Source organism: Oreochromis niloticus, linkage group LG22, assembly GCF_001858045.2.
Source record: "Oreochromis niloticus isolate F11D_XX linkage group LG22, O_niloticus_UMD_NMBU, whole genome shotgun sequence".
In the NCBI taxonomy this organism is placed as follows: domain Eukaryota; kingdom Metazoa; phylum Chordata; class Actinopteri; order Cichliformes; family Cichlidae; genus Oreochromis; species Oreochromis niloticus.
Genome location: NC_031985.2, coordinates 37,020,971 through 37,092,540, shown reverse-complemented (window position 1 = coordinate 37,092,540; position 71,570 = coordinate 37,020,971). Strand labels below are relative to the sequence as shown.

General features: G+C 40.0%; 3 protein-coding genes across 16 annotated transcripts; 2 read left to right on the top strand and 1 right to left on the bottom strand.

Annotated features, from left to right (window-relative positions):
• Positions 1-747: 747 nt before the first annotated feature.
• Positions 748-33,044, top strand: atat1 (alpha tubulin acetyltransferase 1). 10 transcript variants are annotated; one of them, XM_005464782.4, is made up of 13 exons: positions 749-1,140; positions 2,054-2,114; positions 9,165-9,256; positions 9,531-9,588; positions 9,708-9,821; positions 10,009-10,110; positions 11,756-11,801; positions 16,904-16,978; positions 18,039-18,252; positions 29,859-29,947; positions 31,283-31,364; positions 31,755-31,795; positions 32,068-32,263. In XM_005464782.4, exons 1-13 carry the CDS (start codon positions 1,049-1,051, stop codon positions 32,118-32,120), a joined length of 1,119 nt encoding a protein of 372 aa, XP_005464839.1. In that variant the 5' UTR covers positions 749-1,048; the 3' UTR covers positions 32,121-32,263. The 10 variants fall into 10 exon arrangements, with proteins under 10 accessions (XP_005464837.1, XP_005464838.1, XP_005464839.1 ...); XM_005464780.4 differs by lacking the exon at positions 31,755-31,795 and having other exon boundaries at positions 748-1,140; positions 29,862-29,947; positions 32,068-33,044; XM_005464781.4 differs by having other exon boundaries at positions 748-1,140; positions 31,755-32,211.
• A 4,389-nt stretch (positions 33,045-37,433) lies between these two features.
• On the bottom strand, positions 37,434-48,833 carry si:ch211-152p11.4 (regulator of G-protein signaling 8). Of its 4 annotated transcripts, none has more exons than XM_005464787.4 (7): positions 48,663-48,830; positions 48,372-48,566; positions 46,728-47,260; positions 44,926-44,975; positions 44,527-44,660; positions 39,933-40,099; positions 37,434-38,379 (listed from the first exon to the last, which is right to left on the bottom strand). In XM_005464787.4, exons 3-7 carry the CDS (start codon positions 47,217-47,219, stop codon positions 38,209-38,211), a joined length of 1,014 nt encoding a protein of 337 aa, XP_005464844.1. In that variant the 5' UTR covers positions 47,220-47,260; positions 48,372-48,566; positions 48,663-48,830; the 3' UTR covers positions 37,434-38,208. The 4 variants fall into 4 exon arrangements, with proteins under 4 accessions (XP_005464844.1, XP_013122432.1, XP_005464843.1 ...); XM_013266979.3 differs by adding an exon at positions 38,805-38,839 and having other exon boundaries at positions 38,243-38,379; positions 48,372-48,833; XM_013266978.3 differs by having other exon boundaries at positions 46,728-47,297; positions 48,372-48,831.
• Positions 48,834-55,047: 6,214 nt separating this feature from the next.
• On the top strand, positions 55,048-64,912 carry LOC100699351 (large proline-rich protein BAG6). Of its 2 annotated transcripts, none has more exons than XM_025902121.1 (8): positions 55,048-55,693; positions 55,796-55,913; positions 56,639-56,790; positions 57,143-57,202; positions 57,306-57,428; positions 60,772-60,950; positions 63,368-63,497; positions 64,094-64,912. In XM_025902121.1, exons 1-8 carry the CDS (start codon positions 55,613-55,615, stop codon positions 64,316-64,318), a joined length of 1,068 nt encoding a protein of 355 aa, XP_025757906.1. In that variant the 5' UTR covers positions 55,048-55,612; the 3' UTR covers positions 64,319-64,912. The 2 variants fall into 2 exon arrangements, with proteins under 2 accessions (XP_025757906.1, XP_003459359.2); XM_003459311.5 differs by having other exon boundaries at positions 55,050-55,693; positions 56,564-56,790.
• The last annotated feature ends 6,658 nt before the right edge of the window (positions 64,913-71,570 follow it).

Below are 71,570 nucleotides of genomic sequence, written 5' to 3'. Positions count from 1 at the left end.
CTATTCATATGAAATGGGCACCTTTGGCAGGAGCTGACCAAACCCAAACATTAATAAGAATAAATCTACAGGCAACAAAGGAGCTAGTTTTACAAAGGAAGACAAAAAATATAATATTAATCAAATAGTTAACACATAATACAGGATGAAAGCAACACAGCTGCCACAGATAATGCAGCAAAAACGGGGGTATGCAAACACTAACACGACTATGTGTATATCTGAACCTGTGTGTACTTTTGATTGATTATAGAAAATCCATGATAAATACAAATGTGTGTTTTTAAAGTCATTAAAATATTAAATTGCAATATTTTGTTATATTACAGTTTTGTCTCCCTGCGTAGAATCAGTTGCCATTACATATTTGTGACTGATAATATGCTGCAAACACAAGCCCTTTCCCTTAGTTAGATTGATAAACCAATTCATGGGATTTGTAAATATGTTATATTTCATTATAAAGTGATTCTGTATATTATTTTTCATAAGTAGTACTGCTTTTTTGCAGGTAGTATCTGTAAAACGAATCAGGCTACCAAATGACCTCTTTCTGTCTCGTCAATTTACCGTAAACCTGAGAGAAACTACTCCCCCACAATTTTAATTTTAATAACGATAAAAAGCTTACATGTAATGTGATTATCACCGAATTTGTCTTCACCTTTTCTTTGGCCTTGGGAATCTTCAAAGACGTTAATTCGCCTTAAATGAGCTCAGTGTGTGATTGACAACAACGTCTTTTACTGATATTACGGTTCATGTTGCCAGGGAGTGACTGAGCCGTAGTCATACAGACACAATAGAGCTGCAGTCACCATGTATATAGCAAGTGTTTGTATTTGCAACTATTAGAGCAATATGTAGTATCTCTCAAACTCTGTGAGTGTAATTTCGAAGCGTTGTTCTGGGGCTATTATCAGTGAGCTCTGATGCCCTTGCACTAACAAGCTATCTTCGTTAGACAGTAGGAGAGTGCCCGTGCAGTGCACCGTTAGCTAGCTTTAGCCTGTTTGATAATATTATAGCTGCCTTGCCAGTTTTTACTATGGAGTTTCCTTTTGACATAAACCAATTATTCTCCGAGAGGATCTCTATCTTGGACCAGACCTTGGTTGCAGGCCGCAAATCTACAGGAAGGCAAGTTTCAAAGGTTTTCGAATGTTTTTTGATAGTATTTTACAGTTTACATTCAGTCAGACACTCGGCTCAATTCAGGTTTTCAATTCAGGCTTATATAGCACAATACCAAAAATATACATACAGGCTCAAATATGTACTTAAACTTACTTAAATATTTTAATAGTGGTGCTGAGTGTTCTACAATATCTTTTAAGTTTACACGGCCAAGGCTTATTGACTTTTCGTTGGTGATCATGATTGACTACAATTAGTAGTCCCATCCCATCCCATTAAGTAAGAAAGAATTGTAGATTTACACAAGTTGGGAAGATCTGTTGGAGCCATGTCTAAACAACTGCAGATTCTGAGATCACGAAGTCAAACAATTGCACATAAGTACAAGTATTTGGGAAACTATCACCGTCAGATGACAGGAAATTGCTTAGTTGTTCAGCAATGTGCCCCACACAAGGGGCACTAAGGCTTAAGCCTGCCAGGATGTGACTGGTCTTAATGACTGCTCTTTCTGACCAATCAGACCTCTTGAGACTACAAGTCACATTCTACATTATGACATGCCCATAATGGATGTATGTGAACTTATGACCACAACTGTAAGCAGAACCATGTATAATGTAAATAGAACATAAATCACAAATCTTTGAACTCTCTGGCTGACCTTTGTGTGATAAACTACCTGGCCCTATGTGAAAAAGCAAGGGGCCAGGGACTGCCCCCTTTTTAGAGTAAAAAATACATAAATGAACAGAAGTGGCCTGATTAGGCGGGGAAACAGACTTTTATCATGCCTGTGGGCCATCTGGTATCCTGCATTTGGATGTACTGTGAGAAAGAGGTAGAGTGTCTGGAATATAAAAAGTGAAAATGGGCCTCTTATCTAACAATATTCTGCTCTGCGATTTCTTTGCAGGCCAGATCTTCAAGCTCACATAGCCACAGTTATTGATGAACTTGGGAGGGCCTCAGCAAAGGTGAGTCTGTGTAGTTCGCTTACTTTTCTGTGTAAAGGCACATGTCAAAAGGGAATATTCTGTTATTTTTATTGTCTGCCATATGTATGTTACTATTTTCCTTTTAGTCAAAAGCTCAGGATTCAGCCTGCTCCGAACAGTTGCTTTCCTTTTTTTATTTTTAGAACAAGCTAATGTCAGCTTTTCATGAATTTCTTTACACTATCATCTTCTAAACAAGTCAACCCACAAGTCAAACTTTAAATTTTGTGTGTACACTGTATACTTTAGTAATATCGCAGTGTATCCACTGACATGTCCAGTCAAAATCACAATGTTGAATGGCAACATCTAAATATTGCTATTTATGTTACCTTCAGTATTTCTTGAGCTGTGTTTTCCAGTTCATTTGGGACATGAAATAATTAATCTTATGTGACTGTTAACTGAAACACTAAATTCACTTATGTCACTCAATAGCAGATAATGAGTGTATTAATATAGAAAAAGCATCCTGCTGTAATGTTTGTTTCAGCCAGTCTGTGTGTTGTTGACCCTATATATTCCAGTTCAGATTCAGGTAAGCACAAGCAGATGGATAAGAGAAGCTGCTATTTCCAATCAAGAACAAAACCCCAGTTCACGCCCTCATATATTTAATGTAATTATGCAGTTTTGGTCACAATATCATCATTTTACTTAAGTGTTTTAAAGCAAGTCCAGTATGAATTTTGCTGGATGACTACAAGTATTATTTTGTTGAAAGTACCCGTCATTCGCATACAAAGTAAGGCCTGATCATTCTTACATCCGTTATAGCTATGCATTGTGCATTGTACATATTTTGTTTACTAAGGATGAGTAGCGGCAGGAATTGGAATCAGAATGCCTTTCACTTGCATACTTAGTTGACACGCAAGTCACATTGTTTCTGCTGTCAATGGTCTTTTTTTATGCACTCTCTCTTGTCTTATGTGGGTCTTAAAAGGGAATAAATATGATAATCTCTAGCTAGATAGTTTCATTCTTGGACCCACTAAAGTAGTTTTGCTTTGTTGCTTTGAGTCACTATTCAGAATAATCTCCATTATGGCCACTTCATAGTTAATCCTTTGTTTAGCTCCTGTCCTTTGTTTTTTGTTAAGGCCAACAGTCCCTTTAAGGCAGCTTCCATCTGATTGGCTGCCCAAACAGAAGGTTTGAAGAGCAAATGGGGGTAAGAGGCAGTGTCCCTGTCAGATATGGGCATCTTTGGAAGCAGATCTGCTCATTTTGACACGATACAATAGGGAAAAAAGCATATAAAGAAGTCTGAAGGCTGAGTATTTGGCTTAGAGGGTATGCTGGTATGCTGACATGTAATTTAAATATAAGCAACCACTACTGGAATGGTATGACAGAAATTTTCTCTTTAAATTAGTTGAAACTATTCTCTGCTGCAAAATTTGGGTAGTTATAAAAATTTGAATGTTATTCCGAGACTTTATTTATTATTACATAATAGGCATGTTCCTGAAATTGATTTTGTGATTTTCACATATCTTTAAGGATGATTTTATGGGGTTTTTTTGTTGTTGTTTTTTGTTTTTTGTTCTTGCCTTCATAGTTAGAGCTAGTAAGTTAATCTGAACTGCTAAAGCTGGTATATTTGTCTGATAATATCATTGTGCTTGTGACCAATTAGTGGTCACTGAAACTTTTGCTTTTTGTGCAGTTTTCTGTTTCCTTCTGTTTGTTTTGATGCTGTCTTTGGACATTTAGTTTAAATAAGATAAGATAAGATAAGATAAGATAAGATGACCTTTATTAGTCCCACACGTGGGAAATTTGTTTTGTCACAGCAGGAAGTGGACAGTGCAAGAGTTCTGAAGCAAAAATTAGAATACAAGAAGAATAAATACAGCAGCGGGAATGAGGATCAGCACCTCCAAATCTGAGGCCATGGTTCTCAGCCGGAAAAGGGTGGAGTGCCCACTCCGGGTCGGGGATGAGTTCCTGCCCCAAGTGGAGGAGTTCAAGTATCTCGGGGTCTTGTTCGTGAGTGATGGGAGAAGGGAGCCGGAGATCGACAGACGGATTGGTGCTGCAGCTGCAGTGATGCGGACGCTGCACCGGTCCGTCGTGGTGAAGAGGGAGCTAAGTGTAAAAGCGAAGCTCTCAATTTACCGGTCGATCTACGTCCCTACCCTCACCTATGGCCACGAGCTGTGGGTAGTGACCGAAAGAACGAGATCGCGGATACAAGCGGCAGAAATGAGCTTCCTCCAAAGGGTGGCTGGCCTCTTTAGAGATAGGGTGAGAAGTTCAGCCATCCGGGAGGGGCTCAGAGTAGAGCCGCTGCTCCTCCACATCGAAAGGAGCCAGTTGAGGTGGTTCGGGCATCTGACAAGGATGCCTCCTGGGCGCCTCCTGGGTGAGGTGTTCCGGGCATGTCCCACCAGGAGGAGGCCCCGGGGCAGACCCAGGACACGCTGGAGAGATTACATCTCTCGGCTGGCCTGGGAGCGCCTTGGTGTTCCCCCGGATAAGCTGGAGGAGGTGGCTGGGGAGAGGGAGGTCTGGGCTTCCCTGCTTAGGCTACTGCCCCCGCGACCCAGCCTCGGATAAAGCGGATGAAGATGGATGGATGGATGGATGGATGGATGGATAAATACAGTACACAACTGTACAGAATAGAATAAAATAAAATACTATATACAGTAGAATAAAATAGAATACAAATGCTGTATACAACTGAGTAAAAATACAACAATGCCAGAAAGGAGTATTGCACATGTGTGGGTGTGTGTGTTTGATCAGTTAAAGTCTTTGTTGTGGAGTCTGACAGCAGTGGGGAGGAAAGACCTGCGAAATCTCTCCGTCCCACACCGTGGGTGCTGCAGCCTGCCACTGAAGGAGCTGCTCAGTGCTGTCACAGTCTCCTGCATGGGGTGGGAGATGTTGTCCAGCAGGGATGACAGCTTAGCCACCATTCTCCTGTCACTCACCACCTCCACTGGGTCCAAAGGGCATCCTAGAACAGAGCTGGCCCTTCGGATCAGCCTGTTCAGTCTCTTCCTGTCCCGGCAGAGATGCTGCCGCCCCAGCAGACCACACCGTAAAAGATGGCTGAGGCCACCACAGAGTCATAGAAGGTCTTCAGGAGTGGACCCTTCACTCCAAACGACCTGAGTCTCCGCAGCAGGTACAGCCTGCTCTGCCCTTTCCTGTAGAGGGCTTCTGAATTATAAGTCCAGTCCAGTTTATTCTTCAGATGAACACCAAGGTACCTGTAGCTGTCCACAGTCTCAATGTCCATACCTTGGATGTTCAGTGGTTGCAGTGGAGGATGTTTGTGCCTGCGGAAGTCTGCCACCAGCTCCTTGGTTTTACTGGTGTTGATCTGGAGGTAGTTCAGCTGGCACCGGTCCACAAAGTCTTGGGTCAGTCCTCTGTACTCCCTGTCGTCCCCATCAGTGATGAGGCCAATGAAATGAATCAACACTGACTCATACTAACTATCAGCATTCTCGAAGCAGAGGGCGCAGCAAACTTTCACACCATTAATCAACCAAAGACCAAGACAGAGATTTAATTCATTTGAAAGCCAAATGCTTAGCCTTGTCCACCCTAGCTGGAAAACTCAAAAACCAGTCTTATTTGTTATAAACTATCGTCCTGGGCCTTACACAGAGTTTCTGTCTGATTTCGCAGACTTTTTATCCAATTTAGTACTCCTCTCGGATAAAATGATTATTATTTTAACATCCAAAGAAAAGCCTTGATATTTAATCTGTTATTGGACTCAACTGGCTTCTTTCAAAATGTGAAAGAACCCACCCACCACTTTAATCACACTCTAGATCTTGTTTTAACATATGGCATAGAAACTGAACATTTAACAGTGTTTCCCAAAAAAGCCTCTCTTGTCTGATGTTTTCCTAAAAACATTTAAATTGACAATAATGATTACACAGCATTGGGGAGTAGATTTCATCACAATAGATGTCTTTCTGAAAGCGCTGTAACTAAGTTTAAGAATAGAATTCACTTACTGTTATCATCTTCAGTCCCTTATACTAAAACAGAGCAACACTACTCCAACAGAGATCAATTATTTTGTTAATAATTTTACCTCTCTATCTATGACTCTGGATACTGTAGCTCCTGTAAAAAAGAGAGCCTCAGAAATACTTGACTCCCTGGTATAACTCTCAAACATGCAGATTAAAGCATGATAACTCGTAAGCTGGAGAGGAAATGGCATATCACAAATTTAGAAGATCGTTTCATTTAGCCTGGAAAAATAGTTTGCTGCTTGTTACGACCCCCTCTGCTAGGCGACAGGAGGGGAGTAACATACACAAGGCCCCACACGCAAACTGAGTAAAATAACAGGTTTTATTACAAACTTACAAACTGTTCAACAGACCACTGGGCAAGCAATTATTACATAAAGAAAAAAACAGTCAAGAGTAAAAGCTAAGGGTTAACTAAGGCAAGCTGGCGGCACACAAAATAAAAGCTAAGGGTTAACTAAGGCAAGCCAGCATCACAAAACTCTAGTGAAACTAAGTTCAGCTGTATATCAGGTTTAACAAACAAAGAGCAACACAGCGAACAGGTTTAACAAACAAAGTTCAAATGCAAAGCAGACGAGGAGGACACTGCATGTTCAATTCTGAGCAGCAGTCCCCATAGTGTGAAGGATCTTCAGCCATTTATACTCCCAGGTGCAGACAATCAGCCAGTCAGTTGGTCTGGGAGTGTCATGGGATCTCCAAGCAGCCAATCGTCCACGCGGTCTGGCACACTTTGATCTGCATAAAAGAAGGCTGGCACAGGACTCCCAGCAGCCAGTCATCCACGAGTCCTAGCACACTTGGATTTGCATAAGCAAAAGGGCAGTCTGACTTCCTCCAAGGCCCAGGGCCGTAACACTGCTATACAGGGCAGGGCTAGCTCAGTAGGTGGAGTTGCTGCCCCATGATCGGAAGGTCGGGGGTTCAGATCCATGGAACAGCTACCCTGAGGTACCCCTGAGGTACCCCGTTCCCTACACACTGCTCCCCGGGCACTGCATTGGTGGCTGCCCACTGCTTCACTCGGTGAATGGGTTAAATGCAGAGTAATTTCCCCACGGGGACTAACGCATACACATGTAAAAAAGCCCTCCCTAATGCTAGAACATCTTACTATTCGTCACTGATTGAAGAAAATAAGAATAACCTTAGGTTTCTCTTCAGCACTGTAGCCGGGCTGACAAAAAGTCAGAGCACCATTGAGCCAACCATTCCTTTAACGTTAACTAGTAATGACTTGATGAATTTCTTCACAAATACAATTTTAACCATTAGAGAAAAAATTGCTCATAATCATCTCACAGCTGTAGCATTATGTACAGTTACTTTCAGTACCACTGATATTTATTTAGACTCTTTTTCTCCATTCGATCTTTCTGAGCTAACTTCAGTAATTGCCTCTGCTGAACCATCAATATGTCTTTTAGACCCCATTCCTACAAGACTGCTCAAAGAAGTCATACCATTAATTAATACTTCAATCTTAAATATGATCAACCTATCTCTAATAATCGGCTATGTACCACAGGCCTTCAAGCTGACAGTAGTTAAACCATTACCTAAAAAGCCATCTCTTGACCCAGTTGTCTTAGCTAATTATAGGCCAATCTCCAAGCTTCCTTTCATATCAAAGATTCTTGAAAGAGTAGTTGTCAAACAGCTAACAGATCATCTGCAGAGGAATGGCTTATTTGAAGAGTTCCAGTCAGGTTTCAGAGCTCATCACAGCACAGAAACAGCTTTAGTGAAGGTTACAAATGATCTTCTTATGTCCTCTGACAATGGACTCATCTCTGTGCTTGTCCTGCTAGACCTCAGTTCAGCGTTCCATACTGTTGACCATAATATTCTATTAGAATGATTAGAGCATGATGTGGGTATTACAGGTACTGCGCTGCAGTGGTTTGTATCATATCTATCTAATAGACTCCCAATTTGTTCATGTAAATGGAGAGTCCTCTTCATACACTGAGGTTAATTGTGGTGTTCCACAGGGTTCACTGCTAGGACCAATTCTGTTTACATTATAAATGCTTCCCCTAGGCAGTATCATCAGAAGGCATAGCATGCATTTTCACTGCTATTGCAGATGACACCCAACTTTATCTATCCATGAAGCCAGATAACACACACCAATTAGTTAAACTGCAGGAATATCTTAAAGATATAAAGACCTGGATGACCTCTAACTTTTTAATTCTATATTCAGATAAATCTGAAGTTATTGTGTTTGCCCTAAAATTCCTAGAAATGTGGTATCTAACCAGATTCTTACTCTCAATGGCATTACTTTGGCCTCCAGTAACACTGAGTCATTTTTGACCTGGGTATGTCCTTCAATCCACATATTAAACAAATATGAAGGATTGCTTTCTTCGATTTTTGCAATATCTCTGAAAATATCCTGTCTTGGGGTAATGTTGAAAAAGTTCTAATAAGTACATAACTTAATTGAATTCAAAATCCTCCGCCTCCTCACATACAAGGTCTTGAATAATCAGGCCGCATCTTATCTTAATGACTTTATAGTACCATATCACCCCATTAGAGTACTTCACTCTCTGACTACAGGCTTACCTGTGGTTCTAATAGTATTTAAAAGTAGACTGTTAGGCAGAACCTTCAGTTTTCAGGCCCCTCTTTTGTGGAACCAGCTTTCAATTTGGATTCAGGGGACAGACACTATCTCTACTTTTAAGATTAGGCTTAAAACTTTTTGCTAAAGTTCAGGTGGATGGATCAGGTGACCCTGAATCCTACCGGTCGCAGCAGATGGCTGCCCCTCCCTGGTTAAATGAATAGGTGTGTCCAATCGTTTGACTACCAGTCAAACGATTGGACACACAGCTTTCAACTTGAACTTTGACATTGATGTCTGCAAAGAATGGTGTGGTGAAAACTAATGTATCAAATCTCAAATGTCACTTCAGCTCAACTGACAAATACCAGCAACATCTGTGTAATAATACTGTTTCTATTTTTAAGAGTTCTCATTCTTTTTTTCCCTCAGGCCCAACAGCTCACAGCACCTATAACAAGTGCTTCCAAGCTGCAGACCCAGAAGCATCAGCTCTATCTTGTTAAGGATGGAGAGAGCAGCGGGTACATCTCATATCCCTTCCTCAGCTTTCATTCATTATTCAGCTTCACTGTTTCTCTCTGGATTGACTGAGTTGGTGTTTTCCAGTGGGACCTGGTCAGCTGAGTCATATTAAAATAACAAATCATGTACTGTAGTATTGAGACATAAAAGACACTGTTTTTAATGCATATGACAGGAGCTCACCTCAGAGCATCCAAACCAAAAAACAAAGTAGATATTTATATTACTCATTGCCAAGTCAAACTAACCCCTATTCCTATCTCCTAACTACAGAGGACGTGGTGTGGTTGTGGGATTTCTGAAGGTTGGCTACAAGAAGTTATTTTTGCTGGTGAGTCACTTATATTTTTTTAAAATGTCCTTTTAACTTCTTTACTCTCAGCCTTGCTTTGATCTGTATTTGACTTTCTGAATAGCTTTTCAGGTATGCTTGTTATATTTCCTCCACAGGACCGACAGGGTGTGCACGTAGAGGCAGAACCACTGTGTGTTTTGGATTTTTACGTAGCAGAGAACCTGCAGCGAAATGGCTATGGGCTTGAGCTATTTAACTTCATGCTACAGGTAGAGAATACCTTAGGAATCCCTGAAATCATCTGAAACATCAGACCTTTCACAAAAAGAGCTAAAAACTGGAATGATATGATAGCGGTACCTAAAATGGTGACAGTTGTATTGCAGGTCATTGCTGTACATTTATCAGTAATTGCATGTTTTTGTTTCTCTCTCTTTCTCCATTGCCCACCTGTAGCACAAGAATTTAGAGCCAGTGCTGATGGCTTATGACAGGCCTTCACCTAAATTCCTATCTTTCCTGGCAAAGCATTACTGCCTCACACAGAGTGTTCCTCAGGTACAGGCTGCACTTCACACAGTCATAACACTTTTCAAAATCAAATTTTAAACTTTATTACCTCTGGAGAACGAAAAACCCCTGTAGTTTTTCATTTGACTTTTAGTGGGGCTTCCCTTGTTATCATGGCTATAATTAGGCTAATCTTGCTCCCTCCTCTCTCTCTTGAATTTTGGCTATTTTTAATACTGCTAATTCTCTATTGTAAATTAATGGTTGTTTACAAGTTTATCTGTAGTGGAATTTCTGGGAAGACAGGGTACCCAGAAGCTGTTTATATAATATAATCAGTTAATAGCTTTACATCCTAGGACATGTTAAACAAAGGTAAATTTATAGATAAGAAACAGACTGAGAAGAGAAGGGACCAAAATAAGAAAACAATGTCAGCACAAGGCAATAACATCCAATGTACAATTCAAATTATTCAAAATTATATCACCTTACAGTAATTGCATTACTTGAATTTAAACGGCAGGGTGTTTGTTCTTTGTAACGTTTTTTTTTTTCAGCTGCTCTTCCTTGGATGGATTGTGATGAGCTGTTCTAATAAATATAAGCTGGCACAGTATTTTTTGCGATCAGTCCGCATCATATAATTGCACTGTGTTCATCATCTGAGCTTCAAAAATATATATCTAACTCATCTTATAATGGGGGAGTTATCATCCTGCTTTTCATGTTTTTAATTAAGTTTACTTTTGCAGTATCATGCCAAAGATCAAACAAGAGTTTCTATACTGGATTCCATTCAGAGAAATTGACATGATCAACTAATTACTACTCTCAATCTTCTTATACATTAAGAAAATCAGGAAATCCCTGATTAAAAAGTGATGACACCTGTGCATGCACTGATGTCACAAGGATTAATTAAAGTGAGGTGGACCTGAAAGATCTATACAGAATATAAGCAAGACAGCACTAGTTACACACTTGGTTTTCAAGTCCCAAAAGACTACAGATGAGATGAGTTGTAAGTTCAAATAAGGAAATTACAAAGTAACTAGTGTGAAAGCTTGAAAGGGTCAAAGGCCTGATTTAGACCTTTTAGAGCCTATGACGTAACTGTAAGTGGCGGACATTGCTGCCTGCATTTTTGGTGGTATATTACCATTTCCCGATGATTCATAAGCAGAGCCAGCCAACAGAAAAAAATAAATGCTGGGACTTTTTCCTTCCTAGGTCCTTGCTTGTTGATGTGATCAGTTTTTTGGGGGCAAACTTATTTGTCCCTCTAGTTTTTCCACTTTTTTGTGCATTCCCTCATTCAGGTAGTTTCAGTAATCTCCCACCTGGAAAGTCCTTATATTGATGCTCTTATTATTATTCCTTATACTGAGACTGCGATTGTTATTCTCTTACTGATAAATTATAAAATGGTGTTGAAAAAGTAGCTGGAAATGCACAGGAGGAATCGACAGTGCTGACCAACCCAGTCAAAATTGTTGAGGACTGTGTCAACCTGACGTGCAATTACTTTTCTCGGTAGCTGCATATCAGGTTACGTCATAGGTTACAGTGTAGGGATGTTATTGGTAGACACTCCACTAAGACTGAAAATGCAGGGGCTATCAGGACACAGATGGTTATCTACTTACCCAGTTAACTTCATAGTGATCTGTTTTCTTATTATTCTGTCCAGGTCAATAACTTTGTGGTCTTTGAAGGCTTCTTCCTCAACAGAGCAGGTAACTTTTTTGCCACTTTGATCCCATTGCTGTGGTTTTTTTGCTGTTGTGCAAGGGATCATGAAATTATATCTGCTTTGTGTTAACATCAGCTATGAGGTGTCTCCCAACAAGCAGCTCCAAAAATGAAATCCATACCGATGGAGCCTGTGTTTCTTAGCATTCTTGATATTTCTTGATATATTAATCAACACTGGTGGTTCAGTACAAGAACAGTATGAGTTCAGTTATATAATATTTAACACACTACACCTAGTAGTTTTAAAGTAAACAGGTGCTTACACACAAAGTAAACACACAAAGCTTTGTCACATATGTCTTTGTGGAAGAAAAAAAGTCACCTGCAATAGATTCAGTGGGTAGAGCAGGTCATCTACTAATTGGAAGGTTGGTGGTTCAATCCCTGACTCCCCCACTCTGTGTGCCAAATATCCTTAGACAAGATACTAACCCCAACTTGCTTTGCGATTCATCCATATGTGTATGAATATGTGCTTGCGTGAACAGATGAGTGAGACAAGCTGCATAGAGTGCTTTGGGTGCTCAGGTTGAATAGAAACGCATAAGCGTTTTCAGTGGGGGAATCATTTCGTCACTCATCCAAGTGTCTTCATCAATCTCACCTGACTGCAGGTTTCTTCAACCTCTTAAACAGCATTTGCATAATGACTGAAACTAGCACCACTGAATGGCTACCCTCAGGTACCCCTAAGCAAGGTACCGTCCCTTCACACTGCTCCCCGGGCGCTGGATTGGTCGCTGCCCACTGCTTCACTGAGTGAATGGGTTAAATTCCCAGAGAGCTGGGGAATGGCTGCAATCACGGCATGATGATGGTAAAAGATGTTCCCTCCTCGATTCAGAGATGGTCTTTCCCTTTTTACGTAAATGGCCTCCTTGCCTCCCCACTAAAACAGCTGGGAAGGCTCCTAAAGAATACTCCAACCGATCCAGCATCAGAACAGCAGAGACTCATTTTCTCTAAACACAGCGTCTCTGCGGTTTTTAAACCCACACAATGCACACAATCTGGAAAGAGAGGAACGCTGGTCTGAGCAGGGAGTCAAGGAGGACATTTACTTGAAAAGGGAAAGGCCATCTCTGAATCAAGGAGGGGGCCTAAGGGTGCATCTTTCACCATCTTGCAATGCTGTGACTACAGCCATTCCACAACTCTCTGTGAATGGTACTCATGGCCATTGATCAGTGGTCATTGGCCCTGACAATTTGCATATTAACAATCATGAGACTGACCTCATGGCCCATTGTTAAACAGTGCATTTGCATAATGACTGAAACTAGCACCACTGACTGCAGGTTTTCCCAATCAGCTGAGATTGAAGAAGTCACTTGGATAAGTGATGAAACATTTCTGCTATGGAAATGCTACATCCAGATGAACAAAATCAGCTTTTTGGGATTTCCTTACCTGGATGATTGAGGATACACCAAGATACTATATAAGAAGCAATACCTTTAGATATGCAAGTTTAAACGTGGCACTCAACCAAAAAAAGAGTACTGCAATGCTTTTATTCCAGTTCCAAAATATTCTGTTTCATCAAACTTTCCCAGGGTCGACCTCTTCTCCTCTGAGGGATCAGAGGGTGTACAGCTTTTTGTAAGGACCGTTCTTTCTTTTTTTTCCCTCATACATCTTGGTCCCTTTCCTCTGTCCCATAATTAGTATAACTTCACACGTCAGTGCTTAAGTTTTAGGTTAGCTTTCCCATCAGTTGTAAGTACAGTGAGGAAAATAATCATTGAATTCCCTAATGAACTTGTAAGTTTGCTCATTTACAAAGAAATGAACAGTCTTAAATTTTTATGGTAGATTCACTTTGACAGAGAGACTGAATATCAACCAAAAATCCAGAAAAATTACACAAGAAAAAATTAATTTTTATGCCATTGAGTGAAAAAAGTATTGGATTCGCAAGCAAAACTTGATTTATTACTTGGTGGAGAATCCCTTGTTTGCAAGCACACTGGTAAGACATTCCTTGTAGTTGGTCACCAGGTTTCCACATATTTTGGCCCACTCCTCTTTACAGAAAGTTTTTTGCTACCACTTGACAGCTCCCTCCACTGGTTTTCTATAAAACTGAACTCTGGAGTTTCACTAGGCCTCTCCATTATCTTAATGTGCTCTTCTTCTTTTACCACTCCTTTGTTCCCCTCACAATTTCGTTGTACTGTTGTTCTGGGTATAACTTGCAATGACAATAAAGAGTTATCTTATCTTGTGTTTTGTTTCATTAACATGCTGAAACAATGACTTGACAGTCACAATGACAGAAAAGACAATGACAGAATTAGTGTTTTGGCTGGGAGTTTTTTTTTTTGTCCTAGATTTTACAGTATGTGGTAAAATTGTTCCATACTCTTGCAGAAAAACAGTCCCAAAGCATAATATTTTCACTTCCATGCTTGACTTGGGGATGGTGTTCTTTAAGTCATACTCAGCATTTCTCTTCCTTCAAGCATGGCGGGTCGAGTTAATGTCAGAGAATTCAGCTTTGGTTCCTGATGACAGTACTTTATCTCAAGTCTTCTCTGAGTCATTTAGATGTTCACTGGCAAACTTAAGACAGACCTATACGGGCGCCTTCTTGTGGCAGGCGCCCTTGAAGGTGCTGCAAGACTTCAGTCCATTAGGGCGTAGTGTTTTACTAATTGTGTTTTTGGTGACTGTAGTCCAAACTGCCTTCAGATCATTAACAGGGTCCTCCTGTGGAGTTTTGGACTTCATTAGCACTTTTCTTAGAATCGTCCCTCCATGAGGCAAGATCCTGCATGGAGTTCCAAAATGGGAGCAGACTGAGATTAATGGTTGTTTTATATTTCTTGCATTTCTGAATGATCATACCAACAGCTGTCACCTTCTCACCAAACCTCTTGATTATGATCTATTGCCCATTCCAACCTTGTGCAGGTCTACAGTCTTGTTCCTGACATCCTTTGACAGCTCTTTAGTGTTGCTGGTGATGGAGAAGTTTGAATGGAAGAAACTGATTCTGTGGGCAGCTGTGTTTTTGTTTGTTTGTTTGGTTGGTTTTTTTTGCTTGATATCCTTTCTTTCTACATTAAAGTGAAATTTCTATAACATTTGGAGACTGTTCATTTTTTTGTAAGTGAGCAAACTTACAAATTCAACAGGGGAATCAATCATTATTTCCCCTACTGTATCTCCTTGCTATATTGGTACAGTATATGCCATACGTGATGTATCATGTCATATATTGAACCTACATTCCCAGGTTTCAGAGAACTGCAGTATCCAGAGAAATCCACACCCTGTATACCACTCCTAAACTCCACAGGCCACTTGATACCTGCTTGTTTCCTGAACCTCCAATGTTTGTCACTTTATTAAAAACAGCTAAAGTGCGTTGTATGACTGTACATTATTGTAATAACTGCGAGCAATAAGATCATGGTTAGGAAGATTGGTAGCCTCTTTATCTTGCATTTTGTTTACATCTGACATCATTAGGATGGATTTATAGTGTAGAACATGACGAGATGCCAAGCGAAAATCATTTTAAGAAACAGGTTTTTTTTACCTTTATAGAAGTATAACAGTAACATAGTTTTGTATTTACATTCCATTGTGTCCCCTGTTGATAGTTGATGCTCATCTGCCTCAAATTACAAAATGTAATTATTAGCCTTTGACATAGAAGTTGATAGCACAACACCACTAATACCTTAACTTCCTTAAGCTGCATTTGTATGACGAACGTATGACGCTTAATAAATGAATTAATAAACTGACACGAATGTGAACATACGTTTCAGGATTAGCTGAATCCAAGGAAAAATCAAATGAAACCATGTTTTTCCACCGCATGCCACTCCATTTAGATGAGCATTGGAAAATTGTACAAAAGCTAACATGTTGTGATTTACATAAAAATTGGGCACAAAGTGACTAGAAACAAGTGAATGTATAAAACGTCTTGTTATTATGACAAGTCTTGTACAGAGGCTACCAATCCTTTCAACCAGAGTTGTGCTCTTTTTGTGTCAAAGGTATCTGGTTCAAAGGTACCTGAAAGAATTGTCTTTATAGTTAAAACAGCATGAGTAGGCTAAAAACAGACTTGCAAATAAAAACCAAAATTTAAATATTGGGTTCTGGCTAACTCAGACTGCTCAGGTAACAAAGCAAAAACAAGACTTTGCCTGGCTGAATCAAATATATAAATTTTATATATTTATTGACGTCCAAAACAATCATGTCAGGAACAGTCTGCATTGATGTTTTGGAGAGAATTTTTCACTCGTCTGAGCTGCTGATTTTGTCAGCACCAATATATGAATTCTGTTTCACAGTGGATCCTCCCTTTCACACGACACTATATTGTGAGATAAAGTAGAAATAGTTCTTTCAGAGGAAACATTGTTTAAATGTATGGAGGAGCACAACTGTCTGACTAAATGAATAAATGAAATTGCCATTACATTATTATGTAATATTAATTTAAAAAATGTTACATAAATTAAAAGGTAGTTTCCCTACCTTTCACATTCCAACTCACTTTTGTGTTTTTTCTAGAGCCACCCACTGACCCACTGAGTCACAAGAATCAGTTAGTTTTCAGCATCAGATTTGTCTGATGTATCATGCATATCCACTGCAGTCTAAAGTTCACCTGTTTAGAAATGTAACTGCAATATGCTGACAATATATGTCAGCATATTACAGAAGAGGGACCTGTAAGGCAGTGGTTCCCAAAGTGGGGGTCGCGGTACGAATAAAAAAAGAATGCTTGGACATATAATGGACAGATTTTTGATGGGGCTCCCAAACAAACAAAGCAGAAGATGACACATCGCCAAATATGCTTCTAAACCAAAGACTAGAAAATATGATGAAGCATATCTTCACTTCTCATAATGACTAACTACTCCTGAAACTTGGCACTTATGAAATTAATTCATTGTGTTATTTATAATATAGACAGTTTTGGTCTTCCATACAGAGTTTATGAAGGGTTATGAAGGACAGTACGTGGGGTTGTGTGGTAAGGAGACGGGTGGGGTGATCGACTCATGTTCCTTTTCTGCATGTGCTCTGAGTTTGTTCTCGTCTACAGCGGCCCAGTTGAGAAAGGTTCCCCCAAAAAAGCCAGACGGAGAGATCAAGCCTTACTCTTTAATGGAGAGAGAAGGTAAACAGTCACACAGTGCCACTTTGCCATAACCAAGTGTTGACATTAAACATTAAAATTTTATTCCAGTATATGGTCACAAGAAAGGACTTTTTTTTTCTTGTCGGTAACACTGATATAAACTGTGGAAATAAACAAAAATGTGCTGGACAAAAGTTACCACAAATCCTTTTATGGTAAGTTTGAACATTGATAGCGTAGTGGTAAGACTACGTACCTTTGGAGTGGGGGTCACAAGTTCAATTCCCACCCAGTATCCATTAAGGGTCCTGGCTGAACCCCCCATGCTAAAACCAAGCCCTGGAATGGTGCGGCTATGTCTGCAGCCTGTCCGCAGCTGGGACACAAGAATTTCACTACATGTTGTACTCTGTATAATTGTGTATGTGACAAATAAAGGTTGTTTGTTGTTGTTTTGTTTGAAGAACGGACTGGAGTTGGTTTACCTTTAACTTCTGAGAACTTTTGAGCTGATCTTCCTGTATAGACCAGAACACATAATACAAATAAAAATCTTATACACTAACTCAGCAAAAGCAGAGTTAATTGTACAGTTATAGCCAAAGTTATAGCATGTTGGCGTTGACACTCAAAAAAGTAATGTATTACACATTGTACATTACTTGTCTAAAAATAATACATTTTTTTAGTTAACATCCTTGTAACTTTGTGTTACTCCTTAACATGGCTTGAAATGCTTTGTGATATAATTATCAGTTGAAAATATAAATGTTAGTCTCCAGTCTTAAAAATCAACACCAATCCCTAACCTGAGAATATGCATGCAAGATTAAAAATCACAGACAGTATATGGGCAAATAATGATGGCTATGGGTAGAAGATGAACCAGCTAAAAGTGCAAATTCAAGAACCTTGAATCTCTGTAAGCTGATATTTGTAGCCAAGGTCCAAGGCTTCTTTTATGGCTTTCCAAAGATTGAAAAATGTTATAAAATTGTTTTGTTTGGGTTTTTTTGCTCTTTTAAAGGTGAGCCTGTAAAATATGATGCTCTCAATTTGTGCTATTAGTACTATTAGTATTTTTTTTTTTTCTGTCTAGCTGTTCGCCAGGAGCAGAAGAGTCTTCCTTGGCCGTTTGCTCCTCCCCACTCCCCCCAGCGCTCGGTAGCCTCTCAGTGCTCCCACTCCCTCAGCGTGGGATGCTCCCCCAGCAGGGCACCCCCTCGAGTCGCTCAAACTTCTTCCCCTGGTTGCAACAGGAACCAGAGCCCACAGTCACCACTCGGCAATCGCTGCAGAGCAAGACGCACTAGGTAAGAAGTAACAAACTTCTTTGTGTAAAATTCACCTGGAAATCCATCCTAGAAATCTATATTTTACACATCTTAACATCATGTCAAGGTCAGTTACTGCAAATGAAATTTGTCCACAGTTTCAGCCTCAGTAACAAAGAAAAGCTGGATCTGTGAGAAGAAACACTGTTAGCAGACTATCTGCAAATGTTGTTCCATCTGTGTAGAGAGTCCCAGGTTTAGTCGAAGCAGGATTACACCTTTATCATTCCCACAGTCAATTGTTTACATGGACCACCTGTAAATTCAGTGAATTTTATTGTGTGGATGCTGATTAAGCATCCACACTATTGAGTTCCTGTTTCTCTTTATTCTTTATTATTGTGTGGATGCCCTCAAAGGGCTTCCACACTATTGAGTTCCTGTTTCTCTTTATTGTGTGGATGCCCTCAAAGGCATCCACACTATTGAGTTCCTGTTTCTCTTTATTCTTTATACTTTATAGTGTGGATGCCCTCAAAGGGCTTCCACACTATTGAGTTCCTGTTTCTCTTTATTCTTTATACTTTATTCTTCAAGTTGCCACTTTCTTTGCCGCTTAACTACTTCCTCAGTTTTTGTGCTATTTTCTCAGTTCAAATTTCACAATATTCTGCTGTTTCTACTCATTCGTGCTATGTCTTTTTGTACTTTTAACTATTATACTTTTTAAAATATTAAGCTTTTTATGCAATTTTTTGTCCTATTGAAATGAATGGGAAACTTCCACAATTCTGCTAAAACTTGCTTGTTATTGAAACTTAACTACTTCCTCATACTTTCACCTAGAAACTCCATTCAAACTTTAAAATGTTTTCAAGTTATTGGGCTATTCCTGTATGATTCAGCTTTTTCAGATCTTCTTCTGTTTAAATCTTATCCCTCTTTAAGTTTTCAGTTGCAAAATTGTGATTTTTCAGAAAATACATGCGTTGCTATGGTTGCTATGCAATTAACTCAGAGTGAGGGCTGGTCTGTTCTGAACTTTCTCTTCATGTCTGAACAACTTCTTGCTACTCGCTCAATTTCCACTCAACCCCCACAAATTATACAGCAAAACGTAGGTATTTTTGCTGGCTTTCAGAAAACGTCACTATCACTATTGTGGAAGTTACAGATTTATATCAAATCGCCTCAGACCAACACAAGGTCTGAAAACGCTCCATTGAAAGTCAATGGAGAGTGTGTTCAAAATCACCGCTGGATTTCTCTAATGAGAGGCTTTTTCAAATCGTCATAACTCACCGCGATCTAATTCTGACTGCTCAAGTCTCTGTGTTTTAGACGCCCGCCCCCTTTCCAGGTGGCGCAATCAGTAATGACACTGCTCTGCAGCTCACAGGTCGTGGGTTCAATCCCAGCCTCTTCTGCTGTTTTTATTAGAGTTGTCAGCTTTTTCACCTTTTTTCAGTTATGTGAGAACCAGTTTGGCTCAATGAGTAGCTGAAAAGTTCCAGCCTCTTCTGCTCTTTCGGAAGAATTTCAGCTTTTTTCACCTCTTTTCAGCACAATTTTCAGTTTTTCAGCTCTTTTTTAGTAAAAATTTCATCTCCTTCACCCCTTGTCAGCTACAAGTTCAATTTTTTTCAGTTGTTTTAAGCACAAATTTCAGTTTCTTCACCTCTTTTCAGAACAAAGTTCTTCTTCTTCACCTCTTTTCTGCTAATTTCAGCTTGTGCTCCACAGTGCACATTTTTCCTCTCATCATATCTTTGTTTGTGACCAGACCTCATTAGGCTCAGAGGGTTGAGCAGCTGCCGTGAGACCCGGTGGCAGAGGTTCGAGTCCTACCTGTGACAGTTGCTACACATCTTCCCCGCTTGCATGCACTCTGCTTTCTTGACACTCTTCAGTGTACCCTTACACATAAAGCCATCTTCATCAAGCATGTCTGCGTCTACACCTCTTTTTTAGCAGATAATTCGGCTTTTTCAGATGTTTTCAGCAACTGCTGCTCAAGTCTCTGTGTTTTAGACGCCCGTCCCCTTTCCAGGTGGCACAATCAGTAATGACACGGCTCTGCAGCTCAAAGGTCGTGGGTTCAATCCCACCTTGTTCAACTTTTTTTTTTCACTACAAATGTATACACCATCACAGACCTGTAATTTATATTGCTAATTTATTACAATTCTGCAAAGTTTTATGATTTTAGCAGCTTTTCTAATATGGACCTCAGATTCTTGTTAACGCTTCATGGTAGAAATACATACAAGTACACAGCCTGATGAAGCAGACAGACGCAGTACCTCTGATTGGTGAATTTGAGCAGAACCAAGTTGTTCTGCCTCTTTTCAGCAGAAATTCTGCTCATTCACCTCTTTGCAGCGCAACGTTCTGCTTCTTTGCCTCTTTTCTGCAGAAATTCTGCTGATTCACCTCCTTTCTGCAAAATTTTCAGCCTTTTCACCTCTTATCAGCACAATTCTCAGCAGCTTCTGGTCAATTCAGCAGGATTGTCCGTCTCTCCACCTCTTCTTTGTGCGAATGAGTTTGGGTCAGTGAGATGAGTAGCTTCCTTGAGCCCAGGAGGGCCAGGTTTGAATCCTGCTCAGGGCGATTTTTTTTTTTTTTCACCACCATGCAACTTTTTGCAACTTTTCATCTTTTTCAGCTTTTCAGCAGACAGCTTCAGCGTTAAGGCATCCACACAGCATTTTCGCAGGAAATGCAAATTTTTCTACTTCTTTATACTTTATTGTGTGGATGCTGGAGGCATCCACACTATTGAGTTCCTGTTTCTCTTTATTGTGTGGATGCCCTCAAAGGGCTTCCACACTATTGAGTTCCTGTTTCTCTTTATTGTGTGGATGCCCTAAAAGGGCTTCCACACTATTGAGTTCCTGTTTTAAACTTTATTCTTCAAGTTGCTGCCCCGTTTTTCGGCACTTAACTACTCCCTCAGTTTTCAGCCGATTTTCTCCGTTCAAACTCTAAACTGTTCTGCTATTTCTGCTAATTCCGGCTATATCTTTTGGTGTTTATTACTATTATACTTTTTAAAATATTACACTTTTTGTGTCCCATTGAAATGAATGGAAAACTTCCACAATTCTGCTAAAACTTGCTTGGTTTTGAAACTTAACTGCTTCCTCATACTTTCACCTAGAAACTCCATTCAAACTTTAAAATGTTCTCAGATTATTGGGCTATTCCTGTCTGATTCAGCTTTTTCAGATCTTCTACCGTTTTAATCTTATCTCTCTTTAAGTTTTCAGTTGCAAAATTGTGATTTTTCAGAAAATACATGCGTTGCTATGGTTGCTATGCAATTAACTCAGAGTGAGGGCTGGTCCGTTCTGAATTTTCTCTTCATGTCTAAACAACTTCTTGCTACTCGCTCAATTTCCACTCAACCCCCACAAATTATACATCAAAACGTAGGTATTTTTGCTGGCTTTCAGAAAATGTCACTATCTTTATTGTGAGATTTACCGTTTTTTCGCAATTTGCCTCGGAGTGACACAAGGTCTGACAACTCCCCATTCAAAGTCTATGGGGAGGTTTTGAAATTCAGAGCTGAAATTCTGTAACGGGAGGCATTTTCAAATCGCCGTATCTCTTTAACAAAGCAAAGTTAGGACATGAGGCTTGTGCCAATATATCTTCAGACACTGCTGACACTCACAGTGGAAGCAGTTTTTACAATTATCTTACCGTTGAGCAATGAATTACGTTTGTTTGAGGGGTGGAAATCGGTCCTCCTCTCAGTTTTCAAACTCCGAAAATGAAGCCGTTTCTTCTCTCGTCATATCTCCGCGACGGAGTTACAAAGAGCAATGAAAATCGCAGTCAAAGTACACCAAAGTCCGCTGATTCACCCAGTAGAAGAATTATGCTGCTAGCCCTCCTAGTTTTTGAGTTACACGACGTTTTGTAACTCCAAAAAACGGCGCTTTTCGCCTCTCACCGCGATCTATTTCTGATTGCTGATGTCTTTGTTTTTCAGCCACCCGCCCCCTTTCCAGGTGGCGCAATCAGTAATGACACGGCTCTGCAGCTCACAGGTCGTGGGTTCAATCCCACCTTGGTCAACATTTTTTTTTCACTACAAATTTATACACTATCACAGACCTGTAATTTATATTGCTAATTTTTTTCACTACAAATGAGTAGTGCAAAAACATACTATGTCTGCAACATCACAGTATATCTGTTATGTTATAGTATTACTACTAAATCACAGTATTTCTGCCAATTCAAGGAGGCTGACTGTTACTAAGTGCATCAGTGTACATAGGTCATCTGTTGTGTTGGAGTGCCCTCTTGTGGCGCCTTTTGGGTAGTGCCTTAGTAAACGTGAACACTGCAAAGAAGTGGTATCAGACTGGTTTGTAGTGGAGGAATTTGTTGCCAGTTTCTTTCATCTTTAATCCGTATTCATGTTGTAATGTAGTAGTACCACAATATGGCAGAAACACTATGTTTTGGCACAAATACTTTGATTTGGTATACTTTAGCTTCTTCACCCCTTTTCAGCACAAATTCCAGCTTTTTTGGCTGTTTTCAGAAAAAAAAACTCTTTTCAGCAGAAACTCTGCTGATTCATCTCTTTTCAGCGCAAGTTTCTGCTTCTTTGCCTCTTTTCTGCAGAAATTCTGCTGATTCACCTCTTTTCTGCAAAATTTTCAGCCTTTTCACCTCTTATCAGCACAATTCTCAGCAGCTTCTGCTAATTTCAGCAGAATTGTCAGTCTGTCCACCTCTTCTTTGTGAGAATGAGTTTGGCTCAGTGAGAAGAGTTGCCTCTTTGAGCCCAGGAGGGCCAGGTTCGAATCCTGCTTAGGACGACATTTTTTTTTCACCACCATACAACTTTTTGCAACTTTTCATCTTTTTCAGCTTTTCAGCAGACAGCTTCAGCGTTAAGGCATCCACACAGCATTTTCGCAGGAAATGCAAATTTTTCTAGTCTCTACTTTATTCTAGTTGCTCCGTACACTTTTTGGCACTTAACTACTTCCACAATTTTCAGCCGATTTTCACCGTTCAAATTTTAAACTATTCTGCTATTTCTGCTAATGTACGCTATATCTTTTGGTATTTTTCACTATTATACTTTTTAAAATATTACACTTTTTTCCTTTAATTTGTCCCATTGAAATGAATGGGAAACTTCCGCAATTCTGCTAAAACTTGCTTGTTTTTGAAACTTAACTACTTCCTCATATTTTCACGTAGAACAACCATTCAAACTTTAAAATGTTCACAAATTATTGGGCTATTCAGGTATAAATCAGCTTTTTCAAATCTTTTACCGTTTTACTTTTATCCCTCTTAAAGTTTTGAGTTGCAAAATTGTGATTTTTCACAAAATACATGCGTTGTTATGGTTGCTATGCACTTGGTTTCCAGTGTGCCACTGTAGGTTTCGCAGTCTTCTCTTCATGTCCGAACAACTTCTTGCTACTTGCTCAATTTTCACTCAACTTCCACAATTTATACATCAAAACGTAGGTATTTTTGCTGGCTTTCAGAAAATGTCACCATCATTGTTGTGAGATTTATAGAATTTTGGCAAATCTCCTCAGACCAACACAAAGTCGGAAAACTCTCCATAGAAAGTCAATGGAGAGTTTGTTCAAAATCACCGCTTGATTTCTGTAATGAGAGGCATATTCGAATCGTCATATCTCCTCAACGAAGCGAAGTTAAAACATGAGGCTTGTCCCAATATATCTTCAGACACTCCTGACGCTCACAATTCAAGAATTTTTTTCTCACCTATTACCGTTCTGAGATGAGTTAGACATGTTTGAGGGTAGGAAATTCGTCCTTCGCTCAGATTTCTTCAGATTTCAAACTCTGGAAATGAGGCAATTTTTTCTCTTGTCATATCTTTTTTTTGGATTTCCACAGAGACCTGAAAATTTCCATGACTGTTCACCAAAGCCTGCTGTCTCTTACGGTGAAAGAATGATATCGATACTCCAAATAGATTTAGAGTTACAAAGCGTTGTTTGAGGGGAAGTCAAGGCAGTTTTCGCTTCGCCTCTACTCAGTTATGGTGCATTACAAGTCAAATATCTTCAATAATTCATATTTCAATGATAAATTGTCAACACTTGAAGATTCCCCCATCTCTTCTGAACAAAACAGTGTAAGAATGACCGTTCTAGCCCCTACGGTTAGGAAATTATGGTCATTTGTTTGAGGAGAGTCCTCACTATGAGAGATAGACTGCAAAAATCCTGTCTCTCTCTGTGCTGCGTGTGTAAAAACAGGTGCACCTGTTTTGGCGGGAAAAAGTACACAGCCTCTATGGTCGTGTCCAAATTCATGGGCTGCATCCTCCTGAGGCCACATTTGTAGACCGATTACGTCACAGTGACGCGCCGAAGGCTGTCCAAATTCGTAGACTCCTCCGAATGCAGCCGACAAATGCGTCCTCCTTTTCCCCAAATTTGAAGGATGGGTCGGGTGTGTCCTTCGTGGCCCACCATATCCCAGAATTCATAGCGCGGCCCAGCCAAACGCCAGTTTCCAGCAATGGCGGCCGCTACTAAGTTTTAAAATTACTTTTATTAATCTTTCTGGGTCACAAAATAAACTTTTAACATATTTTCAGGCGAGAATGTAGCTGTGTAAACTTCAAATATCTGCTCGGTTTATCAAGGTATTGCATATTTGCAAAAGTGCTTCGACGTTTTCGGAGACGTCTGTTACCCACCAGCTTGATAGCTAACCGAGAGCTCGAGGGTCACTGAAGCCGCCGAAACGGCACAACTCCCGGCACATCATTTTCAGATCACCGCGGACTTTCGCTACTCAGGTTAAACGTAATATATAAGTCACTTAGACAACCTAAAAAGGATATTGTTTGGCTTTTTTCAGTGTTTTATTTGTTCGTGAGTAAATCGGTTTGGCTGAGATTAAAGATATTAGATTAGATTAGATAAAATAAAACTTTATTAATCCCTCGGGTGGTTTTCACACAGCTGAATAAACGTCAAACAGAAAACTGATTAAACAGAAGTGTGAGATGGTCGAGAATTTATGCCAGTGTCCTGTTATATTTTACATAGCGAGGAGCAGACGGCTGAGTTTGTTAAACTCCACCGAGACAGCGGTGACGTTAATCAGAAGGCTAGACTGTCCAATTTCACAGCCGTTTACTTCCGGCCTACCCGACCTTCTGAGGACCCGGCCCACGTAGACCGCGAAGGCCGGTTCCTCAGGAGGATGCAGCCCATGAATTTGGACACGACCTATGATTGGTGGATTCAAATTGAGCAGCTCCCAGGCTGCTTGACTTACCTAGAAAGTTTCTTCTCTCTCCCTCTGTGTGTGTGTGTGTGTGTGTGTGTGTGTGTGTGTGTGTGACAGAGAGAGAGAGGGAGAGAGACCCTTTTTATGGGAGCATCTTATTGTATGATTTAAATTCAATATATTTAGACTGGTTGTCTGAATTTGGTCCTGTGTGTGTCTCTCTGTGCATGTGTGTTTCCATATGTGTCCATATTTGTGATTGTGTGACTGTTATACTTTTTTTTGCTGATTTTTTTTTTTCATTTAACAATTACATTTGAGGGACCCTTAGCATGTTCAGGATTTTTTCAGCTGTCCATTTTGCTTTTCCAATTTTTCTATTTAAGTTATTACTATTGTGCTAAGTCATAGCATTTCTGCTGCTTTTCAGTATTTGTGCTAAATACAGCATTTCTGCTAAAATGTAGTATTTCTACCAAATATAGTATTTCTGATTTTTCAACCAAATCATAGTAGTGTTTCTCCTTTTTTTTTATACGATTTGTGGTTAATATATTATTTCTGCTTAATTATGGTATTTCTGCCATTTTATAGTATTTCTGCTAAAACATAGTATTTCTACCAAATATAGTATTTCGGATTAATTATAGTTTTTCTACCAAATCATAGTACAGTGGTTCTTTTTTTTAATAGGATTTGTCCTTAATATAGTATATCTGCTTAATTATGGTATTTCTGGCATTTTATAGTATTTGTGCTGAAACATAGTATTTCTACTAAATGCAGTATTTCTGGGTAATCATAGTATTTCTATATATTTCTGCCAGGTCCCCAGGGAGTCAATCCTCTGTGAGGACTGTAATATTCAAATTTACATATCAGGGCATGCACGACTTCCCAACCAGCCAATCATATCTGAGGGTTGACACATTCAAATTTGCATATTGGGGCATTCATAGCTTCTAAGACAACCAATCATATCTGAGGGCTGACACATTCAAACTTGCATATTGTGGCATTCATGGCTTCCCAGCCAGCCAATCATATCTGAGGGCTGACACATTCAAATTTGCACTTTGGGGCATTCATGGCTTCCCAGCCAATCACATCTGAGGGCTGACACATTCAAATTTGCATATTGGGGCCTTCATGGCTTCTAAGCCAACCAATCATCTATGTCATATATCTATAATATTTCATATTTTTATTTTAAATGGTCAACATTTCAAGATTCCCCCATGTCTTCTGAACAAAACGGTCTAAGAATGACCGTTTTAGCCCCTACGGTTAGGAATTTATGGCTGTTTGTTTGAGGGTAATCCTCACTATGAGAAATACACTATAAGAATCCTGTCTCTCTGTGCTGCGTGTGTAAAAACAGGTGCACCAGTTTTGGCGGGAAAAAGTACACAGCCTCTCTGATTGGTGGATTCAAATTGAGAAGCTCCCAGACTGCTTGACTGACCTAGAAACTTGCTTCTCTCTCCCTCGGTGTGTGTGTGTGTGTGTGTGTGTGTGTGTGTGTGCGTGTGTGTGTGTGTGACAGAGAGAGAGAGAGAGAGTTAGAGAGAGAGAGAGAGAGACTTTTTAAAGAAGCATCTTATAGTATGATTTAAATTCAATATATTTAGACTGGTTGACTGAATTTGATCCTGTGTGTCTCTCTGTGCATGTGTGTTTCCATATGCGTCCATATTTGTAATTGTGTGTAGCTGCTTGCTCTTCTTCAGTTGAAAAACAAGTAGTTTTGTAACCTAACCATGTTCAGGTTTTTTTCAGCTTTCCATTTTGTTTTTTCAATATTTCTATATAAGTTATTGCTATTCTGCTAAATCATAGTTTTTCTGCCACTTTTCAGTGTTTTGCTAAATATAGTATTTGTGCTAAAACATATTATTTCTGCTAAAAACATAGTATTTCTACTAAATGTAGTATTTCAGCTTAATCATAGTGTTTCTATATATTTCTGCCAGGTCCCCAGGCAGCCAATCCTCTGTGAGGACTGAGACATTCAAATTTACATATCAGGGCTTGCATGGCTTCCCAACTAGCCAATCATATCTGAGGGCTGAGACATTCAAATTTGCATATCAGGGCCTCCCAGCCAGCCAATCATATCTGAGGGCTGAGACATCTAAATTTGCATATTGAGGCCTTCATGGCTTCTGGCTTCTGGTTGACTGAATTGGATCCTGTGTGTGTGTCTCTTTGCATGTGTGTTTCAATATGTGTCCATATTTGTAATTGTGCAAGTTAGTACTATTCTGCTAAATTATAGTATTTCTGCTACTTTTCAGTATTTGTGCTAAATACAGTATTTCTGCTATATCATACTACTATAGGATTCATGGTAAATATAGTATTTCTGCCTAATTATAGTATTTCTACCAAATCATAGTATTACTGCTAAAACATAGTATTTCTCCCAAATCTTGATAGTTCTGCTATGTTCTTGTACTTGTAATTAATTATAGTATTTGTGCCAAAGCATAGTGTTCCTGCCAAATCTTAGTATTATTGCTAAATCACAGTATTTGAGCAAAATCATAGTATTTGAGCATATTCTTTCTATTTGTGCCATAGCAGAAATGCTGAATCACAGCATTTCTGCTATGTTGTAGTATTTGTCCTAAATCACAGTATTTCTGCAATGTGTAGGTATTTTTGTTTAAATAAAGTATCTCTGTAATCTTGTACCATGTTTACTAAATTCCTGTATTTCTGAGAAGTTATCATGTTTCTGCTAAGTTACAATATTTCTTCTCATTTCTGCTGCTATGTTATTGTATTTCTGCTAAATATAATGTCTTCTTTACGTTATTGCAGTTCTGCTAAGTAACTACATTTTTTGCTAGGTTCTTATGCTTCTGCAAATTTATTACAATTTTTTGCTACATTTCAGCTTTTTCAGCTACTTTTAGCAGACAGCTTCAGCATTACAGCATCCACACTGCATTTTCGCAGGAAATGCAATTTTTTCTAGTTTTTTTTAATTTTTTTTATTACAAATAAAAAAATGGCTCCAATCTGCTCTGATGCACTAATTTTTATCCTGTTCATTCTGGTCTCTGCCAATGAAAATCTTCTTTTAAGTCTAGCTCTGCCACCTCCAGCTTGGCCTCCTGTTTTTATGTTAGTCGCTGCTGAGACTATTTCTGATGAGGCTTACATAGATTCTGCAAGTAAAAGGGCCAAATGCCTCTTTCGGGTTCTAACTTTCAGATACTGTTCATCTGCTGTAGGTAGTTTTTTAGGCTAGTTTAATAAATTGCCTTAAAAATTCTAATAAATGCTATTTTATCTGTGAATCTGTGTTGTTCTGTTGTTTTATTCACATTTGTCTGTTTTTTGTCCATTCTGTGTAGACACAAGCCTGGTTTAGGTGCTTTATACCTAAATGATTCATATGTATAATATGAATATTATAATGAATATAATAAATAAGTGTAAGTGGTATGTTAATAGCACTAATAGCATTAGTTGTGTAAAGTTATATAAATTGCATGTGCACTATTGAATGCATGGTTAAAGTGAACACTAAAACCAGGAGATCATAAAAACTAGTCAGATACTGTTGTTCTGAGTAGAATAAGGTCCAGATCTCTCACTTTAGTGATTAGTGGTTTGAGTTTTCCTTAAATTTGTAATTATTTTGCTGACCAACTCCTTTCATTGTCTCTTTCTCTTCTCTTTCCCCTTTTTTTCGTTACCCATTGTGCTCCATTTATTTTGTCCCTGTGATTGATTCTGGCTCTTCTTTCTGTCATCAATAGTTCCCTTAATAGATCTCAGCTAGGCTTTCATTGACCAGCCTTCTAATGGCACTGCTGTTCCTTTCCGTCAAAGGAATGGCTTATCTCAATAAATAGCCTGTTTTTGTCTTATGAATGGGGAGTCTGTTGTTGCTAGAATAGTTATTCAACTCAAATGAGGAGAGAACAAACTCCTTTTGGCCTTCTAGTTATCAGCACGACAGACTGGAACTTGATGGCTGTGTCTTATCTGCTTGACTTTTTTAGAACTCATTAAACAACCTGCCACAAAACTGCTCTTGTGAAATTGCATTTTGTCACACACAGAAATTATACTTAAACAGGATAATGTAATTTAAGGCTGCACCTTTTTTCCAGAGTCTTATTTCCATTCTTCTTTTTTTGTGTGTTTTATTCGAACAGTATACCATGCATTTTTTTCTGTTTGTTATATTTTGAGTTGTGTAATTATGTCATTTATTTCTTTTTTTTTCTTTTTTCTTTCCTACCATTTCATTGGCTTGGATTTCCATCCAAAAATGTGCCTGTCTTCTCTCCTTTCTCTACCTTGCTCTCTATCTTCTTTGATTTTCTTCTCATCATCCTTGCTGGCTTCTGCCACTTCTCCAGTAGTCAACAGGGTCTAGTTGCGAGATGCAACTTGTACAGTCGACACATGGACACCAGAGCTGTTGGACTGCTGGACAGACACTCTCCAGGTGAGGTTTTGTAGAGGTGTTAATGGCAGTTAAAAACCACATCATACTTGGATGTAAATTCATGTAAATTGTACATTAATTTAATGTACATTCTATACAATGTCTATATAAAAACAGTATAAACACAATAACAACAATAACATTTTCAAGCATCCCAAATGTTTTTGTTAAACATTATGTTAAACATAATCTAGCTTAGTGTTAAATCTGTACCTGACCCAGTGTTTTTGTTGCAAGTATTTAATTTAAAATTTTTGTCAACATTTTTCATCCAGCTTTTTATTATTCTGTTTCAATAAATAGAAAATAAAAAACTGGATAAAAAATGTTGACAAAAATTTTAAAATATGCAAAATATTTACATTATTCTGTTTCAATAAATAGAAAATGTAAATATTTTGCAAATCACTGGTTTCTGTTTTTATTTACCCAACCTCTCTGGAAATGTGGTTGTGTGACAGGATAATCGTAACTCAGTTCACGGACTGATAGCCACAAACTCTAATCCAATCCAATCTAATCACTAATGTACAATATGATATGACGCTGGATTGAACTTTTTCTAGCATTGCCAAAATGTTGCTTGAAGACTATGGCAGATAAAATACTGTTTAAAAGTTTGGACGTACACCTTGATTAATGAATGACTTTTATTTATTCCTTTCTATTGTTTGGGGAAAATGAAACTGAAATGTATTTCATATACAGTAGATTCATCAAAGAAGTCACAGTTTCCTTTGATGACAGCTTTGTACACTGTTGTTACTAAGTTCATGTAGTCAACACTTGGAATGGTATCCAGTTGAGAGGTAATCCTTGTAAGAAAGTTACTGGTTTCTTTAAGTAAAGAAAATTGGCTCTTACGAGAACCACCCCACACTGCAGAGGAACATGTTCATCACAGTTACTGTGTCCATGAATATGCCAGGGATCACTTGGGTTCACTTTTCTGCAAAGATATTAGACCAGTGGAAATCTGTTTTGGTGAATATGAATGTAACTTATCACAATGCCAGAAATTTATCTTAAGCTCTGATTAAAACCCTAACCCAGTTGTGGTTGTCAGACATAACACACAACTGGGTTTTGAAGTGTTTTTAGACAGTCTACATGTAAAATCTTTCTTTCATTATTATAAATGTTTGCTCTCAGAGCACTGAGCATTCTTGTAGGCTACCTGTAAATGGACCATTGTTGTTAAGTCAGCACAGTCATGTTGTTGCTAAAGCAAAAATGCAGATTATAAGAAATATTCTTTTTAGGGTAAACTGTGTTTCATCAATTTCTCATTTTTTATTTTTTACTATTCATCTGTTCCCTTTCCTCACATGTTAGCACCATGTGCCACCTCAGGTCTGAGAGCAGTAGGGGATCAGTCATACACATTGGGATACAGTATTCACTCACAACAAAACAGGTATTCACACATTGATCCACCGATTGTTTTAGAGGTTAGCAGGCATTAAAAAAGAAAATGAGGAGGTTTAGCATGCAAATGTGGGGTAGAAACACCTCAAAATGTGATAAGAGGGGTCTGTTGTCACAATTACAAAAATACCTAAATTGGAATTACATCCCGGCAGACTCGGATGAATATGATGGACTGTTTCTCTAAAATGCTCAGAACATGTTTTATGCACCAAATATGCAACCACATCTCCAGACTTTCCTATTGCCTTATTAAATTCATGGACTCATGGATTAAATGCTACATCTGATTATTGTTGGCAACACAATAATCAAGTATGATGAGAGAAAAAGATCTGAAGACTTTTAGACTTTCTGAGCCTCTTCTATTTCTTAATAGACTTCAAGAATCCACGCACAGACGACCAGAGCTTTTAGCAGGTTTGAGCAAAGTTGTACAGATATTTCACATTGTGGGTGCAGTGTTGCAAATGATTAAAGTTGTCTTGCTCAAATGACACAATAACAAGTAACGAGTAGCTGATGAGACAGTGTGACATTTAATAGTCATGTGGGTACCAGAGTGACAACAGCCCTCACACACAACCATAGATATGAAGAAATCAGAAAAGAGCAATGTTCAGTTTCATATCAACCAAAACATCTTCATCTGCCCTTACTGTTACCTTTTTACCGACTCCCCATTCACCCAGGAACTGGCTCGTCTTGCTTCCACCTCTTTCTACATCCAAGAAGGACTGCATGAGCAGCACTACCTCTTTAGACAGGAGAGAAATACACCTGAGCACAGATCCTGAATCCCATCGTTCTGAAGAGGAGATGAAGGTTCTGGACAGTTCACAGCATCCATCAGGCAACCAGAGACCTCTGCTGTGGGAGAGTGACAGAGTTGAAGACAGGTCATGGGCTGTAGGGGTGCACTGCTACACTGCCCAGTGGGTGAAGCAGAAGCAGGAATACAGGAGCACCCGGCCCTGGTGAATGTGTGATGATTACAGACTTTAAACATTATCAAAACGTTGATGCCTAAAATGCTTTCAGACATGTTTGAGCTGACTTTTGAGAGCCCATGATGCAACAATTTCTTTGTGAGCTTTAAGTGCCCAAAGTTCAGTTCAGAAAAAAATACACTTCCAGTCTTTCTGGTTTTACAAAGGCTATTGTAATGTCTGTCTTAGTTGGTTTCCCAAATGAGTTCTTCAGCTGTCAACTAGCTCATCTTTTCTACTCAACTGCAACTGGGTAAGATGAACTAAATGTGGAGCAGTTTTTCTGTAGAACTCAGACTGGCTGCATCCTTGCTAATTGAATAATTGGCCCATTAAATCAGTGGTGTTACTGGCAAGACAGGTCCAGCTAACTCAGGTCCGTTTTTCATTTTAGTAGCCTTTGCACTGAGTGTTGTTAGATTCACTTATTTGGTTGTAGAGATTCAGGGAAACATTGCATAAGACAAAGGTTACTAACGTGATCTTGTTTTATAATGACTTCTGTATTTAATTAATTACCAAAATGAATCCAATGGACTTTATTTGAGAATTTCATCATCCATTTTCTTGTATTACTTGGACAGATTGGATAGGATGGCATAATAGCATGTTAAATTTTCAGTTGATCACATTTGGGTTGTTGAATTTTTTAACAAATATTAAAAAACAGTGATACAGTACTCTTAATTTTCCATTTCTGTTTTGCACGTGTGTAACAGCTACATGCAGCCACAGACTGTCACACAACGACATGATCTACAGACAGGTTACTTGCTGTGTCCTTTGGTGACTGCTTACTTTAAGTTGAAGTGTCTTAGCGAGCATTGGCCTGCCAGTTTCTGTCAGAACTGCTTCATTGTACCCTGGCATTGATTTTCCAAGTCTCTGGAAAGATGGATGTGTATCAGTCTTGATTTGATGGTGATGGAGTTGAGTGTGTAACACATCAATCCAAATTCTCCCCTGGGAGTTTGACCGGGTTCAGATGTGGTCACAGGCTACATAGTACATCAGACCATGTAATTACTTATGAGATACCCTCAGGGTAATGTGTGTCGGGCAGTATTTAAAATGATAACTCATACACCAATAATCTTATGTTGGTGTTTGTCAGATCGTGCATATAAGAATACAAATCCTTGAACATGCAAACATGGTCTGCAGACTGCCCTGGTACAGTTCAACCACAAGTGCAAAGCACAGAAATAGACAATTACTCATTTTTAATATTTGTTCAAAAATCAAACAGTAAAAAAAAAACACAGAGGATGTATTTGTGGAGGAATCAAACAAAAATCCTGAAAATTCAAAACAATTTTTCAATTTTGATTTATTTTGGACTTAACAAAGAACTGCGAAGTCTCCCATGGACAGAGCTTCCTGCAACTTTCCACTAACCGGATTTTTGGAAATGTCATAAATATCCGGAAATGTTTGTGAGACAAAACATATATTTTCAGGTTTTAGGACAGTTTTGAAAACAAATTGTGCAAAAAGTTTACACATTTTGCTGTAATGTAAACTTTAGTTACAATGGTCCATAAAGCCAAAATACTCCACGGTGTATCCTTATTTTGTCATTTTTACACTTCCATGAAATTTAGTATTCCAACAATGGGAATGGGCTTAAACCATTTGTGTGATGTTCCCCGGCATTAAGCCAAAACCTGTTACCTGGGTTTAACTGAACTTATAACTTCTCTGTTTGATTGTTTTTTGTTTTGTTTTTTGTTTTGTTGTTTTAAGTTGAGTCAATCTGCTTTGGAGTTCATACTTAAAAGAAGCGGAATCTGAGATTTATATCTGTTGCTTAGCCTTTTCTAAATAAATTAAGCCAAATGAGAAGAAGCTAGAATTCATATTATACATTGTGTTTAAACAATGCTTCCAAACCCAGGGTAGAGGCGCAGTATGATACTCCATACAGTATCAGCAGATGGAAGACACAGAATTACTGGAATGTACACAGTGGAAACTGCCAGAGGAAGACTAGGCGAAAATGTTAACAGGACTCTTTTTTTTTTTTAAACACAATTTCCTAGTGGTCCCATGAATTCCTGGATTTGTTTGAGGTACTGTTTTGGATGAACCATCTACAAAATTCAGAGGGAGAGGGACATTTTTTTAGCTTGTTACTTAAGGAAGATCATTAAAGCTAAGAGGCTAAGACCCTTGGTATTGATTCAGATTAGTGCTGCTATTTCGCTGGCACTGACGACTTCAGCTCATGTCACAGAATTCACAGAAACATCCTCTCTATGCTGTACAATACAATATAAAAAAAACTGTTGTTAATTGACACCTGTTAACCCTAAAAGTAAACTGAATTTAGAAATCCTGCTCGATGGATCAGCATCTCTCTGGTCAGCAATTTGTTCAACAGTGATGTCCACTGCAGCTGCCAGGAATAAACCCAGGTAACTACATTCAAAACAATCGAATATAACTTTTGGGAAACAATAATCCCAAGAGATTTCACCTGCATCATAGTCATTAAGATCACCATAAGATCACCATAACTACTGCATTTTTGTTGCCTTGAACTTGTGACACGTGCAATGAGAATAAAGTTGAATTCTATTCTATTCTATTCCTCCATTGGATACCTTGGATCACCCAGGAGAAGCTGGACTGGGTGTTTTCACTCCAACAGTGTTTAGTCTCTTTAAAAAGAACCCTGCTTCATGTCCCCCTTGGTGCTGTTCGTTTATGCAGGTGTGAGCACAATGATCGCAAAACAACTTAACTCCAGAGCAGTTCATTTACAGGTGTAAGCCGCAAGTTTGAGGTGAAAGCCTTCTGTTTGCCATGCATGTTTTGCAGGGTACACCACCAGTCAGTACAGCCTAGCTGTAAAATTAATGTATATTCTCCATCTTGTCCACTTGGCCAAAACCCACAACCTAATTACTTTTGTTGCTCCTGTCCCAGACACATCTGACAAATAAGCAGACTAGACAATGCAGCTCGTTCTCATCAACTAATTAGGAGCAGAATACTGCTCCTAATTAGTTGATGACACTAACACATGAAAAGGGCCTTAAATGAAATTAACAAAATTTGAAAAACATCCCAACCCGATCAACTCAAAGTGAAGGATTAGAAGATGATCTTGGTATAAAAATGAAGTCAGCAAACAGTTTTGCAGACTATGAGCAGCGTCACAGGACCTATATCCCATGATACTGATGAGTAGAGTTGGTTATAAAAACTATTCTGATAAACAAAAATCAGATTCCCGTTGGAGTGGGTGTAACACTGAGTTGTTTGCAGAGCTTAGTTTTTCAGTGCTGAGTTTTTTGTATATCTCTTGTATTCGTGAAGCTATGAGGACTCTTGCCCTGCACACTAATGCACAGGCTTATGAACCACTGGCTTTGTTATCTTTGGTTTGTATCTTATAGACAATGTGTGGGGACACTTTGCTTGAATGGCTGCAGCCACTGCAGTAACATAAAACTGACTGGAACTGTTAAAAATCAGTTACTTTATAACTGAGTTGATGCTGTTCTCCTCACCTCTTTAATGTGCTTGGTGTGCAGAGGATAGTAGAAAATATATTTCTTCTGTCAAGCAAAATACAATTAAAGAAATGATCGAGCACACCAGAACAAACTAACCTTTAAGATTTAAGAAATAGCACAAAGTTGTTGTTTTCCTAAATTTAACCATACATTCATACAGCGCTTCACTTTACACAGTTTAAGCACCAATTTGGAACCACCTACCACCTGACATCCATGTCTTTGGACCTTGAGAGGAAGCTGGAGGAAACCCAAAACATGCAAACTACAGAAACCTCAACTGAGGTTCAAACCAAGAACCTCCTTGCTACAAGGCAGGAATAGGAGGAATACAAAGAACGTTAGAGACAAAAGCAACTCAAATTTCCCGTAGGCATGAAGACATTTAAGTCACCAGTCAGTTTATTCAGGTTTCTCACCTTTGCCTTCTGAATATCTCACACTCTACTTTGACCTTTTAAGCAAAGAGCTCATTCTTGCTGAACTTGTTTTTCCCCTTTCAGGCAGCTGAGGAAACTTGGAGCGTGAGACCTGCTCTCAGGGAAATGTTTGTCTTATGTGTGGAGGTTTTCTGTTACAGCCAAATGTAGCTGCTTCTTAAAAACTAGTAACAAGTGGTAAAGTTACAAACTTGGACTCAAAAATTGTGTTGGTACAGTATATTAGTATATACACTTACCGGCCACTTTCTTAGGTACAGCTTGCTGGTATCAGGATGATTGTTCTGAAGGATGATGCCTTCAGAACGGTGATACTTCTTCATGGTACATATTAATCAAGATGCTGGAAACATTTTGCTCCAAACTGACACGATAACATCTGACAGTTGCAAATTTGGCTGTTGCACATCCATGATGTAAATCTCCCGTTTCACCACATTCCAGAGGTGCACGATTGGTTTGAGGTTGGTGACTGTGTTTGAGTACAGCATTGTCATGTTTAAGAATTAATATGAGGTAATTTGGGACATGGTGTATAATCCTGCTGAAAGCAGCCATCAGGCGATGTGTTCACTCTGGTAATAAAAAAGATGCACATGGTCAGTAGCAATAGGTTGTGGTGCTTAAATGATGCTCAGTTGGTACTAACGGTCCAAAGAATGCCAACAAGTTATCCCTCACATCATTACACCATCTGCACTCTGAACCGTTGATAAAGAACAGGATGGATCAATGCTTTTGTTATGTATGCCAAATTCTGACCCTCAAAATGTAGAGACTAAGCAACATTTTTCAATTGTCCAACTTTCGTCGGGCCATGTAAGTTGTAGCCTCAGTTTCTACTTCTTAGCTGACAGTAGTGGCACCCAGTGTGTTCTTCTGCTGTAGCCCATCTGTTTTAAAGTTCAACGTGGTGTACATTCAGAGGTTCTCATCTGCATACATTGTAACAAATGGCATTTTGTGTCACTGTTCCCTTCCTATCAGTTTCCAGAGAGTCTTGTTATTCTCCTCTGTCTGTCATCATCAACAAGGTACATTTTGCCCAGAGAACTGTATTTTTTCTCTTTTTCAGATCATTTATTGTAAATCCCAGAGAGGATCATATGTGGAGTGTCAGTACATAAGTAACATAAGAAAAAACTGCTCTTAGTAAATCTTTTTTATGATCATAAAAACATACCGCCTCTGTAGATATGACAGCTCACATGTGGGGTGCAAAAAACAAAACAAAACGAAAAAGAAAAAAAAGAGCCTGGATTGTTTGCTGTAAGATCTTTAACTGTCTTGATAAATTTGTCAAGATTCCTTCCATTGAATGATATGAAACTAAAGTAAAATGGTGTTTTCAGAAATTAGAGAGGTCTCCTAAATTTTTTGATTTTTTAACAGAAGTTAAAATGTCTCACTTGTTGGTGATGCCGGTGTAACAGACTCATAATGATGTCATCAAATCCGACAACCTCACTGTAGCGGTTCAACTTTAGCACTTCATTATTTTTGTATGACTGGACAGAAGCACGCTGGCCGTTTCCAACTGTTTCCAGTCTTAATCCTAAACTAGGCCAACCAAATCCCAGCATTGTAACATCACAAACATCTCAGTGAAAACATATTTCCCCAAATTTTAATTGCAGTAACCAACATTTCTATTTACAGTGTCCAACTATTATCAACATTTGAGCTAGGATGTCAGGGTGGGTGCATGTGTGTGCGTGTGTGGGGGGGTGGGGGTGGGGGGGTGTTAAACACACTTTATACACAGCAGCTCTATTTTTGACAGTATAATAGTTAGATTTTGTCATTTATAGTTTGAAGGAAATTGAGCCGTTCCAGAAAACCACCGATCCACCATTCTCCTGAGCCCAAGTGTGTGGCCTCTATTCAGCCTCGTGGAGTAAGGAGAGGTAGACGTTAGACTGGAGGAAGCGTGGGTAACAGTCTGTGTCCAGAAGTGAGTAGATGCGTTTCTGTGCGTGGGACAAAGAGGTGCGAGAGGGAGCCTGCAGCAGCTGGATCGTCAGGTCTCTGGTCTTACTGTCCAGGTTTACCTACAGGACACAGTGATGATGCAATAGCCACGTAAGGTCAATTCAAATACTATATGGAAAGACCAAAAACTAAAAAATTGGCATCAAAATCAAGTTTGACTTAAGACAGTTTGTTTTTTCTTCAGCCTTAATTACCAGGTAGCACAATGATGAGTGCTTTATCATCAACAGTGTTCCAGTAGAGATAGTTTAGAATAACTTGAGGTGACTGAAAGAAAACCAACTAACAAGTGCTTAGCAAGACTGCTGAAAGTCTCCAAGTAAAGAGTTCATGAAGATGGTGGAAAGAATGAAGAGCATGCAAAGCTGATACTGAACAAAGGTTCCTTCATTAAGCAGACATCGCTTAAACATTACAGAGATAATTATTAGCATGCGTCTGTGACAAAGAAATGTATAGAATTTATGCAAGCTTTACAGATAACCTTCCATCCTCAGAATTCCTTCTCCAGCTTTGCATCTGCCGAGATCAGTGAGTAGCACAGTACACAGTGAGTGATTTCGGTGTGTATGAACACTCCCAGAACAGAGAAGCACTTTCAGAATTAGGTTGACATGGCACTGTGATCATATTTGTGTTTTATTCGTTTTTACACCTCAGAATTGAGCTTCAGTACAGACTTGATGCATTTGGGTTTTCCAGGTCTGCTTCTAGCACATGTGAACTTACAAGATTTCATTCATCGTTATTAACGCAAAAGGAAGCCGCTTTGTAGCTTATGCTCCTTTTACTTTGTTAACACGTTTCTTCAGTGTAGAAATGTCCAACGTTTTGACTGTTATGGTGGCGTACAACTTTTGGGGCTTTGCATATAACCTTTTTCTTGTATTGGTTAGGTGTTAAGTCGTGTAATTTATATCTTCCCACTTTTTCAGTGAGTATTCTTTGAGCTCGCCTACATAAAGCGCAGTTTGATTCCTGGACAGTCCTCTTTCTGTTAATAAACTTTAACAAGTGCAGTTCTCTCCTTCCTGGCATAAATACCTTCAACTAGATAGAAAAGATAGCTTAGTTGAAGTTCCAGTGCTAATGCACAATTAATGTCATCGCCTGAATCACATGAAAAAGCATCCATACTGTTCACATTCATACTGACATTTTACTATTGCCGTTTACCTACTGTGCATCTTGCTATAGCTACAGTATAAGACAATGAAACTGGACTCCTGGGGAAAAGGGACCTACTGGAGAAGCAACTAAATTTTTTTTTTTTTTTTTTTTTTCTCCCCAACAGAGTTTTTGGTCCTTTGAATTCAGCTACTGCCACACATATAATCTCATGTTGTGGGGAAAAAAATGTCTCTTAGTGGAAGAAAAAAAACAAAAAACAGCTCCACATGAATGCAACTATTGATGGGATGCTATAACGTCAAATCTGAACCACCCACACAAGCTTCTTGAAAACAGAGCGAGACTGAGCAGTAAAACAGTTGGCAATGCAGAAAGAGGGAAAAAATAAACAGGACAGGACAATTCCTGTTCCATGAAGACAGGCTGCCCAGTTTAGCTTTCAGTGCAACCAGTAAGAATGAGTATGAACATAGGTGTGTACCTCCCGGGGGGCTCCTGGCTGGATATAGGTTGCGCAGATGTCTTTGGCTCTCCTTTGCAGGCTGAAGTTAGTGGACGAATGTTTGTACCGCTCACAGGCCAGATAGAACTGCAGGTTCTCCTCGCTGAACTCAGAGCGCAGGAATGCTCCAAATACTGAAACACCAGCTGCCAGGAAGAGGAGGAGGAGGAAGACAAGTGAGCCTTACCTCCCATGCAACATCAATTTATGCATCTTATAGCACAGAACACAGAAATACTTTATCATGCCTAAAAGAAAGATTAGAGAAAGCGACCCAGGATATGTCTACTTTTTTTGCATGTAAACATCCTACCGCAAGATTAGAAATGTCATTTAAACATACCACATGATCTGGGAATCCTGGCATGGTCAAATGTAATGTCTTGTTATTCCTCCCCTATCATCAAGAGGATCATACCACTTAGCCCACTTATACAAACTCATTAACTGCTTGATGGGGTTTTTAATGGCTTCAGAACAGCTGTTTGCCTTTTTTTCCTTTTTGTTGTTTAAATCGTGGTCAAAAGTCCCATTAGACTGGATTGTTTATGAAAGGTGATTCAAATATTACCCACACTCTTCCTATCCACTTTCATTTATTGTTTTAAACTGCATACCAAAGATAAACAGATAAAGTTAAATGTGGGATCTGGTTCTGCTGCTAAGAGCTCCAGCTAGAACAACAGCTTTATACTTATTCATTTCTTCCATTACACCCTAAAATGGTAATAATACCTTTGCATTTATAATAAATGGTGAACCATGACCACTGACAGAAATACAAAGAGCACTTCACATTATATACAATTACACAGTCCCTTGTTGTCATTTGCTAAGACATGTGCAACAAGGCTAGAATTCTGATCTGACATTTAGACATTTTTATGACGTAATCTGACATCATCTCTTGTTACAGTCTTCTCTTGTAATCACAGCAGAACTCAGGCTGCATGGATCAGTTTTCTTAGTTTTGCAGATTTTATTTTTAATTAAAAAAAATTCTGTATCTGCATTGCATTGTTTTGTTTTCTTGTTTGGTGGGGGGGGGGGGGGGGGGGGGGCTCTCTCTCTTATCAACAAAGCTTGATTTTTCTGATAGTATGCTCACTTTTGATTTGCCTGAATAGGCTTTGCATAGAACCTATCCAGTTACCAAAAAGGTTCTCCTTTAGAAACCTTCAGTGTAGCCTTGACTTAACTGCCCAATAAAGTGTAGTAGGCTGGACAGATTACTGGCACAGCCTTCCTTTGAAGTACACAAAGTTCCAGTCTGTACACAAAGACATCGACAAAGGCTGAAATCCTGAATAATTTAGTCAAGGAAACTGATGTGACAAGAAAAAAAATGAATGGAAACATTCTGTGGCATTCAGAATATGTTGTAACGGCATCGATGTTATCAAAGGGTTTCATCGGGACATGCCCTGTTTTTCTTGAATGGATGAAAACATTAGAAGACACCAGCACAAAGTATACTACCAGGAAACAGGATTCAGGAATTTGCTTGTGCAGACGTACACACTTCCCCTTCATGCACCATTAAACCCAGAACCCTTGTTAATATCAAGCAAGTCAAACATTCTCAAGCCTTTAGACAGACTTTGAAACAGCTGTGATTTATAACCATTTTGGTGTTTACTATCTATTCTATTCATAGAAGCAGCAGGGTTAGGGTAAGTGCTGCACTTTTAGCAGCACACAAGGATCACTGACGTCAGACCAGATGTCAACATCGATTCAGCTTAAAAACTTGAGAAACACTAGATTTTTTTTGTTGCACAAACATGTCTTCAAGGCAGAAGTTGTGAGACACTTAAATGTCACAAGATGGGGTTCAGATCAGAATCAGAGTAAGGACTGACCTTTTACGCTCAAGTGCAAAAGCCAAAGAACCATTCTCTAACATCAGTGTCAGGTTACCCTGTTACAAGTTGAATTATATAAAGAAAATACTTTATTTTATTTTTTTTAACCTGAACACAATTCTTTCATTTTTCAAGAGTTTACATTATTAGTACATGTCTAATGTTGAACAAGAATGCAATAAATGGCAACTCCCACAGCTGCACTGTCATCCTGAAAATGATTACTGCAAGGGTTAAATTGTGAGTGAAGGTAAACAAATCACCTTTGTGACAAGGATCCAAGAAAGCAGTGGATTATTTCATTTAAGCAAAGTGTAATCTCTGATATGCAAATGGAATAACAGGAGCATCGCTGGTGTCCTCAAACCACACAGCGCCCAAAAACAACAACAACAACAACAACAAAAAAAAAGGATATAGTGACCAAAAACGGCATTGATTTTTCCAAAACACAGCCACTCAAAGTAGGTTTGGAAGAATAATAAAAGGGCTTTATTGTAATTCACTAGTACGTGCCTTTTTACATTGGCCTTTACATGCTGTTAACCATGAAATGAAAATGATACAGTGCTTTCATAAGATGTTGTAGATGCTTAAATGAAAAAAAGGGTCATTTTAGCACATTGCTAGGTGGTTGCTAGGCAACATGACAACATTATAATTTTGTTTAATTCAGCCTTTGTGGATATAAATGAAAAGTTATTGTCATGAAATTAGGATGCTTTTGTGAGGTGTTGCAGGGAAAAGAAACAGGTCATACTCTGTGCATTATCCCAAATTCAAATGTATAAATAGTAATTAATGATTTACAAATTAAAATTTTTATTTGAAATAAAACAAAATTGTCATATCACGTGTTTATATTCCCACAAACATGTCTGAAAGTGAGAGCAGGGTTGTAAACAGAGAGAGGATAAGAGGAGGTGACACTATCAGCTGGTGATGTGACCCAAAAGTCAACAAGCTAGCCATGTTCCACACGATAAGAGGAGAAAACAATGGATGGAAGTGACTGACGCAGTTACATGGTAAAAAAGTAGGACTTAAAGCAGCTGGTTGAAAAGCTCCACCAAAGATAGAAGATCCCAGTTAAAAAGAGCAGGTGAGCAACACTACTTAGGTTATTTTGTGCTTATGTTTTATTTATGTTTTGTCACTACTATGGTACTTCCCATCAAGTGCCATTTTATCTAAAACAACAGGAGAGAGCAACATTGTGATCTTTTAATCATCCAACTTCCCACTCCCAACTCCAGTCAGACCCCCCCCCAAAAAAAATTGAGATAAAAGATATTAAAATATTAGTTTTTTCTTTGAGGCGTTACACAAAGAAGCTCAAATCACATTCTAACTCCAAGAATTTGCAAACCATTACATTTTATAGTCTAAAATACATAAAAGTGCAAGTTGAAAATCTTTTTTTGCCATGTTGAATGCATAATTTGTTAAGAACGAAAAATATCCAGGCCTTTAAAGGCTGGATTCAAAATCACACCAAAAGTCAAAATATTCTTCAAGTGTTCCCTTAGTATAACTTAAAGGGGGGAGGCTACGGGGTAAATTTGAACTTGTAGTGGAGCTAAAAATGTCACAGCTGTCCTGAAGTAAGACGTGCAGCAAAAGCTATGGAGAAAGAAAAAAAATGTACGATGACTTTCAGTATCCTATCAGGGCGATCTGCTCATCTGACTTTAATGTTTCCCTAGTGCAAGAGTGATGTGTAAGTCTGATAGCGGGGCCAAAACAAAGGTCTGCAGGTCACCAAGAATTTTGGGATTCAACCTCTGGAGTATAAATGAAACTCGGGTGACCTATTTAGCAGGCAAGCTTTCCCCTCACATTGGGAATTCCACTGGGAATTCTTTTTCAGTGGCTACTCCAGCATTTCCTCTTTCCCACACTGCCAAAATTATTTTCATTGATTTCTGACATCAGACATCCTTCTAACCACTGTCCTCAGTGTCATTCAGTCCCGTGATGCTTCAGTCTGTCTGTCACACCTCCTGATCAACAACTTGTTCCTAATGATTTTTTCCATGTTTCAAGTTCATCTTCTCTCTGCTGGCTCTACTCCAACAGTGTATAACATCCTGGTTTGGTTTCAGAACTCTGAAAGTTCTGAATACAAGGAAAACCGCTAAGGCAGTTGACCTTGGTTGACCTTAAGGTAAGGAAACAAAATAGGCAGCCTAATGGGATAAAACTAACTGAACCCTGAAATAAAATATTCAATGAGCTGCATGATTCATCTGAAAAACTAAATGGTAAATGGACGAGATTAGGCGTGCTCAGGGCTTGTTAGATTGTCCACTCACTTTTATTTATATTTTTTTAATTGTTAAATGTCCTGTACTTATGACCTGTAAGTAAGTGAGAATTTGTTCTGGGTTTTATACAACATGGCTCATTAACCTATTCACACATATGCATTTATAGTGGATGCATGAGACTGATGAACACAGAGTGAGATGCATCCACTATGGTGTGGATATCAAGGATACTTTGGCATGCAGATCTAATCACCAACCCTCTGATTAGTAGAAGACATGCTCTTCCTTCTGCACTACAGCCATCCCCCTAAAGACATGTCTTTCTATTCCTCTAAGTTAAAAGTAATACAAGTTCAACAGTTTACAGTCAGAATATTTTCTGTTTAAAATGTCAAGTATAAGACCCAAAACTCTGGAACAAAAAAAAGCAGGACTTACTTGGACTTCCCAGCAGGGCATTTAAGGACTCGGCCCATTTTTCCAGCTCATCTCGATTATACCTCCTCTTTCTACTGTGACCCACTTGACTCCACTGACGCATGAATACAAGGCGAGACCTTCTCTCTTTAGCACTACGATACAGGAAAAGATGGGAACAGAGCGATTCAAGGCGTGTCAGCAAGAGGAGATGGTAGCAAAGATAATGCTGTCATTGAAATGAAGATCAGATCAAGGCATACCTTCACAACATTCTTATAACAGTAAGATAAGTACCGACTCACTTTCAGAATCAGAGAGACCCTGAAAGTGAGTCTAAGATAAAAAAAAATAATAATTTTTAAAAAAAGTGTTTATTTCTACACTTACCACAACTAACAAAATAAACCATGTTCTCACCTGTCTTTTTGTTCTGTATTGGCCAGGTTGGAGTTTGACGAATGAGGACTCTGAAACAGAAACCACACAGTAAACTGGAGTTAACCTTTTTCACCATTTGTTAGAAGTTGTTCTAGACCTCAGCAGCTTTAAACAGCTCAACTGAACAACAGTGACTGTTTAGAGGCTGTAAACACAACAAGACTGAAGCTAAACAGAGTACACATGCATATCTGATACATTTGGAACATTGCATACAAAACAATTTGTCTTAATTTCAATTCTTTTTTCATTTCACACTAAAGCTGCCTGTGTGGTTTGGAATAAAATATCTCAAAATAAAATATATATTCTTGTAAAGTCAATTTATTGCACTACTAAATATCCTGCTTCCAGTCAACACCGATTATTACAGTAGACCTTTCCACTTTAAACTGTAATATTTAAAGGGAATAAAAATATTAACATAACGTTTTTCCAAAAAACTCTACTTAGGCAAATCCAATTAAAAGTATAATTTCAATTTTATTTATGTAGCTCCAAATCACAACACCAGCCGCCTCAAGTGCTTAATATATTGTATATTTACAGTAATACAGGGAAACCCCAACAATCAAATGACCCCCTTTGAGCACACACTTTGCAACAGTAGGAAGGAAAAAACTTCCTTTTAACAGGAAGAAACCTCAAGCAGAACCAAGCTCAATTTCAGAGCATTTCTTTCAGCCGTGTACTTCTACTATAATCTCCACTTGTCTATTAACATGTAGTTTCTAGTGTCAGCAAAGTTCCAGCACTGCAGTGGTAAATTATGTTATTTGCTATTAAAAGAAAATTAGTGATGTCCTGTCAAACTGAGTGTTTCTGTATTTGTTTCATTGGGTTACAGTTCAGTTATTCAAATTCAGTTTTATTTACCTTCATGTACAAATAGAAACCCCATGAGTGAAAACTGGACCCATGTGGATTGTTTTTAAATGCAAATTCAAAAAGAATGAGGAGCACCATAATGCACATGAGGACCATATGTATACTAAATGGACAATAGATATCCATCTTCAGAGAGCTGACAGTTGAGCCATGATCATAATTATGCCAAACAGAATGGAGAGACTATGTGCATGTGACCACAGACCATTTTCATTTTCTTATTGCCATCTACTGCACGAGCCTACGCAGATCCTAGAACAGACGGGACATTTGGGACACTGATTGAAAATAATCAAGACCGTCTCCAAAGGCTTTTATTTACTCACACTTTTCTATAATACTGAATTTGTGGGAAAAAATTAAATTTCAGACAACAGATGTACTATTCAGCTGCTGTTGCTATGTTTCTGCTGACAATGTAAACAACTAGCTGTCTGCTAACATTTCAGTGTGTACATTGTGATATTTCTGACCACCACATATGCTTATTTGAAATGTATAACTAAGTCACAATTTGACTTAAGCCATCCTGTCACTCACAAGCCTCTCCAAGGGAAACACAGGCTCAAAATGACACCTGAAAAGGATCATTTACGTTCTGTGTGTGTGTGTGTGTGTGTGTGTGTGTGTGTGTGTGTGTGTGTGTGTGTGTGTGTGTGTGTCTGTTGGGGGTGGGGGGTTAGACTGGGATATGCGGATGGGTAAATGTACAGTTTGTTTGTAGTTTTTTTTTTTTTGTCATGTTCCCAAAGATATTCCGGAGCAGTTTTGTAATTTGGCATTGCTCTTTTCCTCTAAAAATCTACAACAACATTTAGAGGGTGTAATTTGTTAAAGTATCAGCTGCACAAAAACACCGAATAGAAACAAAATAGAAATGTCATTTACTGCACCTGTGCAAAAAGACTCTTGAGGTGCAGCTTAGCAGCTGACAATCTGTCTCTCTGTTGGTGTCTGTGCTCCATCTTAAAGGGGCCGGAAGAGGACAAAGGCGACAGTGGAGGGAGACTGTCTTTCTCCATGCTCTCAGTGCTGCCCTGCGCAGCTGGGGCCAGCTGGCTGTCACTATAAGCCCTGCTGCCTTGACTGATGAGAGAGCCACTGATCTGGCTCTTTTCCAGTTTACTCAGCTCGCACAGGTTCTCTGCACTCATGCTGTGCTCCCGAGTCAGCTCATTCTTCGTCATCTCACTTGGACTCTCCGTGGGCTCCTGGATGATGGGAGTCAGGTGACCTGATTTCCGATCCAGCTCATCATCCTGTAAGTGAAGTGTGTAGGTGCCAGACTTGTGGTTTTGTCCAGAACCTGGGTTCTTCAGTGACACTTTCTTCCATGTTGGGAAGTCAAGATCAAGGAGGGAACCCTCAGAGCTGAATCTACGCATGGCAGCTGTATTAGAAGTGATGAAGGATGGAAAAGGAGGTTCTGCAAAAAAAGTTTAAAGAAAATAAAGTAGTCAAAGCTAGAAATAAGTCAAAAGGGGCACAAAGAGATCAGACCAGAAATGAAGCACAGAAATATGCGGGGAAAGATTCGGGTTGGGGGGGAAAGGTGATAAAATTGGACAATTAGGAAAAAAAATGGCTCACACAGGCAACTCTCCTTATTATTGTTTTTGCTATGAATGGCTGTCCGGCACCAGGACACTGGGACAGGAACCTTCTGGCTCTATTGTTTAAGGGTCTAAGGTCCTCTGTGCACTGGGCATGTTTGAGGGCATTGCATAATTAGCCAATTAGACTGGGAATCTGAGGAGTTTGGAAGACAAGTAAATGTTCCTGAAAATATTCCTAAACTCTTTCTCTGGAAAACAAACTGAGGTCTATTTACCAGAGACCAACTTCCTTCATCAAAATGTATAAATGTCCTTCATAAAATATTCACATTCTTTGAATAATAATTCAAAAGGTTAGGGGTTTAGAGGCATATAAATAGTGCCTACCTGCTGGAGAACAAGAAAAGTACTTTCATTTTTATTTCCTGCTTACAAATCTGGAACTAGTATAAAAGTCTGGCATCAATGTCATTTGCGCCCTAGTTGGAATTTAGTCTCAGTAGTCGCGCTTAAATTTAAAGGAAGTCTCGCACTTTTTCTTATCTTAATACTTTTAATGTTTAACTACTCTTTGGCCTATTCTGCACAACCGCAAATAAAGCAAGTCAAGTGTTTCTGATCATTAAAAGTATAACCAGGCGATCTCCATTTTTTATTACAAGAAGTCATATAAAAACAGTCTTATACACATGTACGGCAGACAAACTCAATCAAATTTGTCAATAATTAATTTACACATTTCTGACTTGGCAACATTTCCTAGAACTGGGGTTTGTTCTTTTTCCAGTTGAAATTGTCCATGAATATTAACTTAACAACGAACTTTATCATCCATTGTAAGGCTGCTACTGTACTGTTTAATAGTGAGAATAGTGCCATGCAGCCTTCCCAGACCTTTGCTCAGCACAGCTCTGGGAAAAACGGCAGCTGATTGATATTTGAAATCGTTAAGGAGTGCCGGGGCTCTGTCAGTGTACTTACCTCTTCCTCGATAATGCTTAAGCTCTCTCCATGGCCAGAAACAAAAGTCCACCAGATCTCAAGTAGAAAATGTCCATGAACTGACGAGTCTGGTTTTAAGCTATGCAGACTTCAGGTGTCCGGGAGAACCCGATATTCAACTTCCGACGTTCCTGTTGCGCAGCCCTCCCAGATCTGTTCTTGACCCAGATCCTTCTGCAACACAATCAAGTGCGCACCGACAGAAATGTCTCGCAGATTCAAGACCGAGAGCACAACAAGTTCCATAAAGTTTTCTTCCGTGACACTTACACGACACAGTGAGTGCTCCTCCTTACGACTGCGGCTGCCACACCTTCAGTCCTGCCTCAACTTGTCCGTCACACTTTATCGGAGGTCCCTTCAGAGGAGGGAGCCGCCGAAGTGCAGCTGAGACAAGTCCGCCAAATATCATCTCAAACAAGTTTGCTAAGGAAGGGCGTTTCAAAAGGTAAGACGCTGAAAATGCGCTGTCGAAGCCTCCGGGAATCTGTTTTTTGCGCCACGCAGCGTAAACCTCTGTTTCAAATAAACAAACCGCATTTAAAAAAAAATAAAAACAAAAACAGGCGTTTCAAACACCTCTGTGTCATGTAACAAAGAAAAGCTCTAGCTGAGTGAAAGGACCACGTAAGAAAAAAAAACCTGCGTGAATTTATTTCCCACGTCATTTAAGCTCCAATAACTAAGTCAGAAGAGAAGAAAGGCAGACCACACATCCATCAGTGGATTTCCATTGCTACAATATGATTTGGCCCGAATGACGGAAATATCTAATTAATAACGATGACCTGCTCGAGTTCAAACCGAGCATCAGAATGATTGTGACTCTGGACATGGCATGGCTGTTGGTACAGCGTATTACAGAGACTTCTGATGTGTTAGGACTTTTTAAAACAAGGGAATGGTTTACAGGGAATGGTCTGAAACATAGAAACTATCCAGTGAGCAGCAGTTCTCTGGGGGAATAGCCGATGATACTGAAGGTTGAGGTCAGAGGAGAATGGCCGCACTGCTTCCAGCTGCTACATTTTTTTCCCCCTCCATGTCAGAGAAAATCGGCACGAATCAATCTGTGACGCGCAACATAGCTTTTACTTTGAAACGACTAAGGGAACTCCTGGAAAGTTTTGCGTCGGGTTATGTTTAGCGGGTGGTTGACGCAGGACTTATGTGAAATGATAATTGCTTGGTTTAGGTACGGCGAGGGAGTCGGAGCCACAGCGAGAAATTTTTTTTCTTGTGGTTTTTTAACTTCAAGTGAAGGAATAATTCTGTATTTTGCTATTTTGTTTTAGACACAGAAGGAGACAACACTCATCTGCCTTTTATTTCTATATACACGGTTGTTTCAGCAAAACAGGAAAGCTATTTAGAGTTTTCAGAATTTCTGAGTTTTGATTGTTGGAATTCCGAGACCAAGTCTCTTTAGAAAAGTAGCCTTTTTTAAAAAAAAAAAAAAAAAAAAAAGGTCATCTTGTTGTGGGCACAGATACTACACAATAAACACAATCCATTAAGAGAAAAAAAACTCCCGATCTCACAGCTAGTGCTGCTGGAGTTGTGCTTACCTTAGCATATAACCTGTTGGTAAATACACTTTATTTAACAGGATTTATGAAGGGAATATATAAAATATTTAAACTTAACTTGTTTATGACTCCCTGCTATTATACCTACATTACAATGGTGATATTTGTTGCAAATTCTGCTGCCCACTTTGCCAAAAACTGATTGCGGCTTGTAGTGACAGGAGTATTCTTCCTGTTTCAAAATGACTTCATATAATTCATGAGGCATGTTTGATATATCTCTGACAGATTATAGGCCAACAATTTAAATACGGACAATCGTTTTTCCCCCCAAGGAAGGAAATAAAATATTCAGTATTAGCTCAGTCGGTTGAAATACAGTTGTCCTCTAATTTAACATGGGGGGCATTTTACAGGCACTCCTTAAATTATCGTAACTCTGTTACAGTTTGTGCTAGAGACAAAATTCAATTCATGTATATACAGTAACATCAAGCAAAAACAACACCCCTCCCTCACCAAGGATAATCTGACCAAAAGCAAGATCTGGAGACCTTCACTCAGTATGTTCTTTTCTACATTAAGTGTTGTGCAGAGAATGTGACAGTGACCAAAGCCATCCAGGTTTATCCTAAGCAAAATCGTTGGATGACGAGTGAAGTAGAGGCTCTGGAGTAGGGGCATCAAACAAGCTAAGGACACCTAGAGGAGGAGGATAGAGGGCTTCCTCACTAACACCAACCCTCATCAGGTGTGAAAAGGCATCCAAGCCCTCATCAGCTAGAAAGGCCAGAACCCCCAAACCCATGATAGGTTTCTGGGCACCTACATCTCTGCCGATCTCACCTGGACCCACAACACAAAGCCCTGGTAAAGAATGCCCAGCAGTGGCTGCCCTTCCTTCATGTCCTAGGGAAGAATAAGCTGGACCAGAAGCAGCAGCTGCCTTCTACCGCTCCTCAGTGGAGGGCATGCTCTCCTTCTCCCTGGGTGTTTTCTACGCAGGGGCCACAACTGAGAACAGGAAGGCTGCACAGAGGGTAATTAACACTGCCCAAAAATTATTGGCTGCCCTTTGCCACTCCTGGAAGCCATTGCCAGCTCCTCCTGTGTCAAGAAAACTAGGGCCATCACAGGTGACCCCTTGCTTGATCCTACCCATCCCTCCAGACTCACAAACAGCTTCTTCTCCTGGGCCATTTGGACTGTCAACAAACACTATTGTGCCCCCTGGGCAGGACAATTTACAATGACAAAAAAGGGCTATTCTATTCTATTCAATTCAATTCTATTCTATTCTAGTCTTCTTCTATCAGCTGGACCCTTCAGAAGTTATCACAGTAGATCATTTGCCCCTATATCACACTGTCTCTAGCACTCTCTTCTGTCACAGAGATGCACAGATACAAATTTCAGTTGCTTATGTATATAGGACTACTTAGTGTCTATATTGACACCCAAATTTCTCATTCATGGGATAATAAAGATTTATTCTATTCTATTCTATGCACTTCAGTATTCTGATTCTGATTCTAAATAAAAAAACATCACTGCAGCACGTTCGTGGATAGAGCCTGGTTAGTTTATTGTTAGTTCACTGCTGTTTACGTACACCACCGCAACCTTGGTCAGTTCAGCATGCAAACTGTAAAGTGTAAAGTGGGAGTTTCCAACTCTTGGCTTCATATAGAATCCACCAATAGTCCCTACATTTCTAGTAGGGACTTCCTTACTATCACCATGTAACCTCTGGCTTTCCTCCTTGCAGCCTCCGAACATTTCCCTCTTTCTTTTCTCTTCCTTTGTTCTTAGCCAATAGTTTTCACCATCACCCAGCAACACAGAGGTGGTTGTTCCCAAAGCTGTTAACGTCATCTGACACCTATTCCTGACATAGACTCTTTGCCACTATGCCTACGAGATATGCCGGAAAGAGCTACAGAACCCTGTGTACCCATATGACTAATCTAAAGAACAGTTTACCACATATCCATCACACTACTGTAGCTCATTGCCCAACCTGCCATTTAAGAGTGTAATGGAAACACGTATGAATACATGTTTCCATTCGGACAGTGAAAGGACAGGAAATGTACACAGGCATATTTACGGGATCATAATGAAGCTTGATAAGTTGGCCTGATCAGAGAAGGGAGTGGATTTCACTGGTGATGCGAGAACCACAAAAGAAATATCAAAGATTTAAAAAATATAGAATGAAAAGCAAATACAGTGTCTACAGTGGACACTTTTTTTATTGTTTTTAACACTGTTTTGCTTCAGCTCTTTGTATGTTATAACTTTGCTCTTCTCTGTGGCTGGATGTTGGACCAACAATAACACAAGCAAGACCACAGGGCAGTTGTACCACATACTTTGTGTATTACCTCCATCCGACAACAGAGCTGTCTGCAGGCTGATCTGTCATTCCTGGAATGACAGTGGACTATGAACTTGTTACCTCTACTGAACCATAAAGTTCAACCATACATCATTTGGTTGCAGCATACACCATCCGCTTCCAGTGACGCACAGTTGGAATTTTTTGGATTCTGCGGTGGGTGAAACCTCTATCTATTCAGTGTCCAAATGAAAATGTGTACATAGACAAATCCATTTGCGAGACCATAAATTACACGTTAATAGAACACCAGTTAAGCAGAATGTATGGTCCAACAGAGCAAAATTTGATTTTTTCTGCTCACTATTGCTGTCACGGTCAGCGTGGCAGACTGTGGGGATGTAGGGAAGGAGGACCCAAATGCTGGACTCTTTATGATGAACAGTGCGTTTATTTACAGTGAAGTAAATACAACACAATAAATCCCTGTGCGCTTCCCTGACTCCCGTGTCATGTCTTTCCCCAAAAGTCTGTGTTTAGTGCTCTCCACTCCCATGTCTCCGCACTCCCCATGCTCACGGCATCTCTGCCATTCCACGCTCCTCCTGGGGGAAACAATAGAAACAGTCGTCAGGACACTTTACAACTGTGGGCATACACACACTGAACTGTCACACTAACAAACTGACGTGGAGTCTCACACAATGATCCCGCGTCGAGGAGCGTTCAGCCACACTGTTAAGTAGTTCAGGCCTGGGCCACCTCCACCAGGCCTGAAGGTGCTTGTCCCAGCCACACCCACGCGCACACACACACACACACACACACACACACCTGCCAATATACACAAGCATGGAAAGCAGCACAGTGCAGAACAAACACATATCATATAATATGAGACCATAACTGCTCATGGAGACTGGGGTCGCTCAGACCCAGGTCCCTGACAATTCCTGTTGATAATTACTGATTAGTGATCATTCATACACATACTATGAACCTGTTTTTCTATCCTATAATTATGATTACAGTTATAAAACTAGATGTAAGGACTTTTTGTTGTTGCCAGACTGTAATGCACAGTGATAAAGGTCATACTAACAGACAACAGTTTTTCAAACTGGAAGAATAATCTTTCAAACGCCCCCTACCATCCACACAGAGAAGCATAAAATACATCAAACCTCGGAGAGCTGCACAGCTGAAGCAGTGTTGTTTACATCATTTGACTGACAGCCTGGCTTGTTTTTACCCAGCTATGGTATTTAATCTGAAATGGCAGTAAATTCAGCTACAAGTGTGGCCTGGGGTTGATTTAAACTTACAGACCTCCCTACAAAGGTCTGTCACGAGATGGAGGAAGTACACAAAGGCTACGTTCACACTGCAGGCGAAAGCGCATCAAATCCGATTTTTTTGACCCTATGCGACCCATATCCGATCATGGTATGACAGTGTGAACGGCACAAATCCGATATTTTCAAATCCGATCTGGGTCACTTTCGTATGTGGTACTGAATCCGATACATATCCGATGTTTTAGAAAGCGACTGCTGTTTGAACGGTCATTAAATCCGTCTTTTACGTCACTAACACAAGACAGACGCCAATTATCAGCGCCGGAGAAGCGCCTGAGAAGACATCGCGAACGCTTCCTGGCCATCCAGTGTAGATGTTAGTGAAACTGTTGGGAAGACAACGTTGGAGAAACGTGAACATTTTATTTGTACTGTATAATCTGCAGATTCTGACAGAAATCTGCAACTATCCTTTGAAGCACCGCTCCTCTAAAACAGCAATAAGGATAATTATTAGGTTATTTATATTATTATGTAAATAACAAAATAACTTAAAGCAAAAATGGGAAACGTAAAGTCCGAAGTCTTTATATTAAGGGCCATCAGTCAAACAATACTGTTTGGTCTGGGTCTAAACAGAGCGCGTTGTGTGTGACATCTTCTTTTGCGCATGCGGGCCGCTTTGAGGGTTCACACTAGAGCGCGTTTGGTGTCGCATTTTATTTGTAGTGTGAACAAGCAGACAAAAAAATCGGATTTGATCAAAAAATCGGAATTGAGCATTAAGACCTGCAGTGTGAACGTAGCCTAAGTAATGTGATACAACCGGTCTGTGGGCCACTTTTATTTGTGCGTTTGTCAGGCTGCCGCGGAAAACAGTGAAGTTATGAAAGTGAATAGTGGGTATATATATCTGCAGGTTGTGTATCCTTTGAGGTGTTACTGGGGTTATTGAATATGTGTGTATGTGTATATACATATGTATGGATAGATAGAAACATATATATATATATATATATATATATATATATATATAAAATTAATAAATAAAAAATACACATAACATATAATGTAATTGCAAGGAGGTATTTCTGTAGTCTATTGATTACTAGATAGTGGAAAAGGGGTGGGATTAAATAAGCTTATCCTTCTTCCTGCTCCTTTTTGAACATGAAAGTTATTTGTAGTTGTGGTTGCTCGTTTTCCTTTTGTTTTGCTTTGTTTATTTGTCTCTTTTAATTCTATGTTGTTGTACTTTTTCAACATGTTCAAAATAAAGATTCAATCAATCAATCAATCAAACCGAGTGTTAAAAAACAAAGCTTTTTAATTTTATTTTTATTAAAATAATTTAATTGTTGTCCGAAGATAACATTGACACATGTATGCACTTGCACGAGCTGGAGATAGAGACTTTTTTTTTTTTTTTTGCCGAGGTCCTTAATCTCATCAAACCGCATGACACACTCCTGACAGACAGAGACGACCATTCGGTGAAAATGGCGAATCTGCGGGTGCAACATATATAACACGGAGGGTGGAATAATAAATCAAGCTAAATCGGGCCACTTCTCAGTCAACATCAGTTTGTTTGTACCTCTGCCTCTAATCTCAGACGCAGTCGCGTCAACATCTTACGTCATCGAGGTCATGTGACAATGCCTTCAGTACGATATTTGGGAGTTTACTTGGCTAACGGTTCAACCTTCATTGCATTGGTTTATATTCCAGACAGTCATTTCAAAAACAAAGCAAACCCCACGTTTTTGTGTCGATTAGCTGACTTTTTTCCACCGAACTCGTGGAACGTCGCTTTCAGGGGAAATTAGCTAGTTAGCACTGTTATCTTCTCGGTAATATGGGTTGCCTAACGTTAGCTAGCTAACTAAATTAACAACAACAGGGTCCTGGGCTGTTTGACTAATCTCATGCCGTAGATACAGCTTGTTTCTTCAAGCTTGATTCGTCCTCTATTCATCACAGTTGCGAGAATTACAAATATAGAAGAGAACACATAAACTGGCCAACGCTATATTTAGAACACTGACAAGTATGACTGAGTCCAGCGGAATGATTGAGGTCACGGTGAAGACTCTGGACTCACAGAGCAGGACTTACAAAGTCAGAGGCCAGGTAATGGTCTCTGTTTAAAATGTTGATCTAGTTAGACATCCTCACCCTTACTGTTAACTGATTGGTGTGTGCGTATATCTTGTGTGTTTGTGTTTTCTCCAGTTGACAGTGAAGCAGTTCAAGGAGCACATAGCGTCCTCAGTGGAGATCCCGGTTGACAAGCAGAGACTTATTTACCAGGGCAGAGTGCTACAGGATGACAGAACGCTGACTGAATACAGTGAGCAAATGACACCATGTGACCTGTGTATCCAAACATGCACAGAGCTAGGATGATCTATGAACATGTGTCTGATTTCCTTTTGACTTCTGCAGTAAACAGACCTTTTATTTCTACCAATAGCCCATATTAAAAGCTTTGTCACTTACAGTTTGGAGAGTAAGTCAAGTCTGACTTTATTTGTACAGCAATCTAAATTTGTTGTCACTATGACTTTGTGGTGGTTATTTGAACAGATGTTGTTACGATGTCATTTGTGCCACGTCTTTTCTGCCCTATTATATTAGGCTGTTGACCTAGTCTGGTCTCTGCTTAGTTATACATAATAAGAAACTACTTTGGCTACTACTAGAGCAGAGGAGAATTGCTTAGTACAGACGAAACCCAAATTTAACCAAGCTTCTAAAAGTTCCAACTCCATAGCTCAACTAAAAATCCTCTGACTGCTTTTTGCTCTGAAACTCAAGCACTAGATCTCAAAATAAATCCTTATTTAAAAATTTTAAAATGGACTATAGTGTTGTCTGATTTGTGCAGGGTTTTTTGTTTGTTTTTGCCCACTTATTATCTTTTTCAACGAAAATTGCCAAACAGTAACCCATGAATATTTTGGAGCATCTAATGATGTCCATCGCTTTGTTTTCCTTTAGATGTAGATGGTAAGGTCATCCATCTGGTGGAGCGTGCCCCACCTCAGCCCACTGTATTCTCATTTGGGGATGCAGGTGTTTCTACTAATGGGGCAGAGGGTGGAAGCAACAGTAGCAGCAGCCATGGCTCCTCCCAGGGTGCCCCACATGACCGCAATGGCAACAGCTATGTGATGTTGGGGACCTTCAACCTACCTGTCAACATGATGGACTCACAGCAGATACAGGTGGGGTCAAGGCCTGTGTGCAGACAAGGAACCCTGTTCATTTTTTTTCTGAGAGGAAAAAACTTACACTCCTGTGGTGAATATATGTAGACCCTACAAAGGTGCTGTGTTCAGTATTCATGCTTGTGCATAGTGCAGAAGTTAATTACTTTATTATCATGTTTGGTGTTTTACTACGTGTACAACTATGGAAGGTTACATTTCTGAAGAAATACATTTCAGATTACAACACAGGTTACGTTACAGGGTTTTAGGGGGATTTTTGGTTATGATGTTCATTGGCCTAAGTTTAACAAGAAAGTGTAAGTCCCCTGTAAGAGGCTTTTTTGGGGTTTTTTGTTTTGTTTTGCAGATGTCAGTTCAGCAGATGGTGGCTGGAGTTGGTGAAACCAGGGTCAGCACTGGTTCGGGGGTAAAGTATCATTATTCACCAATCATTTCTTTATCCTTTTTTATTTGAAACCCCTTGTACCTCACTCTTCATGTAAATCTAATACATGTTTGTGCGTCTGTAGAGCAATGGCTCAATGGATACGCAAATCAACTTGGATCGGTCAGTTCAGAGTGAACCCAGGGTGAGGCTGCAGCTTGCTGAGAACCTGCTTAGAGACGCTCACTCTCTAATCCACAGTTTGGAGGTACAGTACATGACTGTTTTCATATGTGCTGTGGGTTTTTATTTGCAGCCTCACAGTGTCAGATTTGTTTTGGTACTGTGCTGTCCCTTTGTTTTTTATGAATAGGTTTTTGTCACATGGGTTCTCAGCATACTTTGGGTGATGTAAACAGGAAGTATACTGTAATACTGTTATCAGAGGACTCAGAGAATCAGTTGTGTGTTATGGCTTCTGTTACAAGTTGTTTTTTCTCTTTTTTCTAGTGTGAAAATGGATAATATAATACAAAAATGTGGAAGAAAAACATTTTTCAGGATTAAAATACTCTGACATATGTCTTATACATATCAACTGAAGGATGTATATCAACTAAAATGGTAGGTCTTAGTAAGCACCATCCTTAAATTCAGTGATTTAAGGATTCCAGTCATCACTGTCTTGCTGGTTTGAAACCAGACGTGATGACTGAACACAAATGATTAGCCAATAAGTAACCCAGTTTAAGTTCCTTTCTGAATCTAATAGTAACTGAGAGTAACAAAATGAACTTTAAGTTTTATTCAGTCTGTCCTGAAGCTAGTGACTGAAACTCCAAAAGTTGAATCTGTTCATCTGGACGTAGCGTTTTGTGGGAGAAACGTTTCGTCACTCATCCAAGTGACTTCTTCAGTCTCAGCTGACTGCAGGTTTCCCCAATCTTATAAACAGTACATTTGCATAATGACTGAAACCAGCCCACTGAAGGAATAATGAGCTGTGAGGTCAGTTCCTTAATCATAATTATGCAAATTCCCATGACCATTGATCAACAATCACTGACCAAAACCCACTGATCAAAGAACACTGATCAATGGCCATGAGTACCATTCACAGAGAGTTGGGGGATGGCTGCAATCACAGCATTGTAAGATGGCGAAAGATGTACCCTTAGGCCCCCTCCTCGATTCAGAGATGGTCTTTCCCTTTTCACGTAAATGGCCTCCTTGACTCCGCGCTCAAACCAGCGTTCTTCCCTGTCCAGGATGTGTACATCCTCATCGTTGAAAGAGTGTCCACTGGCCTGTAGGTGTAAATAAACTGCAGAGTCCTGGCCTGATGAGGTAGCTCTTCTGTGTTGTGCCATCCGCTTCGCTAGAGGTTGTTTGGTTTCCCCGATGTATAAATCCTGGCAATCCTCCTGGCACTTAACAGCGTACACTATGTTACTCTGTTTGTGTCGGGGGACCCGATCCTTGGGGTGGACCAGTTTTTGGCGCAGCGTATTTTGGGGTTTAAAAGCCACAGAGACCCGGTGTTTAGAAAAAATGCGTCTCAACTGTTCCGATACTCCTGACACATATGGGATCACTACAGGTTTTCGCCTGGGCAGCGGTTGTCCTTCTCTCCTGGATCGGCTGGAGCTTTCTTTAGGTGTCTTCCCAGCTTTGACAAAAGTCCAGCTGGGATAACCACATTTACTCAGGGCCTTCTTGATGTGCTGTTCTTCTGCCTCCCTGGCCGCTGTGTCAGTGGGGATGGTGTTCGCTCTGTGTTGTAGCGTCCTGATGACACCCAGTTTGTGCTCCAGTGGATGATGAGAGTCAAACCTTAGATACTGATCCGTATGCGTAGGTTTACGGTACACGTCAGCTTTTAGATGTCCCCCATTACTGATGGAAATCTCACAGTCTAAGAAGGCTAACCTGCCACTTTTCATATCCTCCCTGGTGAATTTGATGTGTTGGTCCACCGAGTTAATGTGATCCGTGAAATGTAGTACGTCCTGAGATTTAGTGACTGAAAATATGAAGACATCATTAATGCGTTTACTAAGGTGACAAAACAAGGGAGCCAGTGATTTGTTCCTATACAGTCATATACAACTGGAAGCCTTTTTGCAAGTTTAGGGCCTTTCATTGACTTCACTTTTCAAATATTTTTCAGAATCTATCGACTAAACTGAGTGACGAGGCAACTGTGTCTGTAAATGAGATTAAACAAAAAATAAACTTGATGAAATTCCGTGGGCAGATTGTACATGGACAAAAGAAAGCTCAAAAGTAATGACAAAATATGACATTGAGTTTTGTGCAGACTGTACTCTCCAAGGATTGTTTTGAATCAAAATACTACAACTTTTCTCTTCAGCGACAATACTATAGAAATAGCCCAGGTTCAGTTCCACCACTCTTTTCACAACAGTTGTTCTGTTGAGCAGACAATAAGCAAATTTAGATGCTGGAAGTTTTCTTAGGGTTACCTGAATATAGCTTTACCCAAAAAACTAGTGAAATGCTTGTGGGAACAGTGACATGTTATGTCAGTGGTTCCCAAACTTTTTTTGCTGGGCCCCCCTTGTTTAACAAGAAAAATGTTCGCGCCCCCCCACCCCCGCGCGTGCACGCGCACACGCACACACGCACACACGCACACGCACACGCACAAACACATCCTTCAACCACACACACCCATATTTTGCTCCATTGCGGTTTATTTCACACCTCAAACATTTATTAAACAATTAAGCAAATACAAATAATCTGCAATAAATTACAGGTAGTAAGAAAATAAACTACCAACTCTTTTACGCTCCATCCGCACCTACACGGGTATTTTTGAACGCGCAGCTGTTTCGGGCACATGTAAACAGCGTATCGAATCACCGAGAACGGAGATTTTTTAAAACTCCTTTTTTTTGCGTTTACGTGTGGACAAGGAATACAGAGTTTGTCACGCAATGTCAAAGGTATGTGCCTTTTTCACGTCACACTGTGCGCCACGTTATTGTTTACATGAGATGAATGGCAGATAGAGACAAAATACTGTTAATCTGACTCTGCAGGTTTTACACGCTTACATATACAGGCCATTACTGTCCCTGCATTTAGAAAGGCAGAGGCATCACGGTGTAATTATTTTACATGTAGTTGTGTTTTTTTCCTGTGTAATAATGTTCAACATTGCTATCAACACATTTTTCAAAAAAACCCTCTACAAAATGGGTTCAAAAACATAAACAACTGTGGGATACTGTTTGTATGTGTTTGTCCATGATTTGAACAGCCCAGCGCTGCTCCCGATGCAGGGAAAACTAATTCTGCAGGGAGACCTACCTCAGCACTTGTGCAGGTGAAACCAAAGGGAAGATATGCTTCACCATATTTTCTAGTCTTTGGCTTAGAATGAAGTTGGTTTGGAAACATATTCAGCTATGCTTCATCTCCTGCTTTGCGTTTGTGTGGGCGCCCCGTGCTAGCAGTGTCCAAGCATTGTTTTTGTGTTTTGTTTTTTTCCCTTTTCATGCCGCGCCCCCCCTGCAATAGCTCTGCGCCCCCCCTAGGGGGCGGGCCCCACACTTTGGGAACCACTGTGTTATGTGTTGCAGGGAGTGCCCAGTGACAGCAGCTCCCATTCAGAGGCAGGGATACTTCAGTCTTCTTTGTCCCCAACACCGGTGTCCTCATCTCTAAGAAGGGCTGAAGCACCACAAGCAGTACTTGCCAGCTCGCCCCCAGCAGCATTAGCTTCCACCCAAACTGAGAGACCAGCTATCACTGGGCCCAAGTAAGTCAAAATTAATAACTGGTATCTGATCATATGGTTTATACAGTTTTCTGTGTCATGTGCTAGACAGTTTCTAGCTACTGCTGCTACTTCAAACTTCCTAGACAGACTGAGCACTCCAGTGTTTTTTCACAGAATCGTTCATCCTCTGTGATCACTACTATAAGAACTTCATCCTGACAGGCCTGTGTGGAGTTTGGTTGTCGTGTTCTTTATTTAGCAAATTCTATACTGGTATAGAAGTTCCTTTTCTGTCGTCCAGTAAACAAAACATAATAAACTAATCATTTACTGGATTGCACTGGATTGTATGAGGAGCAGGAGATGCACTGAAAATGAGAACAACAACAGAGAAACTAACTAAGATTGTAAATATCAGTTTTATGATTCTGATGCTGAGCTAAAATGGTTCAAATAAATTGGATCAGTAACATGAAAAATTTTTTTAATCTAGCTATTCAATTCCAGTTTCAATTCAGTTTTATTTATAGCACCAAATCACAACAGCAGTCACCTGGAGATACTTTATATTGTCAGGTAGAGACCCATACAATAATAGAGAGAAAGTCCCCAAAATCAGACAACCCCCTTTTGCAAGCGCTTGTTGAGAGTGGGAAGAAAAAAATTCCCTTTGAAGAGGACAAAACATCCAGCTGAACCAGGCTCAGGGAGGGCAGCCATCATCTGACATTATACACATCTACTGGTTGAAGAAGCTAACAGGACTCCATGAGCGCCTGTCAGCGCACAAAACTGGGCTGCTAACAGTATGCACTCACCCAGACTGGATGACATCGGGCAGACGTATTGTGATTATAAAGGCTCACAACCAGAGATGGGCAGATTACTTTTTTCAAGTAACGAGTAATGTAAGGGATTACTATTGCAAAAACGGTAATTAGATTACCGTTACTTTCACGTAGGAACGCTGCGTTACTGCATTACTAAAACCGTGATTTTTTGCGAGAATGTCTCATGACAGTGACGTAAGCGAGTGCGACGTTCGTGACAACAGCTGTCTGCAGATCAACAATGGATAATATATCGAGTGCGGGAGAGAGTATGAGCATGCAGCGTTTAAAGCGTGGAAGTACTGACCTTACTTTGAGTTTGATTCCATAAAAAGTGACAAAAACATTAGTGTCCGCTGTTCACTGCGTGGGAAGAAAACTTCTTTTTAAACCCCTAAACTTCCAAGCAAGCACCGAGTACGCTACGACGTAATGTGAAATTCACAGAGAAACTTGCGGATTCTTCCACTGACCGCTGCGGCACACCTGCACCAGGGTAAACCTCCGCCTAACCCACTCCTGCTTTATAGGTGAAAATAGAGCAACAGGACAGCTAGTCTTTGATTTTATTTATTTTCTGCTGTGTTTTACTTGCATCTACTTGAAAGAGTGAGTGTAAACACAAAAAAAATATTTTATTTTATGTGCAGAAAATAGGTTTAAATGTTAAACAAATTTCTTCCAGTCAGAGAATGTTGCATATAATTTAATTTTTGCTTGATGCATGAAGTTAAAAGATTAAAACTAATAAAACAAGTTTTAAAAAGAGACTTTTCCATTTGATTACATTTTGTATGATGAATTATGCAGAAAAAGTAGAATTGGACTGAAAGATCTATCGCTTTATCACCTATTCAGTTTGTAAATCGTGTTTTTAAAAAGTAACTAAGTAACTAAGTAATTAATTACTTTCGAAAATAAGTAATCAGTAAAGTAACGGGATTACTTTTTGGGGGAAGTAATCAGTAATTAGTTACTGATTACTTTTTTCAAGTAACTTGACCAACACTGCTCACAACCATACAACAGCCTCAAATTAGCAGCTAGTTACCTGGCTCTCCACAAAATAGAAGCTCCTCAGGCATCATCATCATCATCATCATCTGCTGAGTAGGCGTATGAGACAGTACATGAGTACGTCTCTAAAAGGCATTAGAAGGGCTAAAGCACCAGCTGCTCATTGATACGCCAGACCAACCAACATGACTATCAACTACACTGACTAAGAAAGCCTATGACTCAGTGCCCCACTCATGAATACTGTAGTGGTTGGTGATACAAGGATTGTGGCACATAAATATTCTTCATTGAGAACTCAGTGGGCAGGACCTCAACACTGGAGGTCAACACTGGAGGTCAACTCCAAGCCAGTCATACAAGCCACCGTCAATCCAGAATATACCAAGTAGTGACATAAAATTAGTGCAGACTCTCAAAATAGCATCATGTTAGCATATCATTTTGTATGTCATAGCTTCTTTAAGCTCTGCAAATGTAGTTTTTCTCCAAAATCACTTTCTAAAAGCACAACAGATTTCAATGTATCCAAAGTGACCAATAACACATGTCAAAAAATGCCAGACTTCATTGTATTGCTAACTCTTCTTTCCCATTGTTTGTCCTCAGCCACCCTAGTCCCGCTGAGTTTGTGGAGGTTCTCTCTGAGGTCAGGAGGGTGGAGGAGCGATTACGTCCCTTCATAGAGAGAACCCACTCAATCCTCGGAGCTGCCACCTCAGCAGACTACAACAACAATGTGAGATGAACATGTAGTGGCCATAGCAAAATATTCACAAAATACATCTCAAAACGTGACAGAAGCTCTTTCTTGCTAAGAAATGTGCCTTTTGTTCAGCAGGGAAATTGTCATTATCTTTTAGAGTGATAATTAATTAATATTAATTAATAATTAATAAAAAGTGATAACATGACAAACTGTCATATTGTTATAGTTGCAAGAAATAATTATACTTTGTTTTTTATGCTAATAATAAAATACATTTAACAGTTAAACATTGTCAGAAGTTCACTGGTTGACTTTCTTTCGCTTAGTGTATTTAAGACCATCACTTATTTTGAGTAAAGGTAGTGTTGGTATATAATAAACTGGCCTATTTTAATGTAATAATCCATATCATGGTAAGAACCTGTCAAGAAAAGAGAAACAACAGCCCATCCTTGGTTTGAATTATGAATACTACTCTAGTTTTATACTGAGCCAGAAATTATCCAGCACTGATGAAAGTGACTTCCATAAGGGAAACCAGGAGTTTCTCTGCAGATGAGTAGATATTGTCACATCAGTGCTTTTTAGTTTAAGCATTGATCATGATTTTATAACTCTTTTCACAGACCCAGGAAAGAGAGGAAGATCAGCGCATTCTTAACCTGGTTGGAGATGCTCTTCGTCTCTTAGGGAACACGCTGGTTGTCCTTGGTGACCTACGCTGTAACCTGGCAACCTCTCCTCCACGTCACCTGTATGGGGTTCGCCCCTTGGCTCACTACAACCACTCACTTCTGCTTCAGGCTGGTCTGCCAGTAGGTTCACCCTACACTGATATTTGGCTACTGTGAAGAACTATTGTGTTAGGATATAGTGCAATAACCGTAACTGTTAGGTTGAAATTGTTAAATGTTGCCATTATTGTACTGAAATTTGTAAGCCTTGGTTTAAGCTGTAGGATCAAAGACATTCTTCTGTTTCTGTTCCCCTCCCCGGCCTGTTGAATGGTGAGGGGCAATAGTGTAACTGTAGGCACATCCTATGTGAGGGTTCTGTTTTACTTCCTGCCCTTTATATGCTCAGCTGTGCTGTATATGGTAAACTGTTAGAGGAAGCTAAGCCTCCTCTAACAGGGTGAGGGGAGATGACCCTTTGTCAGCAGGAATTCACACAGACACACCCCCATCCACACACACTCACTCACGTGCACCCACCCACACACACACACACACACACACACACATGCTCGCACATGCCTACACACACACACAGTGTTTTAACCTTTTGTGACCATAGGGGGGGTTTACAATGGGTGTTTGTGTGACCACTGAGTTAATAAAAGAGCTGCGAGAGGAGGCCGGAGTTTGGAGTTGTCTGGGATCAGGTGAGGAGCTTGCAGCTCCAAGACCCTGGTCCGATCGGCTCCCCTTGCAAGTTAAAATGGATCGAGCTCTGTCTTGCTTTGTTCACGGGAATAAGTCTCTAAACCAGCGGGACCTGCGAAGCGCAGACCCAACAGTAACTTTACAAGTGGAACAATTATAACATGCAAGCAATGGATGCTGTTTGAATTGTACCGAATATAATATCTTTATCTGCCATTGTAAAGGTGTACAGTGAAAGGTGTTTTTCATTATATCCCTGGCTGGTGCATACAATTAAGGCACATTTAATTTAAATTAATTGATTAGGATTGAAAAGGGACCATGTACAATATAAGCATTGTACAAGAGCTAATTTGTATCTGCAGTCCCTTAGGTTATAAAGCAAAACATCACAGGAGTTAAATATCACATAAGAAACGAAAATTAAAGCTGCAAGCAGCGTTATGAGGGCCCTCGCACCCGGGCGCGTCGAGCCACGCCCAACTCCTACAACCAGCACGTCCGATCTGATGTCACATTGATGGAATTCATGCATTTAACCACCAGCTAACATTTCATCTCATTCAGTCATGATTATAGTTGTCCCACTAGGTGGCGCTCTAACCATTACTGACAAATGGCATAATAAACATTTCCGAGGTCGAGTCTCATCATGCCTGCGACCTTTGGGAGAGACTGGACATTGTGTTTTGGAGTGACAGCAGATTACTGCTTTTTGGCGAGTGATTGAAACTCCACGTGCCGCCATGACCATCCCGTTTCCCTGAACGTGGAAACCTTCGCAATTTAACATCACAAAGGTCTTTAGATTCCACACACAAGAGATCGCGGCGAAATGATGAAATCCCTTGGAGGAGTTCGTCAAAGGACGAGGCCTGAAAAGAGGGGAAAATGTCACCAAAATTAGACATTCATTTTAAAATAGCTGACTTCCTGTTGGATTTGGGATATTGCTCCAAGAGACTTTTTTGTACATCTTGATATCTCCCACAAGTTTACCAGGTTTCAGACTCATATATAAAACACAGAGCAGGGGCTGTTGTTTTGAAATTTTGTAGGGGGCGCTGTGGAGCCATTTTGCACTGTTCAAGGAAAGTGATCACATACCAAGAAAGCCCTCATCACATTGGAGGTGTGCGCCAAATTTCAAGACTTCTTAAACTTTCCAAGCCCCTCAAAATCCGCTTTGTTGCTCATGGTGAACTGTGTTGCCACCAGGGTGCGCCGTTCAGTTTAAAGTCACAATTTTCTCACTGAAGCATCACGAGGGACTGATGGTGACATTCACCGCTTTTGAGGTGACCACGATGGACCTGTGAAAATCAGTACAACAAAGTGAAAGACATGACATTTCCTGTTGCCACTAGGTGGCGCTCTGCGTATTCCTGACAATGGGCACATCAATCTGTTCAGGGCGGGTCTGACATCATGCCTTTAAAGTCTGGTACTGATCAGACTGGATTTCATTGAGTTATACTAACTTGTTTCTTCATGGCGAGACATCAAAGTTCGCCATGCTGCTGGGGTCACACCCTTTCGCGAAAAGTCACAGTTTTCACTGTAACCCAAGACCAACTCCTTAAGGCTTTCCTGGAGAAATGTGAGGCTGCAGATGTCACCCATCAGAATACTGTACCCCAAAGTGTAAAACATGACATTTCCTGTTCCCACTAGGTGGCGCTGTCTCTGGTGTCAAATATGGCAGTTGAAATATGTTCAGGGGTGGAGCCTTATCGTATGTGTGCTCTTTGGTCCAGGTCGGAACATGTATGACAAAATGAGAGGCAATAAGATTTTCATGGCGAGTCATCGAAATTCGCCGTGGCGCCACGGCCTCACCGTATCCCGAAAACTCAAAAGCTCCGCAATTTAACATGGCCCAGGTGTGTAGTTGAGACTGACCAAATATGAAGCTTATGCAATCAAATCCCAAGGAGGAGTTCGAAAAAGTTCGAGGCATGGAAATGGCAAAATTAGAGCCAAAATGTCACGTTCACTTCCAAATGGCGGACTTCCTGTTGGGTTTAGGACATGACCATAACAGACTTTTTTGTGCGTCTCCGAACGTTAGATATGTGTTCCGAGTTTCATACATGTAGGTCATACCCACACCGGGGGCTCGCGTTTTTCATTTTTCTAGGTGGTGCTACTGAGCCAGTTTTCCCTTGATATTTCTGAGGACATTAAAATACGTAAATTTTCACCAGACCTGACACGTGTGCAAAATTTCATGAGTTTTCGAGCATGTTTAGGCCCTCAAAAGGCCGATTCATTTGCCGAAATAATAATAATAATAATAATAATTAAAGCTGCAAGCAGCGATATGAGGGCCCTCGCACCCCCGGCGCGTCGAGCCAAGCCCAACCCCTAAAACCAGCGCTTCCGATCTGATGTCACATTGATGGAATTCATGCATTTAACCACCAGCTAAAATTTCATCTCATTCAACCATTATTATAGTCGTCCCACTAGGTGGCGCTCTAACCATTACTGACAAACATACATACATAACAAACATTTCCGAGCTCGAGTCTCATCACGCCTGTGACCTTTGGGAGAGATTGGACATTGTGTTTTTGAGCGACAGCAGGTTACTGCTTTTTGGCGAGTGATTGAAACTCCACGTGCCGCCATGACCACCCCGTTTCCCTGAACGTAAAAAGCTTCGCAATTTAACATCACAAAGGTCTTTAGATTCCACACACAGGAGATCGCGTAAATCTAATGAAATCCCTTGGAGGAGTTCGTCAAAGTATGAGGCCTGAAAAGAGGGGAAAATGTCGCCAAATTTACACATTAATTTTAAAATGGCTGACTTCCTGTTGGATTTGGGATATTGCTCCAAGAGACTTTTTTGTACATCTTGATATCTCCAATAAGCTTGCCAGGTTTCAAACTCATACATAAAACACAGAGCAGGGGCTGTTGTTTTGAAATTTTGTAGGGGGCGCTGTGGAGCCATTTTGCGCTGTTCAAGGAAAATGAACATATAAAAAGAAATCCCTCATCACATTAGAGGTGTGCGCCAAATTTCAAGACTTTTTAAACTTTTCAAGCCCCTCAAAAGCCACTTCATCTTTCATGGTGAACTGCGCTGCCACCAGGGTGCGCCGTTCAGTTTATAGTCACAATTTTCTCACTGAAGCATCAAGAGGGACTGATGGTGATATTCACCGCTTTTGAGGTGGCCACGATGAACCTGTGAAAATCAGTACAACAAAATGAAAGACATGACATTTCCTGGTGCCACTAGGTGGCGCTCTACGTATTCCTGACAATGGGCATATCAATCTGTTCAGGGCGGGTCTGACATCATCCCTGTAAAATCTGGTACTGATCAGATTGGATTTCATTGAGTTACACTAATTTGTTTCTTCATGGCGAGACCTCAATGTTCGCCATGCTGCTGGGGTCACACCCTTCAGCGAAAACTCACAGTTTTCTCTGTAACCCAAGACCAACTCCTTAAGGCTTTCCTGGAGAAATTTGAGGCTGCAGATGTCACCCATTACAATACTGTACCCCAAAGTGTAAAACATGACATTTCCTGTTCCCACTAGGTGGCGCTGTCCCTGGTGTCAAATATGGCAGTTGAAATATGTTCAGGGGTGGAGCCTTATCATATGTGTCCACTTTGGTCAAGGTCGGACAATGTATGACAGAACGAGAGGCAATAAGATTTTCATGGCGAGTCATCGAAATTCGCCGTGGCGCCACGGCCTCACAGTAACCCGAAAACTCAAAAGCTCCGCAATTTAACATGGCCCAGGTGTGTATTTGACACTGACCAAATATGAAGCTTGTACGATGAAATTCCAATGAGGAGTTCGCAAAAGTTCGAGGTATGGAAATGGCAAAATTAGAGCCAAAATGTCACCTTCACTTCCAAATGGCGGACTTCCTGTTGGGTTTAGGACATGGCCATAATAGACTTTTATGTGCGTCTCCGAACGTTAGATATGTGTTCCGAGTTTTATACATGTAGGTCATACCCATCTCGGGGGCTCGCGTTTCTCATTTTTCTAGGTGGCGCTACTGAGCCAATTTTCCCTGGACATGTCTACGGACATTAAAATACGTAAATTTTCACCAGACCTGACGCGTGTGCAAAATTTCATGAGTTTTTGAGCATGTTAGGCCCTCAAAAGGCCGATTCATTTGCCGAAATAATAATAATAATAATAATAATAATAATTAAAGCTGCAAGCAGCGATATGAGGGCCCTCGCACCCCCGGCGCGTCGAGCCAAGCCCAACACCTAAAACCAGCGCTTCCGATCTGATGTCACATTGATGGAATTCATGCATTTAACCACCAGCTAAAATTTCATCTCATTCAACCATTATTATAGTCGTCCCACTAGGTGGCGCTCTAACCATTACTGACAAATGGCATAACAAACATTTCCGAGCTCGGTCTCATCACGCCTGCGACCTTTGGGAGAGATTGGACATTGTCTTTTTGAGCGACAGCAGGTTACTGCTTTTTGGCGAGTGATTGAAACTCCACGTGCCGCCATGACCACCCCGTTTCCCTGAACGTAAAAAGCTTCGCAATTTAACATCACAAAGGTCTTTAGATTCCACACACAGGAGATCGCGTAAATCTAATGAAATCCCTTGGAGGAGTTCGTCAAAGTATGAGGCCTGAAAAGAGGGGAAAATGTCGCCAAATTTACACATTAATTTTAAAATGGCTGACTTCCTGTTGGATTTGGGATATTGCTCCAAGAGACTTTTTGTACATCTTGATATCTCCAATAAGCTTGCCAGGTTTCAAACTCATACATAAAACACAGAGCAGGGGCTGTTGTTTTGAAATTTGTAGGGGGCGCTGTGGAGCCATTTTGCGCTCTTCAAGGAAAATGAACATATAAAAGAAATCCCTCATCACATTAGAGGTGTGCGCCAAATTTCAAGACTTTTTAAACTTTTCAAGCCCCTCAAAAGCCACTTCATCTTTCATGGTGAACTGCGCTGCCACCAGGGTGCGCCGTTCAGTTTAGTCACAATTTTCTCACTGAAGCATCAAGAGGGACTGATGGTGATATTCACCGCTTTTGAGGTGGCCACGATGAACCTGTGAAAATCAGTACAACAAAATGAAAGACATGACATTTCCTGGTGCCACTAGGTGGCGCTCTACGTATTCCTGACAATGGGCATATCAATCTGTTCAGGGCGGGTCTGACATCATCCCTGTAAAATCTGGTACTGATCAGATTGGATTTCATTGAGTTACACTAATTTGTTTCTTCATGGCGAGACCTCAATGTTCGCCATGCTGCTGGGGTCACACCCTTCGCGAAAACTCACAGTTTTCTCTGTAACCCAAGACCAACTCCTTAAGGCTTCCTGGAGAAATTTGAGGCTGCAGATGTCACCCATTACAATACTGTACCCCAAAGTGTAAAACATGACATTTCCTGTTCCCACTAGGTGGCGCTGTCCCTGGTGTCAAATATGGCAGTTGAAATATGTTCAGGGGTGGAGCCTTATCATATGTGTCCACTTTGGTCAAGGTCGGACAATGTATGACAGAACGAGAGGCAATAAGATTTTCATGGCGAGTCATCGAAATTCGCCGTGGCGCCACGGCCTCACAGTAACCCGAAAACTCAAAAGCTCCGCAATTTAACATGGCCCAGGTGTGTAGTTGACACTGACCAAATATGAAGCTTGTACGATGAAATTCCAATGAGGAGTTCGCAAAAGTTCGAGGCATGGAAATGGCAAAATTAGAGCCAAAATGTCACCTTCACTTCCAAATGGCGGACTTCCTGTTGGGTTTAGGACATGGCCATAATAGACTTTTATGTGCGTCTCCGAACGTTAGATATGTGTTCCGAGTTTATACATGTAGGTCATACCCATCTCGGGGCTCGCGTTTCTCATTTTTCTAGGTGGCGCTACTGAGCCAATTTTCCCTGGACATGTCTACGGACATTAAAATACGTAAATTTTCACCAGACCTGACGCGTGTGCAAAATTTCATGAGTTTTCGAGCATGTTTAGCCCTCAAAAGCCGATTCATTTGCCGAAATAATAATAATAATAATAATAATAATAATAAATAATAATAATAATAATAATAAGAACAGAGCAGATACAATAGGGCCTTCGCACTTTTGTGCTCGGGCCCTTAATAATATAATAAGCGTCAAGCAGCGATAATAGAGGGCCCTTCGCACCCCGGGCCGTAATAAGCGCAGCAGCGATATGAGGCCTCGCACCCCGGCGTCGAGCAAGCCCAACACCTAAAACCAGCGCTTCCGATCTGATGTCACATTGATGGAATTCATGCATTTAACCACCAGCTAAAATTTCATCTCATTCAACCATTATTATAGTCGTCCCACTAGGTGGCGCTCTAACCATTACTGACAAATGGCATAACAAACATTTCCGAGCTCGAGTCTCATCACGCCTGCGACCTTTGGGAGAGATTGGACATTGTTTTTGAGCGACAGCAGGTTACTGCTTTTTGGCGAGTGATTGAAACTCCACGTGCCGCCATGACCACCCCGTTTCCCTGAACGTAAAAAGCTTCGCAATTTAACATCACAAAGGTCTTTAGATTCCACACACAGGAGATCGCGTAAATCTAATGAAATCCCTTGGAGGAGTTCGTCAAAGTATGAGGCCTGAAAAGAGGGGAAAATGTCGCCAAATTTACACATTAATTTTAAAATGGCTGACTTCCTGTTGGATTTGGGATA

Excerpts from the sequence above, each read along its gene's own strand:
- atat1 (XM_005464779.4), top strand. The coding sequence starts at position 1,049 with ATGGAGTTTCCTTTTGACATAAACCAATTATTCTCCGAGAGGATCTCT. Across the intron at positions 9,822-10,008 it reads TATTTAACTTCATGCTACAG|CACAAGAATTTAGAGCCAGT; the intron begins GTAGAGAATACC and ends GCCCACCTGTAG. Across the intron at positions 10,111-11,755 it reads TCACACAGAGTGTTCCTCAG|GTCAATAACTTTGTGGTCTT; the intron begins GTACAGGCTGCA and ends TATTCTGTCCAG.
- si:ch211-152p11.4 (XM_013266978.3), bottom strand. The coding sequence starts at position 47,219 with ATGCGTAGATTCAGCTCTGAGGGTTCCCTCCTTGATCTTGACTTCCCA. Across the intron at positions 44,976-46,727 it reads TCAAGAGTCTTTTTGCACAG|AGTCCTCATTCGTCAAACTC; the intron begins GTGCAGTAAATG and ends TTTCTGTTTCAG. Across the intron at positions 40,100-44,526 it reads TGCCCTGCTGGGAAGTCCAA|CTGGTGTTTCAGTATTTGGA; the intron begins GTAAGTCCTGCT and ends TCTTCCTGGCAG.
- LOC100699351 (XM_003459311.5), top strand. The coding sequence starts at position 55,613 with ATGACTGAGTCCAGCGGAATGATTGAGGTCACGGTGAAGACTCTGGAC. Across the intron at positions 55,694-55,795 it reads CTTACAAAGTCAGAGGCCAG|TTGACAGTGAAGCAGTTCAA; the intron begins GTAATGGTCTCT and ends TGTTTTCTCCAG. Across the intron at positions 56,791-57,142 it reads TGGACTCACAGCAGATACAG|ATGTCAGTTCAGCAGATGGT; the intron begins GTGGGGTCAAGG and ends TTTGTTTTGCAG.